Below are 69,872 nucleotides of genomic sequence, written 5' to 3' on the forward strand. Positions count from 1 at the left end.
GGAGAACACATTTCTGAGCTCCACCAGCTGAAGGGGTTGACTTGTGTCCCCCAAAAGATATGAAGTCCTAACCCGATATCTGTCAGTGTGATCGTATTGGAAATAGAGTCTTCGCCAATGAAATCAGGTTGAGACTAGGACATAGTGGGTTTGAGTGGACCCTAATCTAATGACTAGGGTCACTAAAAAAGAAGAAAAGAGACAGAGGGACGAGGGAAGAAGGCCATGTGGAGACAGTGCAGAGGTTGGAGCAGAGCTTGGAACACCTGGAGCTATGGGAAGCTGAAGAGGCAGGAGGGATCCCCGCCCCCCCCCCCCCCCCCCCCCCCGGAGCCTGCAGAGAGCGTGGTCCTGCCCACACCTTGATTTCAGACTCCTGGCCTCCAGAAGGTGAAAGAATAGATTTCTGCTATTTAAACACCCCCAGTTTGTGGGCCTTTGTTACAGCCGATCCAGCAGCCGAATACAGCAGCCAGCGGGTGAGGGAGCCGGTCCCAGGGGCCTCAGCGTTCCAGCACTTCCAGCCTGACCTGAGGATTGGCAGAGGGAGCAGGTGCACACACGGTTGGCCCCCTGGAAGTAGTCAGTGCCAAGGCAAGGTGAGTGCGCCCCATAAGCCTCTGCTGTCTTGCTTGGAAGATGACCAAAGCCTTTCCTGGAGGGTGAGGGGTTGGTGCCCTGAGCAAGGACGGGTGGATGGGGAGCTCGGAGAGCAAGACTGGGATGGGGTCGACATGGGTGAGGGGAGGCTCCCTTCCTTCAGCTGTGCACAGTGATGGGCTGCCCGCCGTCTCTAGCTGGGGTGCAGGCTGCCCTGGGCAGGGTGGGGGCGGCATGGGGCCTGGAAGGAGGGAGGGATTCGAACCAAAGGGCCCAGCTTGGAATTCTGTCTCCTCCGCTGGACTTCACCTCTTCTAGCCTCTGTCTTCTTGGTGGCACAAGAGAGTAATGATAGGCTGAAATGACACATGTCATTGCCTAGGACAAGACCCTGCCCAGAGGAGGGTCTGGAGCAGAATGAGGGATGAAGAGGGGCCCAGAGCTCCTGGCCCAGCCTCTTTGGGGAAGACCAGCTCCAAGGGACAGCAGACAGCCCCCAGGGTTCCCTTAGTTTCCAGCGATGCCTCGTGACTCCTGGCTACAGGAGACTCTCTCTTCCTCCTCCGGATCCCTGCTCCCCTGCATTTTAGCCCCAGATTTCTGGAAGCTCTTCAGAGAGGCGGATGTTTGCAAGTCCGCCCAGTGCTATTGATTTGTGCCTTAGTGAGCCTTGCCTTTACGATGATTAATATTTGATTTATGCCCTGGGTTTGTCCTCTTTCTGATCTCTTTCTAACTCATTAAATCTTCCTTAATCGAGCCTCTAACTTTTTCCTTTGGAACTTATCCTCCAGGGGAAGCTTCCAGTTCCCCTCGTTGGCTTCTGACCCATTTATTTGCCTTTTGAAAAATAAAAGAAACACATTTGGCTGGAACTAGTCCTAGAGGCTGGCTGCCAGGAGGGGCTTGGCTTGCAAATGTCACAGCTGTCCCTTTGCTGTGGAAGCTTCTTCCACTGATTGAATTTGCTTGTGCTGAAAGGGCCCGGCCCTACTGTCAGAGGGTGGGGCCGCCTTCTGGAGCCCGGGTGGGTGAAGGCCAGGTTGGGGGCCTGGGATGGAAGTGCCAGCAGGGGCCTTGTGGAGCATCTGAGCCTGCAGTTGGCTCTCTTTCCTGTCGTTCTAGGCAGGTGCATGTTTGGAAAGGTGGGCCCCTCAGGTAAAATCGGGAACGAGGGTGAGCCGACCTTTAAGGAGCCGAGATTCCAGCCTGGCTGGTCTGAGCCCGGTGCCCAGGCTCCTCGTGCCATGCCCAGCTGCCCCCCACAGAGTGCCCTTGCTCCTGCACCTGTGGCCGCAGCTCAGGGACGCGGTGAAACATCCCATGGCGGATGGCCACCCATAACATGGTGTCACCCCAAGTGTCGAGAGTGCCAAGGTGGAAACCCTCTAGTGGAGGGACCCGCCATGGCTTCGGATGGCCGATCCCACTCGACGTCTTCAGTTGGTCCAGCAGGCTGGACATGACCAAGTATTGGGTTCACTGACAGAAGGATCGTAGGCTTTATAAGAAAGAAAGGACAAGGGACGGGTGTTCTTGCTGTGGACCGAACGTGCCGTCTACCTGTGTTGAGATACAGAAATGCTGCAGTTCAGCCACAAAGACCACATACTGTCTAATTCCATTTACTGTGGAATTCCCAGCACGGGAAAATCCATGGAGACTTAGTGACAGCCAGGGACTGAGCGTGAGCATGAGGAGGTTGGGCAGCTGCAAGGGCACCGGGCAGTGAGCCCCACGCAGCCCCCAGAAGGCAGAGAGCAAGGATGCCAGAGCTGGGGATTTGTCTTAAGTTGCGTTCACCTTCGGATTTTCCTTCTTTCTTTCGTGTTCTAGGCTTTCTGTTACGCAGTTTATATTACTTTATGTTTTTATGAGGGCGGTAAAATGATCAGTGTTTTTTTTTTCTTTTTCCGTGTTTCCTGATGTTTGTAAAAGGCACATTTATAATGCAAAGAGAGGGAGCTGATAAAAAGAAAATCACACCCCCCCCCCACCTCCCCTGGGAACAGACACACTAAACAAAAGCAAAGGAGGAGAGTCCTTGAGTCACAGTGAGCCACGTCTGGGTTCAGCAGGTGGCTCTCGTTCCGGACCCAGGGCAGTGGGCTTGGGGGTCAGTGCGAGTATGGGTTAGGGCAGGCACAGCACGCCATCCACAGCCCTCCTGCCCCCTTGGGAAGGGAGCCTCTGTTTTCCCCACCCCCGAGCTGGTTCTGTGGGAGAGCTGCGTAAGGACTGGGCACTGTGAGAACCCGAGGTGCGGTCACCTCCTCCTTCCCAGTGGGCATGGCCAGCCTCAAGTCTCCCTTTTTGGGCTGGCAAGTGGCCTCTCACCGGCCTGATCCTCCTGCAAAGGGCTGCGATTGGGGGTGGAGAGGGAGGGAGGTCTCTGTCGGAGCTGCCTCCTCTGGGCCAGCTTTCCTGCTGTGTGGTGTTTTCCTCCTTGCCTGGTCCGGGAGGGGTGACCTGGTCTCCTCACCTCAGCTGGGCAGGGTCTTTCCCTACGCGGCTGTGTGTATGGCTTGCCTGTGTCCCTCTCTGTTCCTGTCACAGTTCGAGGAAGCCAGGCAAGCGAGAATCCTCTCCTTGGAGGGGAGCCAGTGGGGTCAGTCACCTGAGGGCAGGTAGACACAGCGTCTCAGGCCCCATCAATCCCAGACTTGAGTTGGCTCAGAGGCCCAGAGCCCCTTGAGTGAAGGGGGGACTGGGTCCCCTTGAGGAAAGACCCTGCCCCACTGCCAGAAATTTATATCATTTATCTTTCTGCCAGTCTTCCCCAAAGGGACTATGGCCCTTTCCCAGCAAGACTGGGTATTGGGGAAAGGGAAACAGACCTTTTGGGGACTACTGGACACTGGCTCTGAGCTGACATTGCTCTAGGGAGACCCCAAATGTCACTGTGCCTTCCAGGAACATAGTGAGATCAATGCTTCTTTAGCTAAAGGAGTACTTTAAGGTAGGGCTCAGGGAGGACCCTGAAAAGGAGGTGTGTTTCCACTGAAACCGACTGGCTTTCTTAGGGCCTGTTCCTGGCTTTGGGAAAGGAAGCTGGGAACCAGCCCCATCCTTTAATTCTTGGCACTCAGGATTGGGCTGGAAATTCCTTTCTACACCTAACCCTGCTCTGGCCAGCATGGGCCATCCAAACTCCAGGATGTTTGCTCATTTAAAAAATCTTTAATGTTTACTTATTTTTGAGAGAGAGAGAGAGAGAGAGAGAGAGAGAGAGAGAAAGAAAATGAGTTGGGGAGGGGCAGAGAGAGAGGGAGACACAGACTCCGAAGCAGGCTCCAGGCGCTGAGCTGTCAGCACAGAGCCCGACGCGGGGCTTGAACCCACGAACCGTGAGATCATGACCTGAGCAACCATAATCAAGATTGTATTACAGTGGCAAAGAAAAAGTCACACAAATCAATGCAACAGAATAGAGACCCAGAAAAAGACCACAGACACGTCCAACTGATTTTTGACAAAGGTGCAAGAACAATTCAAAGGAAGAAAGATAGCTTTTTCAACAAACAGTACTGGAGAATTGGACATCCAGAGGCAAAAAATGAACCTTGAACTAAATCTCACATTTTACGCAGAAATTAACTAAAATCAATTATGGACCTAAGTGTAAAATAAAAAAAATATGAAACAGAAAAAAATAGAAAAATCTTTGGGATCTAGGCCAGGCAAAGGGTTCTCAGATTTGACACCAAAAGCATGATTAAAGGAAAACTGGCAAATTTGGCTTCATCAAAATGAAAAAATTTTGCTCTTTGAAAGGGCCTGTCAAGAGGATGAAAAGAGAACCTGTACAGCGGGAGCAAATGTTTGCAAACCACATATCTGACAAAGGAATAGTATCTTATGTATATAAAGACCTCCCAAAACTCAACAGTCAAAAAGCAAACTACCCCATTAGAACATGGGAAAAGAGTGGTGACATTTCACCAAAGAAGATACACAGGTGGCAAACAGCACCATTCAACTTGATTATTCTTTAGGGAAGTGTAAGTTAAAATTGTCAAGAACTGTCCCTACACATCTTCCCGAATAGCTAAAAAGAGAAAAACGGTGACAATACCAAATGCTGGGAAGGCTGTGGAGAAACTGGAATCCTCATATGCCGCTGGTGGGAATGTAAAAGAGTAGGGCCACTCTGGACAGTGGCTGGGCAGTTTCTCAAAAACCTAAACGGGCAACTCCCACACACTGCAGGGACTCCACTCCTGGGCATTCATCCCAGAGAGAAACGAAGACTTATGTTCACACAAATACCTGCACGCGGGTGTTTATAGCAGCTTGGTTTGCAGTCAGCAAATCAAATCGGCCCTGGAGACAAGCCAGATGTCCTTCTACCACTTAGGGTTAAGTGAAACGTGGTACCCGCACACCCGTGGGGGAATAGCGCCCCTCAGTGCTGTGTGTACAATGCCTGCATGAGTCTCCAGAGAGTATCACGGAGTGGAGAGAGCCCGTCCCACAAGGGCAGCACCCTGTACGGTTCCAGTTCTGTAACGTTCTCGCAACGACAAAATTACAGGAATGGAGAACAGAGGGCTGGTTGCAACACATGGAAGAGGGGCGAGCGTGGGAGAGGGTGTGGCTGTGAAGGAGCCAGCAGGCGGGATTTGGTGGCAAAGGGAATGTTCTGGATCTTGACCGTATCAACGTCAACATCCTGGTTTTGATATTGTCCTGCAGTTTTGCAGGATGCTACCTCCAGGGAGAACTGGGTGAGGGGCGTGTGGGATCTCTGTATTATTTCTTATAAACGCATGTGAATCTGTAGTTATCGTAAAAAGTTGAAAAGATATTTTGAAGGCAGTTTATGGAATAGCTTTATGTCCAGCGTTAGTCCATGTATGTCGGAAGCACCAAGCAAGGACGTACTGACTCATCAGAAAGCTCTTAGCAGGTGCCGCCTCGTCCATCAGTGTCAGGGATAAGGAGAATAGTGCATTCATACTGTCTGTCCGAGAGGGGATGGTGGGGAGCTCAGGAGGATGTGAGTAGGCCTGATTCCACGCCGGTGAATTTCTAATGAGTGCTTCAAAAGAGAAGAAAAAAGGCTTTGGAGGAGACCGACCCAGCCAGTCCTGCTGTGGCGTGGAGACTGCAGAGGAGGAGACTGTTGTGCAGCAGTGGAGGGGTCACGGCATGAAGGACGCCGGCCCAGGGTCACAACGGAGCCAGGCAGGAGCCAACATGCGGGCCCTCACGGGGACTCAAGCGCCTTGGGCTGGTGGGCACTGTCTGCAGCCCAGAGCCTGCGGTCAGCATGAGTCACCGTTCTGGTGGCCAGGTCTCATGCACCACACAGGCTGGAGGGAGCCATCAGCTTGGCACCCACGCCCCAAGCTGGAGCCAGGACTCCAGGATGACCCCACAGTCATGAGTCTCAGAGCTCCTTGGGGGCATCTGGGTGATCCTGGGCTCTGGGTGAAGGTCAGAGCACCACAAGGGAGATGAACGGGGGCTCTTGCAGGCCCTGGAATATTCTTGGGGGCACTCTGCCTGGTTCTAGGAACTGGGGGAGACCTTAGGAAGTTTCCAGGAAGGGGACTCGGAAGCATGGGGCTCCCTGCCACGTGGGGCCAGGCCAGGGGCTCTCTGGCCCGGTTGCTGGGCAGTTGCACGGTCACCTGCAAAACCAGGAAGGGACCACCCCTGCATCCCCCACCCCCCACTCCAAAGTTCGGTTCTGATGTCAAGGCTGATGATCACACACACACACACACACACACACACACACACACACATACACACCCCCTAACCCTGTGGGAGGCTTATGGGATCCCCAGGAGCCAGCACAGGGCTGTCAATCTGGTTTGGGGTGCGGCCAGGCTGGGAGGTCCCGAGTGGGCAGAGGCTCGTGTGGTTTGAATGTCCCACCAGTGCCGAGAACAGGAGCACCCAGTTTTGTTGTCCAGATGTGGGGTCCCAGGGTGCTGAGGCTTCCAGGTCGTGAGCTTTCCTCAAACGTGAGGCAGTGGGGTGAGACCCCTGCTGACGCAGTACTGCCTGGGGTAAGAGGACATCTGATCTCCCTTGTCGCTGCCAGCCCCTCAGCGGCCGGCGTCCCCGCTTCCTGGCCACAGAGAGGAGCCATCTCTGTGGCAGTTTGGGCGGCCAGCCGAGGTGCTCCTGGGCTCACAAGGCTGAAGGCGTGCACCTGCCAGACCGGGTACCGGCACCCGCTGCCTCTTCTCCCACGGCTTGTCCCGGCTGCTCTGCCCTCCCGCCTCCTTTCAAAGCTTGGCAGGCTCTCTGCAGAGGTGGGAGGCAGAATGTCTCGGGAAGGGATGCCCCAGGTGGGACGCAGCAGCGAGGCCTGGGTCTGGGACCACGAGGCCTCCTTGTGAAGGTCCCTCCCTGTGCTGGGTCTCCCCACAGGGAGCCTACACGCTCCTCCGAGATGCAGTGCTCAGGCAAGAACAGAGAGAAGGACAAATGTGGCACAGGGGAGGAGATTGGGAGCGACCCGAGGGATGAGTTAGGGACAGCTGGAAGTCCCCCTACATGCTCTCCCTACAGAGAGAAGATTCTTTCAGTGGCTCCCTTGCACTTAAAGAAGAGTCCTTCCCAGGCCCCAGGGGCCTGCATCTCCTTCCCTAACTGCTGGTGTCCCCCGAGCCTCCCCCTGCAGTGGCCCCACCTTATCACACCCACTCAGGCGCCGTGGGCCTGCCCTGCCTCTACCACCACAGTTCTGTCCCAGAAACAACCATGGGTGCGTGTGATGTTGGTCACGATGTTGTGTGTGCTAACGGGACAACCGGGGACCCTCCGTCTGTCCCTCAGCAGGGGATGGTCACATGGGTCACGCCCTGGGTGCCCTGTGGTTTCCCACGATGACGTTACACAAAAGCATCGCGGTAAAGATACCAGTGCCGGACGGCGGTGGGGCTCTGAGATGCCGTTTGGCCAGGGGAGCCAGGAGCCCGGAGGTGGCTGTGTGCTCGGTGAGCGGGAGCACACGGGAGAGGAGGGGGTCTTGCGGGCCGTGTCCAGACCCGTGGCCCACCGTGCTGGGTTCTCCAGAGAGCATCCCGGAAGGCAGGCTCAAGGCCCCACTAAGGCTCGTTTGTTCTCTCAAGGTCAGATGTACCCCCCTGGGGACTGCAGAGACCCCCCCCCCCCCCCCCCGCAAAGAAAGTGCCAGTGTGCGCCTGTGAGGACACCAGGGTGGAGCCATGCGGTCAGATAAGCCCAAGGACAGCCCTGGGCGGGAGATGAGCCATGCCTGTGCGTGTGTGTGTGCGTGTGTACGTGCATATGTGTGCAGACGTGTGCACATGTGCTACCCATTCATGTAGGCATAGGTGCACGTGCATGCATGTGCCTGCACGGGTACACACATATATGCATATGTGCACGTGTGTGTGTGATCTCTTAACTCACGGCCGCTCATGTGGAGATGCAGCCCTCTCGGGTTCTGACCCCGCCAGCTTCCCTCCTTGGCGGGGAGCAGAGACGGAGGGGCGGGATGAGAAGGGGCGAGAGCTTTCTCCCCCACACAGTCCCGATACATTCAGGAGAAAAGGCATTTTGCCAAACAGGAAGAAAAGTGTGAGCCCATTTTTAGAGAGCTCATTTTAGAAAAACATAGAAATGAATGCTGAGGAAAATTACTGGAAGGATGTACAAAAACATGTCAAGTGGTACATTTGCAGTTTGGGGCTTTTGGGTAATTTTTATTCCCTTCTTTTGGCTTGTCTGCACTTTCTAAAATTTCTGCAATAAACATCTATTACTTTGTAATAACAACCAAAAAGTTATTTTAACAGTTGGCCCAGAGCTGTGACAAGTGTCGAGATGAACCGGGATGGGCTGTGTTCTCGCTCGCGCGGCTGCCCAGGGACCGCGGGGGAGGCGGCTGAGCCGTGGCTGATACGATAACCGGCTTCCTCGACGACTTCTCAGCTCCCACTTTGCGCGGCCGGAGCGCCCGAGAGTCCGCCTTTCGGGGTGGGTTTTGCCGGCCCCTCCCAGCGGGCGGGCACTTGTCACGGAGCCCGGTCCTGCTCCTCGGGGGCTCGGCGGTGGTGCCGGTGATCTCCGGCCAATCCTCAGCATCCCAGCAGCACCTTGGCTCCGTCAGACATGGCGACGGTATTGTGTCTACCGCGCGGGCCGTGTTGAGGAAGAACAGCGCGTCTGAAGCACACAGAGCAGCTCTGGCGCCCAGGAAGCACTCCATAAGTGCTTGTCACTTGTCCTTGTCAGCTGTGCCATGGGTGCGTCGGCTGGCAGATCAATGCCTTCAGAGATGTTCAAGTGTGAAGCCCCGAGACCTGTACACGGGTTGGGCTGTGTGGCAAGGGGGGGGCGGCGGTCAGTGTGGCACATGGAATCAAGGCTGCTCATGAGCTGACCTTGACGCGGGAGAGTAGCCTGGGTCATTCTGGTGCAGCCAGTACAATCACAGGGCAAGCCGAGAGTCAGAGAGGCGGGTGATGACCACGAGGGGGCACTGGTGCCGGCTTTGGCGATCGAGGTGGGGGCCACGGGCTGCGGCCCCTGAGTGGGTCTGATGTGAAGACCCTCCCTCTGTCGCCCCTGCCTCTTCCTGGGAGTCCTTGAGTGCGCACCTTTGGGGAAAGCCCGCCTTTGCTTGCTCAGAGTGCAGAGCGGCTGTGTCCCTGACCGAGTGGCTGCACGCTATGGAATGCCTTGGAATCTCCTTAAGCCCGGCCTTGAAGAGTGCTCGAGGGGGAGACCCCTCAGGCACGCAGCGCAGAGTGTGAGCTCTAGTGTCATGAGCAGGGCGAGGTCTGCGGCCACTCCTCTCAGAAGCTCCTCTTCGTGTGGGGTCCCAGTGCTGCTGGGGAAGGGGTGGGGAAGGGAAAGCCCCCTCCTGGAGCAGAGCCGTGTTGGAGGACCAGCGTGGGCACCTAGGTTCCCCTGTCACCCTGCCTGCTCCAGCCTCTGGGGGTGGGTTCGCGGACCAGGGGCTCCCCTGCCGCCCCCCTTTTCCTGTCTGCCAGGACCTGGGTGGCTTCCTGAGCTCTACAAAGAAGCCCCCTGAAGTCCCCTCCCCAGACATCCCGCCCTCGTCCCGCAGGGGACCGTTCTCATAAATAACCATCGTGGCTTACGGGGCCCAGTCCTGCTCTAAGCACATGTCCTGCGTTAGAGAATTTAGCTTCCTCAGTGAGGTAGGCAGCATTACTGCCCTATTTTACAGAGAAGAAAACGGAGGCATAGAGAGGTGACCTTATTTCCTTGAAGTCATGTGGCCAAGAAAGTAGCAGAGCCAAGATTTGAGTTCAGGTGCCTGCATGCTGAGCCCCGCCCCCCCCCCCCCCCCCCCAACATACTGACGAGAGATGTGCCAGGGCAGGTGGGGTGCACAGTCTTGCCCTGCAGTTGCACCCGTCTGAATCAGAGGCAGTTCCAGTGTGGATGGCTTCCCTGCGAGGTTGGGGCACGGCATTATTTTTCTGTTGAAGAGTGTACACGAGGAGGGGGAGGCAGAATGGATCTGAACTTTCAGGCTCCAGCAGGAAGCCTCACAGACACGCTGGGTTTGCAGTGGCCACCTCGGGCAGGGGCCCTGGGCAGCTGCCCGGCTCCAGACTGTGCGTTTGAGTCTCTCCGCAAGCGGTGAGACGCACTCCCCGGAACTGGGCCCCAGGGCGCCGGGAGTGTGAGGTGCTCGTGGGGGGCGGCGTGTTTTCAGCCGGCTGTTTGGCCCCCCTTGCCTGCCTGCTGGCACCCTGACATCTCCATGACCCGGCGTGACATCTCTCAGGGGTCAGTTCATATGTCAGACTGAAGTGTCCGAGGAAAGGAAAGGGAGACTATGAACAAGGAGTGGAATATTCTGTGAGAGTGTGCAGCTCAGTGGCGAGAAGTCCCAACAGGGCGATGTTCCTTGTTCTGGCAGGTCAGTTGTCCAGCAGGGGCGACACCTTTCTTCGAGGAGTGGCCGGTGTGGCCTCTGGATGAGCAAGCAGGTGCTCTGGGCTGTGGTCCTGTTCTGGGACAGGGCTTGGTCCTGAACAGGGTTTGTCTGCCTCTCATCCTCTCTGAGGATGCACCCCACCGTCACGTCACCTTGGAGACCCTAAGCCAGCCAGGCTGCTTCCCAGCATGGCTGCTTTACCCCCAAGGTTTTCAGGTCAGAAGCTGGGTTTCTCGCAGGCTTGTCTGCATAGTCTTGCTCAGTCAGTAAAGCAAGGGTAGAGAACATTCTGGAACTCAGTGTTTGCTGACGTGTGTGATCCTTTCCTCCCTGGGCTCAGTTTGTCCCCCCGTGAGCTAGGGAGGGCCATGGAGTCTGGTGTCATTTCCAGTGACCCCATAGCGTTGCTTAACCAAACAGCGTCACGGCCCTGGGAGGTGGTGGGGACAGGGTCTCCAGAGGCAGGTCAGGACAGGGGTGCACGGGACTCGGAGCCGGAGGGCCCGGGATTGCCTCCTGGCTGTGTCACCCTGGCCTTAGGGAAATGACATCATTCCTTCTGCTTTGACGTCTCAGGTGGCAGAATGGGGGTAGTGGTGGTTTTTCCGTCAGGGGTGGTTGTGTGGTTAAATGTCACAGTCAGTCCTAACAGAGACCTGGCAACCACTTTAGCCATTCTTTTTCCACGACCTCGACTTTAGCTTTTATTCAAACCCTTCTTCATTTCTCTTCAGTGCGTTGGGTGTCTTTCAGGGCCCCGAGTGTAGGCTGTCCTAGCGGCAGATCAAAAATGTCATCTCTAGGGACAAAGGACACGGCGATCTGCAGTCAGACAGCTACTGCTTTAGTGCCAGAGGGTGGATGCCTCTGCTGATTCAGACGCAGAGGACCCTGACTTGAAGGGATCAGGCTGTAGATATGGCTGGCATTTCTTCTCTTTTCTTTTCTTTTTTTAAAAAAATAAATGTTTTATTGATCTTTTGAGAGAGTGACTATGAGCAGGGGAGAGGCAGAGAGAGAGAGAGAGAGAGAAAGAAAGAAAGAGAGAGAGAGAGAGAGGGGGACAGAGGATCCGAAGCAGACTCCGTGCTGATAGGCTGACAGCAACGAGCCCACTGTGGGGCTCGAGCCCACTGCGGGGCTCGAACCCACGAACCATGAGATCATGACCTGAGCTGAAGTCGGACGCTCAACTGACTGAGCCACCCAGGCGCCCCTGGCCGACATTTCTCGAGTATCTGGTGCATTGGGTGCTGGGCTGGCCTGGGGACGTCAGTATGAATTCTCTGAGTTACTTCATCTCCAGAAAGCATCCCCTCCCTAACTCAACCCCTGGTGCTAAGCTGGTGCCTGGACTTCTCCCCGTAGTTTCCAACCCTGCTGCCTGCTTCCTCCGGCCCTGGGGTGTGGCACCCCCACCTCCGTCTTCTCCCCAGTTCGTTGTATCACTGAGCCATCTGGTCTACCAACCCTGTGGCCAATACGGTCTAGAGCTTTTTTGCCTTTGTACCGACTCCCACCTTCCCCCGCCTCAGGGAGGGTGCTCCGGGCCTGTGGGGGTGAGGGGCCCCCGGTCTCGTGGTCTCACGCCACCAGTGGTGGGGTCTGGGCTCAGGGCAAAGCCGCAGCTCAGGCCCGCAGGTGCTGGTGTGCATGTGGCCAGCAGGTGACAAAGGGGGGAGCTCTTGTCCCTGGTATGGAGGCAGCGAGTGCGCACTTCTAATTGGAATGCCGGTTCTGTCCAAAAGCCTCTTTGAGGAGCTGGTTTGTGGGGAAAGAAAAGTGGAATTTGCACAGAATTTGCAAATATTCATGCTCCTTCAGCTCTGAGAGCTTTCTTCCTTAATAACAGAAACTTGTTGCCACGGTAGGAGTGGCTCGTGCTGAATCTGAGGCTTTATTTAGAATCATTCCAGATAAACAGTTCTGTGACCCCGCTAAGTGCCTGTGCTCGGAGCTCCTCAACTCGCTCCGCTTTTGAAAAATGGCTTCCTGGCCTGGATGGATGCAGATGTCCGTGGGAACGTCCACCTGCCGCAGCACGGGTCCTTGGCCTCTGCCAACCTGGGGGCCGCCTCGAGGCAGGTGGTGAGACAGCGTTCCTGCCTAAAGTTGCAGGTGCTCTGGGTCTAGGGCCGGGCTGACTTTTCAAGAGTCTTCTGACTCAGCCTGACCCGGCCCGGCTCTCCTCCCAGAACGAGGTCTGGGGGCAAAGTGGCATTTTCCGAGGACATCTGGGTCGGTGGCTGGTTATTCTACTTGTCTGATTCCAGAAACCCCGGTCTGGTCACTGGTGTTTGTTTGCTAGGGTTGCTGTAACTGAGCGCCGCAGACCGTGTGGGTTAAACTGCAGATATTTCTTGGCCCAGAGTTCTGGAGAAATCTGAGATCAAGCTGTCAGCAGGCTGGGTTCTTTCTGAGAGAGCTGTGAAAAAGAATCTGGTCTGTGCCGCTCCCCCTGTGTCTCTATGTCAGATTCTGTCCCACCTTTTTCTAGAGTTTATTTATTCACTTAGAGAGAAGCAGGCTCTGCACTGTCAGTGCAGAGACTGATGTGGAGCTCGAACTCATGAACCGTGAGATCGTGATCTGAGCTGAAGTTGGATGCTTAACCGACTGAACCACTCAGACGCCCCTTCCCTTTTTTGTAAGGACATCAGTCATGTTGGATCAGGACTCGTACTAATGACCTCACCTTAACTCGACCATGTGTAGAGACCCTGTCTTCAGAGGAGGTCCCCTTCACAGGTACTCAGGTTAGGACTTCAGCATCTTTTGGAGGGGTACACAATTCACCCCACAACATTGTCTTTTTGGTTGGAGCTCTGGGTCGGGCAAACCTGTTTTCCTTGTGCAGGGGGTTTTGTCAAGCTCTGTCAGAGGGGAATTTTGTGCTGACTGCTACTTCTGCCCTAAATTCAGAGAAAGGGGCTCTTCTCAGAGTAAAGAGGGTTGGGAGTCAGAAGCCACAGTGAAAAAGCAGGTCCTTAGATGCAGAGAAGTCAACTCGGGCTGTGACATCACAGGGCTTGGGTTCAAATCCCAGCTTTGATGTTAACCTGCTGTGTGACTTTGGAAAAATTACTGACCCTCTCTGAGCCCTTCCCCCAACATGTGAAGTGTAATGGAAGCGTCTGCTTCGGAGAGCTATTTTGAGGCTGGATGAGAACATGTCAGCCAAGTGTCAAGCATAGCGCCTGACGCCCACCAGCTCCAGACTCCGGCCTTGGGGTCTTTCCCACCAGATCTGGATGCTGGGTCTTGGGGAACTATATTTTTGGCACTCTTGTCTCTGTGTCCTTGCAGCTCACACTGACCCAGGTTGGCCTAGCCACTCTGGAACCCCTTGGGAGCAGCATGGCCCCTTGTTGAGGAGTTAGGGAAGTTGGTTCTGGGCTAACCTTTTCCTGAGGTAGGGGGGCCTCAGCTATCTTGGGGCCCTGGTGTCAGGAGGTCAAGGCTGGGAGTGGGTGGGCTAATGTCTGGGTGTCTGTGTCCCCCCAAAATGCATATGTTGATTCCTAACCCCCAATGTGATGGTATAGGTGGTGGGAGCTTTGGGAGGTGGTTAGTCATGAGGGCAGAGCCCTCAGGATGGGCTTTGTGCCCATATGAAGGGGACCCTGCAGAGCTTCCTCGCCCTTCCCCTGCCCACCCCCCGCCAGGACGCAGCAAGAAGGGCTGGCTCTGAACCAGGAAGCAGGACCTCACTGGACACTGGACCTGCTGGCTCCTTGAGCTTGGACTTTCAATTTCCAGAACTGTGGGAAATAAAATTCCCTTGTCTATGAGCTGCCCAGCATCCGATGGTTTTGTTACAGCAACCAGATCGGACTGACGCCGGGTGGGCGCCCTGAGGGCAGTCTGTGATGAGGGGCTGGGATGGCCACAGCCACTCTCTGGGTCATGGCAAGGGAGGGGGGAGAGGGGTCTCTCTTGGGATTTCTCTCTGGTTTGCTTCCCAACATCCAAGGGCAAGTGGGGCCTCCACGGGCAACTGTGGAGGGGTTCAGCCCCACAAAGAGGGGGCCTTGGGGCTCAGGGGTCACGGCTGACTTGGGCAGCCTGCTGTCTTCTCAGTAGATGCCTATATCCCCCTCCTGGCCCAGGGTCAGAAAAGAGGGGGGCATTGCTTTTCCCCAAAGCAAAACTACTCTGGGTACACAGCCCCCAGACCCCTGTTGACCCGCTCCCTGACTTAGCAAAAAACCGGAGTTCTAGCAACTGTGAAGCCCACCAGATAGCTTTGGAGATATTTGCTGGCTGGCTGGCTGGCTGGCTGGATGGATGGATGAGTGGATGGATGGATGGATGGATGGATGGATGAGTGGATGGATGGATGGATGGATGGATGGATGAGTGGATGGATGGATGGATGGAGTGGATGGATGGATGGATGGATGGATGGATGGATGGATGGATGGAGTGGATGGATGGATGGATGAGTGGATGGATGGATGGATGTATGGAGTGGATGGATGGATGGATGGATGAGTGGATGGATGGATGGATGGATGGGTGGATGGGTGGGTGGATGGATGGGTGGATGGATGGATGGGTGGATGGATGGATGGATGGATGAGTGGATGGATGGATGGATGGATGGATGGATGGATGAGTGGATGGATGGATGGATGGATGAGTGGATGGATGGATGGGTGGATGGATGAGTGGATGGATGGATGGGTGGATGGATGGATGGATGGATGGATGGATGGATGGATGGATGGATGAGTGGATGGATGGATGGATGGATGGATGGATGGATGGATGGATGATGGAAGGAAGGAAGGAAGGAAAGAAGGAAGAATCACTTTCCCAGGAGAAAGGGCCTGAACCAGGTTCCTCCCCCCAGTCTCCCTGCCCAGGATGCTGGCCTCGGGGGCAGAGGGAACTTCTGTCACTGAAGTTGGTCTCTCATGCAGGGGGGAATGGCATTGGGCTCCTCGCCATCTCCTGAGGACATGGTTCCCCAGGACCCCCTGATACAGAGGACTGGAGAAGGTGAGAGTTTTCAGAGTCAGGGACTCAGAGTTGAAAACAGGCCACCTGCCCAGCCCTAAGGTGCCCAGCCTCTGCAGGGCACTACAAGCCGTGGAGGTCCCCAGGGTGGGCCCCTGGCCAGGAAGACCCCAACCTTCCTGGCCGCGCTGAGTGGGCGGGGCTGCTAGTGAGGAAGTTTGAGAATGTGAGCATGACCTTTGGCAAGGTACCCATCTTGCCCTGGCCTGGGAGCAGGCCCCGGTGGGGCTGGGCTGGCCGTCCTTCCAAACAGAAGCTCCAGTGTGGGAGGTAAGGCCATGCTGCCTGCCTGCTGGCCTTCCCGCAGCCACACGTGGGACTGCATCTGGGAAAAAATAGTTTTCCTTCTACCCTTGTAGTTCTCCGCTGGGGCTCTGTAACGACACACGAGAGAAACACACAAATGTATTTAATATGTTTTATGTGACACAGGAGGCTTCATAAGGAAATGAGGAGCCACGGTCAAAGCTGAGTGTTTTTACGGTGGGTCTGATGCCGCATGGGAAGTTGTGGGAAAACACGACAGGACAGAGTCGTGTGAGCTCAGGGTGGTGGCGGAGGGAGCTTAGCGAAGCCTGTTCCAATTCTTCTCAGTGTGTCCCGCCCCGGCCACTCCATCTTGGAGATAAGGACGGTCCTTCCTTCTGGTCACGGGGAGGGTGTCCCTCCCAGGACGGTCTATGACCTGCTTCTGGAAGGGGTGACAGAGTCCTTCTGGCTTCTGCCATTTTCTCAAATTCCTTCGGTTCGAATACTCACTATGCCAAGGGAGCAGGTTTTAAGGGAGCATGTCCTGAGCCCTGTCACCTCAAAACCCCTTTCTGCGTGAGAAGAAGGGGAGCTTGGCCTTAGCCCCAGTGCTGTGACCTACAGGAGCAATTTGGAAGAGTCTGGATTCTTGACTGCCTGGCTGACTGGTGGGGCTGTTTGGGGAGGGGTGCGCTTGGATATCCGGGGTCGGGGGAGGCCTGTGGTGCAGGTAGATGGACAGAATGGGGTAGTGTCCGAAGCAGGCCACGCCCAGTCACAGGCCCCAGTGAAGCTCTGCTGGGCTGGCTGCAGGGCTGTGGGGGGAGGCGTTGCTGAGTGGGACCCTCTGGGCGCAGAGTGGGAGCTGGTGGAAGAATCTGGAATGTGGAGAATTGTATGATCTGGGCTCTGTGGCCGAAGGGGAATGTAACCCGGACCTGGGGGTGTAGCCACACCCCACAAAGTGGAGGGTTGTCCCCAGCACCGGGCCCAAGCCAAGCTCAGCCGCTGCCTGGGGTGGGGGCGCACTGGTGGCTGGCGCTCGGGTGGGGCACTCTTCACCCTGACTGTCCCCCCTTCTCTCCCTCTGTCTCCCTGCCTCCCTGTGTCTCTGTCTCCCTCCTTTATCTCTCTGTCTTTTTCTGTCTCCTCCTCCCCTCTCCACCTCTCTGTCGCCCTCTCGCTTTCTCTCCCGTGTGCTCACCGCGGGATTGTTCATTCTCTCCCCTCCTTACGTGTCTGCTGGGCCGTGAGTTCCAGGAGGGCGAGACCTTGCCTGGGCTGTTCACGGCTCCTTCCGGCACGTGCTGGCATACAGCAGGCACTCAATAAGGTCAAGAAGGGCTGTACACACCCCGCTGCTGCTCACTGTGCCTGAGTGGCTCCGGCTGGTGCTCTCACCCAGGTGAGGGTGTGACGTCCGTTCCATCAGTGTCCCTCTCCTGGGAGCTTGCTCCAGATCTGGCGGAAATCTGAGGCTGCGGGAGGGGCTCCGGTGGCAGGGGGGGAGTAGCCGCCAGTCCTGGCCGCAGTAGGACTATGGTCTCCTCTTTGGGTCCCGTCCCAGAGAGGGCTCAATGGCAGCTTCCCCATTCCTGCTGGTGACCCCTTCCCTCCCGGAGGGGACTGATATGGAGGACCCGGGGGGTGGGGTGCGCCAGGGCCCTCTCCCAGGCAAAAGTCAGAGGCCCTGGGATGAGGCGGATCTGAGTTTGCATCAGGCTCCAGTTCTCACCTGCAAGGTGGGGCCAGGACCAATAGTAGTAATCAGCATGCTTAGAATTCCATTCAGCGCATCTAGATTTAGTGGAGGGTTAGGTGACGTGATGCTGAGTCCCTGGGTTGTCACAAACACTCAGTAAATGGCAGCCATTGTCTCCGTGATTGTGGCTCTTGCTAAGTTTGGGGGACATGGTTGGAGCCCGCGTGTGTGTCGATGGCTGATGAACGTGAACTCTGGGAGTCAGGAGGGATCAGCCCACCTCTTAGCCCACAGACACTCTGGACACCCCCCATCTGGCTCCACCGTGGGGGTCAACCCTCTGGATCTGGACTCTGAGCCCCTTGTCTCCGTGGCACCAGGGGCTTTCTGGTATTTCCAGGGGACCTAGCAGCATTTGGAAGACTTGCCTGCTTCAGACACTTTGCATCTGAGCCCTGGGGGTTTCTGCTGGGAGGACTGGTCACTGTCTTTTCCCAGGAGCTTTCCCAGCAGGAACACTTTCTGAGGGGGGGAGGGTGGCAGCTGCAGCCTCTCCTGAGTCCTGCCACAGGGTCTGGCTTCTCTAGGCCCCTGAGGGGGAGGTCAGCTACAGGGCCCCAGCTGGAAGCCCCAGCACCCTGCACAGTGCTCCAAGGCTGTCCGTCCGGGACTCCAGGGAGCAGAGGCCGGGCTGGTCAGTTTTCCTAGGACTGCGTTCCTTGAGGGCTTGTAACAGGCCCCAAGGATTCAGCAGATAGCAAGGCTGTGTCTGCAGCCCGGGGCCTCAGTGTTGCCCTGAGAACCGTCCCATCGTGCAGCCCTGGAACCCACAATGGACTTTTTCAAGGACCTCCCACCCACCTGTGCTCTTTGGCTGGCTCCCCTGGGCCCAGGGGATGGTCCTATTTTATTCAGACCCACCCCAGAGCTTCGAGATCCCTCAGGATGAGCAGAAGTATGTCCCTGGGTCCAGAGGAAGGAGCTGGTGGTAGACAGAACCCAGGCAGCCAGCAGGAGTCCCGGGATCTGCCTCGCCCAGCCACAGCCCAATAGGTGCACCCAGTGGAGCGGAGGCCAGGCCAGTCGCTGGGTGTGGAAAGAGGCTCAGCCTCGAAGGGAGAAGGGGGCCTCCAAGGAGCCTGGAGGAGGGGCCGGGACCCTGCGTAGCCCTGTGCAGGCTCCGTGCCACGCCCTGTACGCGAGCAGTCCTTCTGGGTTGACGACAGCCCCCAGAGGCGGGGCTGCTGTTGTCCCAGTTAGGGGATGCAGAAACAGAGGGTCAGGTGATGTGGCCAAAGTCACAGCCAGCAGACCGCAGGGCCAGGTGCTGGCCCAGGCTGCCCTAGTTCCCAAATCTGTTTCCTTCCCTCCATCAGTCTCCCGGAGAGCTTTCTCTGGGCCGGTCCTTCCTGGACAGGAGGCTTTGCCTCGGGACTTCCTGGAGGTCTGAGCCTCAGAGCCACTTGACTTCTTCCCTGGGCCCTGCTGCCCTCTGGGTGGCACACAGCCCGTCACGACTTCTCTATCAGGGACATGAGGAGGGGCCAGGAGAGTCCATGGTCCCACCCAGCTGTCTGGGTCACCGAGTGCTGCCCCCTCAAAGGCAGGCCTGCAGGGGTGGGAGTGACCCTGTTTCCCTACATCTGGCTAAGGGTTGGGAGCCCCTGGGTGTCTCTGGCCCCCCTGGGGCCCATGCTGGGGTGACCCTGATGTGGTCTGGGAGCCCCATGGGAGACCAGAGCTCACAGCTCCGTGCAGCAGGAGCCTGGGTCCTGGGACGACAGTGTGTGTGCCTCTGAGCCCCCGTGCCCAGCACCCCCCCGTGCCTAGCTCCCTAACACCGAGGAGTGGGCTCCCCAACGGACTCACATGTGTCCCTGCTCTGACTTCCACTGGGACGTTGGCTGCTTTGCACGCTGCTCCCTCACTGTTTGAACTGTGAGTCCTCTTACTTGCAATAACAGTGACTTGCATATTTGAGTAGTTCAAGAAGGGGAAATTCAATAAGATGCCAACTGAGTAAATGCCACTCGCTTTAAAAAAGTAATTTAAATTGCCAGGTGGATAAACGTTTGGGCGCAAGTACCCTTTCGAGCTGGCTGTTGCAGAGGGCCCGTCTGCACCTGTCCGTGGGCCTCCGCCTCATTGCTGGTGGGCAGTGGCAGGGTCGCAGTGCCCAGGGGGGGTCCCTGGGCGCTAAGTGACCTCTCCTGCCTGCTTCTCTCATCACTCCCGACCACCTCCAGAAGGTGCTGGGCTCTGGCTAAGCTGCCCCTCTCCCCCAGCTCTGGCACCTTCCCGGAGGCTCTCCCAAGGGAGCCTCCTGGACCAGCACCTTCCCTGTTCGGGGTGTGGGAGAAGCCCGAGTATCAGTGCAGTGTCCCATGGCTGCCACCAGGGGTCACCAGGCCCATGGGCTGGAGGGTGGACGCTGGTGGCCAGGAGCAGAGCCAAGAGGCAGGGGCAGGCAGCCTGGGGAGGGAGCCAGCAACAATCTGGATGTGAGTGTTTGTTGGTGTCTTGGAGGCTGAGCCTGGCCAGCCCCTCGGGCCTGCTGAGCTGTGGGCTTTAGCGATTGGGGTGCCTTGGTGTGTCAGCTGCCTTGTAAGAGCTGCAGGCTCTGGGGGTCCTGGGATCCATTGGTGGTGGCTTTGGGGAGACACGAGGCCCAGCACCATGCTTGAGAGCTGGCAGCCTTTGGGGTCATTCTGAGCTGGCTCTAAATCCCAGGTGGTTGTGGGCCACTTCTTTAACCTCTCTGAGCCTCAGTTTCCCCATCTGTAAAATGGGAGAAATGATCAAAGGGTTGCTGGAGGGTTCAAGGAAATGGTGTGCGCAAAGCGCCTGGCAAAGTGAGTGGCATTGTCACTCAGCAGATGGAAACACTGGCTATTGTCCCCGTCAGTTTTCAGAGGGACCGTTCCTCCTGTTACCATCTCCTCCAAGACACTCTGTGGCTCCTGCTGGTTTTTAACATCCCTAATCTCCTGTTGATTATTCCTGGGGTTTCAGCCAAATAAGCACTTCCAATTAAAGCTCCTGCCACAGCTCCAACTTGAGTTGCCATGGCAATGGGAGTGGGGATTTTACTTCTTCCCTGGAATGTACACATGTGTGTGAGTCTTTGTGTGGGTCTCTGCTCCTGCGTCTGTTACCAGACCTCACCCGTGTGGGACCCCGGGGGCTGGCAGGTGGGCGGAGGGAGGGAGGCTGAGAACCCTTCCCCTGGGCCTCCTTGCAGCCCACGAAAGCCTTTGCCTGAGAGTGCTCAGGCCGGCATGGGAGAAAACTGCGGATTTCCCCGTGCAAGCGTGGCCTCAAGGCCACTGTCCAGCCAGCCTGCCGGGATGAGGCCCTGCCGGGTGGTAGATGGCCTTGCCAGTGTCTGGAGCATCAGAGGTGTGGGCGTGTCTGTGTGTGCGCGCGCGTGTGTGTGTGTGTGTGTGTGTCGCGAGTTCGTCATTGGAGCTGAATCCCCGTCAGGGGCAGAATTCTGAACTCCGCTCAGGCCCCAGCTGATTGAGGTCCGGGGAGGTGCTGAGCTGAGAGGCCCCATCTGACCTCCGGTCCTCTGAATTCCAGATGCGTTTGGCATCAGCACCACCCTCGGGCACTGGAAGTTCCTGGAATATAAGCTTCATGCGTGGATCGTCCGGGACTCTTTCAGTTGAGAGCATCGGAGCAGTTGGCACAAAATAAAATAAAGCAAAGAAAGAGGAAAAGAAAGACCATGGATGCACACACACACACACACACACACACACACACACACACAGAGTCCAGTCTTGTCTAGCTCCCCGCGATGCTGGATCTGGGGCTCCAACGGTGTGGGGGTCTGGCTGCTCAGCTCTGCCTGCCGTGTGGGAGCCCCTCTCCCTGGGGTGCCACCCTCCCACCCAGATGTCTCACTCAGTGCCTGCGGGGGGGAGGGTGCCTGTGGTGGTCAGGGAGCTTTCCTCCAGCAATGCTGAGAAAGCAGATCTCATGGAAGGATTTGATAAGCCCCCTCCCCACTTTCCCACTTGGGACACCGATGGAGGAATGTGCTGAGCTGGAGGCTGGACCTCAGGCTCCGGCCACGGGGAGGAAGGAGGTGTCCAGAAGCAGCTGGGGAGTCTCTCTGAAGACCCCACTGTGGCTCCCCAATACTGGGAAGGGAGTCTGCCTGCTGGGCCGGCTGTGTACCCTCCCTGGCTGCAGCCCACTTCCTGATGTGTTGGGTGCCATTTGGGTCCCAAGGAGGAGCAGGAGGGTCCCTGGAGAGGCAGAAAGGCACAGTGGTGGCTTCTGGGCCAGTTCTTTGGGGACTTGTGCTCAGTGCCTTACCTGCAAACTAGGAGTGCTCGCACCTGCAGGAGGCTTTTCACCCACCGTGGTCTCTGTCCAAGACCAGTGTTCCTGGGATATTTTCCCTTAAATTTGGAAATTTGCTTTAAGCTTCTTCATGGTGACTATTGACTTTGAAAACAATGAGCCTGGTTTTCTGAATGAACCGGGATTCACTGAGTCAAGGGGTTTGACAAGCAGGATGGAGACGTTGACCGTATGCCTGACAGCTTCCACTGTTGCAACAAATTAGCTTCTCCGCACCGCCCGCCCCCCCCCCCCCCCCCCCCCCCCCCCCGCCTCCTGCATCTAGAATTGTTCCAGCTATTTCGGATGATTGAGGAAATAGTCACACATGTCCTTTTTGGGGTTGGGGTTAGTGGTCCAGATGGGAAGTCTGGTTGAGAAGCCCATGGAAGTTGCCTCCCAAGATGTTGATTGCCCCAGTTAGGGATTTTTTTTCCCAAATATCTGTCTGGTGGACTGCCCCATAAAAATGTCTTAGCATCTCTGGAGTCTTTTCAGGTCCCTACTGATGCCACTGCCTTCACTGTGGATGGAATCCCAGACCTTCTTTGCTTTGTTTTCGAGTTACCACCTCTGGGGCACCTGGGTGGCTCAGTCGGTTAAGCATCTGACTTTGGCTCAGGTCATGATCTCGCGGTTTGTGGGTTCGAGCCCCATGTCAGGCTCTGTGCTGACAGCTCAGAGCTTGGAGCCTGCTTCGGATTTTGTGTCTCCCTCTCTTGTGTGCGTGCTCTCTCTCTCAAAAATAAACATTAAAGAAATAGAGTTATCACCTCTGAACTTCCAAGAGGGCTGGTGACAGGTGAGCATGTCTCTGACAGGTGTCTGCTCGATGTCTAGTTCATTTCCTATTTGGAAATCAACACATCCTTTGTCTTTGTAAATATAAGGAGAGCAACCACATTGCGCCAGCTGACTGACATCCTCCTGTGTCTGTCCTAGGTCTGTCTGTCCGGGACAGACCAGAGTATGGTCTCTGTTCCACTCGCCTGAGGCAGCAGAGCCCCTCAGCCTCCCTGACCTGCATCCCTCCCACCGTTCACATCTCACTGGATTATTACTGCGCAAGGAAGCTGAATCCTCCTGTCTTTACCAAATATCCCCAGCCCCCTCAGAGTTGGGCATGGGGTCGTGTATGATGTCTATTTGCTGAAAGGGTAAATGGAAAGGCCTGGATGGAGCTTCCGAACTGCTCACCTCCCGATCCCTGCTCCTTGTTGTCTCGCCTCTTTCAGATCTGCTGCACAAGCTGGTTAGTTGGTGTGAAATACCCAGAACGAGGCCTCCCATGGTGTTCCTTTGTGTTCTGCCCTTCGGCACGTACCTCCACGATGAAGGGACACCAGGTACCTGGCAACTAGGCATTGGTGCAGGAAGGCATGGGAGCCCCCAGGGTACTCAGGGCTTGATGGGCATCGCAGGGGAGTCAGTATGGTTATCTCCAAACTGGCTAGATGCTACCAAACTCTAGCTCAACAAGGTTTCCCAGCCTCCCGCGCAGCCGGGGCAGCTGTGTGACTGCTTCCGGACAACGTGGGGTGGGTGGGACGCACAAGGGCAGCCCTTCCCGCCCTGGCCCATGACACCCTCCCGGGATGCTTCTCCCGTCTCCCCGTCTTTTGAGGGGTGGAGAGGGGCTTTACAGACCTCCATGATGGAATGATCCTGGGACTGGACCTCTTGGGAGGGGGCTGGCCAGGAGCACCACCTGACCAGGGTGATCGCGTTGCCGCCACTGAATGTTGGGGTTGTTACAGCAGCTGGTCTCACCTGGCTGACACGCTTGCTGAGTCTCACTTTCCTCCTTGTGACCCTTGTCCTGTGAGCTGCCGCCCCGGGGTTTCCCCGGTCAGCTCGCCCTTGTCTTTCGGGGTCCGGTGCAGGTGCCACCTTTTCTGGGTGGCCTTCCCTGATCTCCCAGGACTTTCAGGTGCCATTTCTCTTGGTCCTAATGTTCCCTGGATTTATCCGTATCGTTGTGCTTACTTCTCAATGTCATAACAGTCTATCTGTTCCTCCCCATCCATCTTGATGGACGGAAGTATGTGTGTGTCTTCGGTGCCTGGCATGGTGCCGGACAAGAGCTGGTGTTCAGGGTGTTCTTTTGAAGCTGGCAGGGAGGGAGAGAGGGAGAGAGGGAGAGGGAGGGAGAGAGAGAGAGAGTCTTACTTCCTCCACTTTCTCAAAGTTGGCTCTGTGTCTTATAGTCCTTCTCTGGAATTAACAGTATAAAAACAAAGATCCAAGTGCCCCAAACACCTCAAATGTATATCTTGGGGCACATCTGGCCTTCTGTTGAAAACTGGTCTTCTCTCTTATACCATCTAGCCACTAAGAGATTGGATCCCTTCTCTCTGGTTCATTTTTCCATTTATGGGTTTGCCTTTTGTTATAGCTCTTTCTTTCATCTCTCATCCTCCCTCCCTTCTTTCTTTCCTTACTCCCTTCCTTCCTTCCTTCCATCCATCTTATCTGATCTTTCCTTCCTTCCATCCATCCATCCATCCATCCTACCCGATCTTTCCTCCCTTCTTTCTTTCCTTCCTCCCTTCCTCCCTCCCTTCCTTCCTTCCATCCTATCTGATCTTTCCTTCCTTCCTTCCTTCCTTCCTTCCATCCATCCATTCATCCATCCATCCATCCATCCATCCTATCTGATTTTTCCTTCCTTCCTTCCTTCCTTCCTTCCTTCCTTCCTTCCTTCCTTCCACCGACTCACCCACCCACCCATCCATCCATCCACCCACTCACCCTTCCTTCCTTCCTTCCTTCCTTCCTTCCTTCCTTCCTTCCTTCCTTCCTTCCTTCCTTCCTTCCTTCCTTCCATCTATCCATCCTATCCAATCTTTCCTTCCTTCCACCCACCTATCCATCCACCCACTCACCCTTCGTTCCATCCATCCATCCATCCATCCATCCATCCTATCCAATCTTTCCTTCCTTCCTTCCATCCATCCATCCATCCTATCCGATCCTTCCTTCCTTCTTTCCTTTCATCCATCCACCCACTCACCCATCCATCCATCCACCTACTCATCCTTCCTTCCTTCCTTCCTTCCTTCCTTCCTTCCTTCCTTCCTTCCTCACTTCCTTTCTTCCATCCATCCATCCATCCGTCCATCCATCCTATCTGGTCTTTCCTTCCTTTATTCCTTCTTTCCTTCTATCCATCCATCGATCCTATCTGACCCTTCCTTCCTTCCTTCCTTCCTTCCTTCCTTCCTTCCTTCCTTCCTTCCTTCCATTCATCCATCCATCCATCCATCCTATCCAGTCTTTCTTTCCTTCCTTCCTTCCTTCCATCCATCCATCCATCCTATCTGGTCCTTCCATCCATCCATCCATTCATCCATCCATCCATCCATCCATCCATCCTATCCGATCCTTCCTTCCTTCCTTCCTATCTGGTATTTCCTTCCTTCCTTCCTTCCTTCCTTCCTTCCTTCCTTCCTTCCTTCCTTCCTTCCTTCCTTCCATCTGTCCACCCACTCACCCACCCACCCACCCATCCACCCACCCATCCACCCACCCATCTTTTATCACATAGTTATGCTGGAAGTCAAAGCACGTGTTTGCTTTGGTCAACGAAATTCAATCAGAAGTGATGTGTGTCACCACTGGGCAGAAGTTGAGAGGCAGGTCTAGTTTTTCCATGTTCCTTTTCCTCCACCACAGATGCCAGCAGAATTCTAGGTGTTTCCTGCCTCACCAACATGGGTCCTGGAGCAAAGAACAGTACAACGTGCAGCCCACTCTCTCCTCCCGCGTAGCGGTCAAACCGCTCTGGACGTGTGGCATGAGAGAGAAACAAGACTTTGTTATAAAGCTTATTTGTTGGTTTTTTTCTATAGCATATCCTGGCCTCGCCTGGCTGATAGATACAAAGTGACAGATTGTTTTCCAGATGGTTATGCCAATTTACATGCCCGTCCTCAGTGATTGGGAATGTCTGTCTTATTCTATCCTTATCGGCCTGGAATAGTATTGTTGAAATTTATTTAAAATATTGGGTCGATTTAAAAGGTGAAAAGGAATCTTATTTTAATTTCCATTTCTTTGATTGGTAGGTAGGTTGATCAAATGGGTAGTGGTTGTTTGCTTTGCTCTTCTCAGTAACTGTTTTTCTGCACCTACTATGTGCTGGAAATGATGAATAAGACAGTTTCTGAGGAGTTCTGCCTGGTTCTACCAGGAGGAAATCAAGGGCAAGCATGCAAAGTAGTGGGAAGGAAGTTCCCATACAGGGTGAAAATGTGCTGTGGGAGGTTCTCTGCTGAGGAAAAGCAGCTCCAGGGGCTGGAGCTTTGAGGGCAGGTGGAGGGCAGAGCATGGCTCCTGAAGCCTGGAGGTCCCCGGTGGGTTCCTGTTCAGCTTGCTGCTCACACCCTGCCTGTTTCTGGTCTCTGAGCCTGCGGGTGGGCAGCGGGACCTGGTGGGGGCCCTGTGTGGCCCTGCTTCTGCTTGGCCAGTGCTCCCAGTGCCCGGCTCTGCGTCCCAACAGCTGCACTGAGGACCGTCCATCCCAGCGGCTCATTGTCCCCGAGCTTATGTAAGCCTTTGCCTGGGTGCGTCTCTGGTCCAGGTCTTTAAAAGTAAGCTGCTTACATAACTGTTTGGACAGCACATTCGAATTAATTTCCAGCATAACCTTTGCTTTAGAGTGAAGTCATTGGAGACCAGTGGGCAGTGGGGGGTGGGCTCCAGGGAGAGCATCCCCAGCCCCCGCCCCCAGCCTGGCAAAGTGCTGGGACTCCCGGGGATGCTACGAAGTGGCAGCGGTTCTGAAGAGGCCGCTCAGGATTCCAAATTTCCCTCCGCCTTTGTGCCACAATAAATTATTCAGGTAAATTGCTTCAGCCTGTGGAAAGAGCCCGATCACGCAGAGGCCTTCAGCCACGAGGCTGATAGACACAGAGGAGACTCTGCTGGGCCGTGAAGGAGCAGGAGATGGCGGGCCACTTGCTTATTAAAGGGAGGCAGCTGGGTGCCGGGGGGGCAGGGCAGTCAGGTGCAGCGGGGACCTGGCCGTCGGGGCTGTGGCCGCTCTCTTGGAGGTCCGCTGGGGTGTCAGAGAGGGTCTCCCTCCACGAGGGTCTCTCCCAAGGCAGGACCCGGGGTGGGGGGAGGGGGAGGGAGCGCACGAAGGATGGTGTGGTCACACCTGCCCAGCCGCGTCCCCTCAAGCCCACAGGTGTTACTTGTCAGGCCTGACGTGACTGGGATACTTCCTAGAGGCCTGGGAACGACCCGAGAGCTGGGGATCCTCGCAGGGCCAGGGGAGTTTGGGGACCAGCGACTCACTGCCACCATCTGCTTGGCACACTCCAGCCTGCGGGGAGCTGGACCCTGGGCGGTGCTCCCCAAGGGGGGGTGACGTCTCCGGGGTCCTCTACGGCCAGAGCCGACCCGGGGCCTCAGCACCTTAGTGAAGGATGCCGTGGGCCTTCTGGTGTGTTTCTTGTGCCCGCCGGCAGGTTCAGGTGCTGTGATAAAGCTGGCTGTCGCCACTTGGGCCTCTAAAGCTAATGCATGGGGTCACGCTTTGTGCTGGAAACTTTCTTGGTCCCGTTGGACGGGTGGGTGCTTCTAATTTGTTACCCAGGAGAATCGTCCAGGAAGCCCAGCCTCTGAGAAGTGGTTGGACAGCCAGAGGGCTTCTGCTGCTCCTGCCAGCTGGTTGCTCTCATCCGCTCTGGACATGAAAGCCCTCGGCAGAAACAAGTCGAGTCTGACGTACGAGATGCCTGGTGTGTGGAGCCTGGTGGGGGCTCCGTCCCGAGAGGGGAGAGGAGAGCGGGGTGGTGGAGAGGTCAGTGGACACCAGCACTCGGAGCTGGTAGGAGACTGAGGACGGAGGCCGCAGGGACTTGCCGACATCTGGGGATTTCTGGACGCCTCCAGGCATGAGCGAGGTTCTGGGATCCGGTTCTGCGGGCTGGCCAGAGCAGACAAGGGCCCAGGAAACTCCTTCCCCGACTGGAGGGCGGGACAGGAGACAGAGAGCCAGCACGGCCCCCACCCCTCTGCAAGGAGAGGCAGGAAGGAGTCTGACAGTTAGCTTTTTACAAAGTATCTTCATCTTCCTGAAACCCCACACCAAAGCCACCAGAAAGCATTCCAGTGAGAACTCAGTCCCTAGACAAACACGTGTTCAGGGAACCAGACCGCATCCTGGGAGGCACAGAGTGGGGTGCTCTGTGTCTGGTGCCAGCCCCAGGCTGCTCTGCTGTAGGGGGGAGGAGAGGCGGGGGCTCCCAGGGGCCTTGTCTTCCTGGAGAAGGTCACACAGCTCTCTGCTCAGGAACTTTGTTCTCCCGTTAATTATTCAGCCTGTGCATGTGGGGTGCGGCCCCGTGAGCAGGGGGTGGGTGCGGGCAACCTTTAATGCCCGAGGAAAAGCTTCATAAGGCTACGTGACGACCCAAGACGCCTCTGCAGAATGTGGTCCCTGCAGCTGAGATGGTTGCTGGAGGGCGCGTTCACCCCACAGCGAGGCCAGCTGCCCAGGGCCTGTCCGGGTCCGGGTGGGAGGCGACAGCAGAAGCCAGCTCCCGGGGGCTGGAGAGCTGTCCTGGGGTCCTCAGCCCTTTGGGGACCCGGGAGAGCTTGTGGGATCATCCTGCCTCCCCCGCTTCCTGGAAGTTGGCTCTCAGACCAGATACCTCGGTTCTCAGCTCCTGTTCCCTCCCTCCTCAGGTGTGCTGGGCACCCTGTATGTGTCCTTTCTGTGCAGTGACACAGACAGTGCCGGGGCCGGTGGCCGTCTCCGGTCGGGGCGTCACCTGGAGCCCTGCACCTGCAAGCTGTCCATGACGGTGGGCGATGCCCCACCCACGGTTCCTCCCTTCCCCCACTCGCTCACTTGACACCTTGCTCCCAGTTGTTCCCAGTGTGCCAGTCGGTGCGGGAAAGAGCGAATGGCTTCTGGGTGGCAGTTTCCGGGACTCTGGGGTGTGGCTGAAGAGCCCCAGTGTCCATCGTCAGGACCAGCTCGCCATGACTCCTGCCCTCGCTTCCCCCCTCTTTCCCCGACTCCGTGTCTCCCTCCCTCTCCTTCCCTGTCTCCAGTCATTTTTGAGCATGTCCTATGGGACAGCTGCTCTCCTAGGCACGGGGGATCCAGCAGATAATGTAATAATACAGAGTCCCCACTGGCCTTGCTACCAGGAGGGCTGGAGCCGGGCAGCAGGGGCCTGTGCGGGCGCCCCCACCCCGAGTCTGGGCCCTCGGGGCACGGCCAGGGCTCTGGCTCCCACAGCAGAGGCTGTGGCTTCATCTTCTTGCCACAGGGCTGGGTGAGGCAGAGCCTGGGTGGCAGGACCCCCCTCAAACCCGGGTCTCCGTGGCTTGTGCGCAGAAGAGAACAGGGGCTTTCGGACTCGGGGATGCTTATCAGCTGAGATGCGGGCACTTCTCAGTCCCACTCTAGAGATGCCATTCTGTAGGGCAGCCTGGTTTTCACTAAGCTTCCCTCCCCCCCCCCACCCCCCCTCCCGCCCAAGCAGTTCGGTCTGATGCACGAGGGCCCCTGACCACGGCCTGGGACTGGGTAGACACAGCCCAGGGTAGGGCCGCTGGGGGCCGGGTAGACACGGTGTGGACTGAATCCCTAGCCTGCCGCTTACTTCTGGACCGTGTGACCTTGGACGAGTGTTGACTTCCTGGAGGCCCTGAGTAGGGGGAGTGGGAGGAGGGGGCCCGCTGGCGGACGTGGGGGAGTCCATCAGTGTGCAGTCACGTTGTGACTCCTGATGCTGACATGCTCTTGGCACCTGTCTCTGGCCTCCAGGACCCCAGCTCTCGCCCACCTCCCTGTCGAGGTGGGACAGGTGACTGTGACTGGCAGTCGGAGAGACCGTGGCTCTCAGGAACGAGAGAGATGCTCGTTCTGTGTTATTGCTCATAGTTTGTGTAACGTCAGCTCCGTTTCTGGCTGTTAATGAGGGATTGTGGATGTGCGAGGAAGAACTCCGCTCGGATTGTAAATTAAATCCTAAGGCTCCATTTTCAGGTTTTAATTAACAGCACAGGGCCCCTACTTGCCACGCTGTCCTCACATGCCGTCCCTCCCTCGGGCCCTCTCGAAGGACGCTCTGGGGACGGGTCCCAAGGCCCCCACAGGGCAGGTCTTACGGGCTCTGGAAAGTCTCCTCTGGAGGGGGATTTTGAAGGGGAGGCGGCTTGTATGTCCTGTTTGAGAGGACGGTGTGTTTGGAGGGTTGACGCAGCCGGTGCCTGGGCTCACCTGAGCCCCTCTCGTGCCGCGGACGAAGATTGCTGGGCTGTGAGCCACGCGTCCCGGCACCCGGAGCCACAGAGTTGTCGAGTAACTGTTTGTTGAGGGGGCAAAAGCCCATCCTTTATTTTCCTTCACTTTCTTTGGGAAAGAAGCCTTCCCGCCTTTCCTCTCGCTAATGCTGTGCTTCTCCGCCCGCTGGGGACGGTTGTCAGTATCCAGAGACACTTGGGTTGTGAGGTGGGTGGTGTTCCGGGGGGCGGAGGCAGGCGATGCTGCTGGACGTCCAGTCCCCACAGCAGAGACTTACCCCACCCGAGGCGTCGACCGTTCCCCGGGGCGGTGGGGGGGGGGTGGGAGGCGGTTCCTCCAGCGCCCGGGTACGGCAGGTGTCGGGTGCAAGCCCGTGTCCCCCTGCAGTCATGACCCTTCACAGAGACCCTCGTCCACGGCTGCTCACCTTTGCTGACGCCTTCTCGGTTCCAGGTTCCCTGCTGAGTGCTTGTGTCATCGCAAGGCTCGCATGAGTTGACGACCCTACAGTCGCTGCCATTTTCCGTAGGAGGAGGCAGGGCTGGGCTTTGGACTGGGCGGCTGTCGACGCCAGGACCCGGACCCCGTGCTCCAGGACGGCGGTGGGGTGTGGCAGACCCTCAGTGAAGGCTTCGCAGAGTGGGGCGATGATGGTGTGGACAGAGCTAGGGGAGCGCCCACTGATGACCTGGGCGGGCCGCAGCGATGGGGGAGACCTAGGGATTTCTCAGTCAGGGTCTCTCTTTCTGTCTCCTCTCTCCACGCCAGGTCCCGCTCTAGGCTCAGCGCTGGAGGCTATGGGATGAGGGAGAGGAGGGTGGGGGGTCTCTCTGCTCCTGGAAGCGGAGCCCGCAGGCTGACCCGGGCCCGCACACTGAGTCGGGTGTCCTGTGTTTCCCCGGGAACCTGGGGCGTCTGACATGCTGCTGTGCTCGGGGAGGACTTGGCTGCTGCTCCTGGAGCATCTGGGCTGTGAAGCAGTTCGCCAGGGCATCAGCCCTGGGGACAGAGGGGGACAGCTCTGTGACCCTGAGCTCGGACAGGAAGCCACGGCCTCCCTCGCCAGCCTGGAGCTACCTCAGGGGCCGTGTGCCCCCGGTGCCTCGGCGGAGGATGGCTGTTTGGTTCAGTGCCAGGAACCGTCCGCCCGGTTCAGCACAGGCATCCCCGGGGACCCACAGGGCAGAAAGCGTGTCTCGTCTTGCAGGTCACAGGGGAGCGGGCGGCTGTGGTCCAGCTTCACTGACCGCTGAGGAGGGCTGAGGCTCCTGTGGGCTGACCAGGTGCTGGTGGGGGTGTGTGTGGGGGGGTCTCCAGAACCACTTTGCTGCCAGAAGCACGCAGAAGAATCATACAGCTTAGGGCTGGCCCAGCCCTCCTCTTCCCGGGGGAGTCCCCTCATCACATCTTTCATGCACAGACGGGAAAAGCAAAGCCCCGAGAGGCGAGGAAGCTGCCTGGTGCCAGCAGGGGGTGGGCCGCTTAGAGCTGAAGTTTGGGGTCAACGGTTTCCGGCACTCGCTCGTGGCCTGTGGCCCGACTCCGCTGTGTGGAGGGCGTGGTCTGTACCAGGGCTGGGCCAGCGTCAGCTGAGCCAGCCGCCCAGGGCACAGGCTTCAAGAGGGGCTCCCTAGCAAATGTCCCTCTTGTCTCTGGGCCCTGCTTGGTGCACGCAGATGAAGACAAGCAAGCCTGGAGCCCAGTCCGCTCCTCCTCACATTCCCTCCTGGTAGAGCCGGGCTGGGCCGGGTCCCAGCACTGGGCTGGCCCTGTGCCTACAGACTGTTTGCATCTCAAGAAGGGCGGTGAAATACAGCAAAATACATCTCGGAGCAAACTGCCTTAAAACTCCTTTAAAAGTACGTGAGACACGTCTTTAGTTCTTGCCGATAGGGAGAGGAGACAGTTTCTATCTGTGGAGTCCTGGCTGGGACATCTGTCGTTGTTAGTTGCCGGTGACAAAAAACCCACCACCTGGTGGAAGAGGGGCCTTCATGCAGGGCTCACACAGAGTCCCCCAGGTCCACCTTCTCCCTTTCCTGTTCTTCCTGCCCCTTCTCCATCGTCTCCTCGGCTGTGCCCTCGTGGTGGCATGGTGGCTGCCGCGGCTCCAGCCATGCCCTCCCGGCCTCTCTCCCCTCGGGCCCTGCAATCCCGAGGCGTCCGCAGGCTCAGCTGGGATCACGTGCCCGTCACGGGGCCACCCACTGTGGCCAGAGAAACGCACATGTCTGCAGCCAGGGTGGGCGTGTCCCCAAGCGACCCCTGCTGTCTAGGACAGGGGCAGGTGGCCACAGAGCTGTTGTCAAAAGGGAGGTGGAGGGAACCGGCCAGGGAATGGATGGCAGCAGACACACTGTGCAGGGCCACGAACCAAGAAAGACCCACGCCCACTGGACGAGCGTGCCTCCCGCACTTCCGCCCCTGGGTCTACCGCTGTCCCCACCCCGGCCCACCCCGGCTCACTGTTTGCACTGAAACACCTCTTCAGACCGATCCGACAGAGAGGCCTGTAGCCATTCTAGACCGGAGAGTGAAATTTCAGACGTCATTTAACTTAGATTTGATCGTCATGATTTCAGTGGTCCTGCATTAATTGTTAAATACATTTAATGAAACTTAGTCCACCCAAACACACCGTGGCAAGACACTCTGGATGCCTGGCCGACACAAAGCGAGGACACGGATGAGGGGGCAGCTGCTGTGTGGGGGGCGGTTTCTGGGTTTGTTCTTCCCTCCTGGAAACACCCGGGCTGCACCCACTCCACCCATCTGCTACAGCCTCTGGTCCCTGCCTCCACTTCCCCAGGCTTGGGCGGGTCTCCAGGGATCCCAGGTTTCCCCTCACGGCCGCTTAGCGGTATGCCCTCCTGAGAGCGGCGAGGTCAGGGGCCAGGGTGGGATGTGACCTCTCTGTGCCACGCTGGGCTGCCCGACTGGGCTGCTGCTTCTGATCCCAGGACTCTGTGTTTGCACGGACTGAATGTCCTTCCCTCACCTCTGCCGGGGCTGAGCTCACCACAGCGTTGCGGGGAGGCCCTGGGATCCGACAGCCTCTGTCCCTGAGCAGTGAGGTGATGTTGGATGAGTGATTTTAACCCATTGAAGTGCTCCATCACCACCACCCGGGTGCAGAACAGCAGCCTCTTGGGGCTCAGGCAAGTAAAGGGTGTGCACGTGCTGGCCCCGAGCCTGCAGGCCATGCTGGCTATTCTGGTTAGATCTGTGACATTTATTATTTCAGCCCTAATGATGGCGGGCACCTCTCCAAGTTCTGGGCACGCAGTGGCAAAGGCCGTCTTCGCCCAGACAGTTACAGTTCAGTGGGGCATTAGCTTCCGTACCCATCTTGCTCCAAGTGGGCTGAAGACAGACCCTGGGTGTGTGAAGAGGGTGGGTGTTGGGCGACGTGTCCAGGTGCTCTGAGAGCCCTGGCAGGGCCCCTGTCTCGTGGAGGAGGGAAGTCAGGGTGGGCTTCCTGAAGGAGGTGTTGCTGAACGTCCTGAGCCAAGAAATTGCCTCTCCCTCGTCCTCACTGAGAAGACAGCTGTAGCTCTCTTGGCAACGGCCTGAGGCTTGCTGCCGAAGTGACCCTGGAGGGAGCTCTCTCCCAGCTGGCCCTGCCCCATCACAGAAACAGGCTGTAGGACCAGGAGACTCTCAGGGGCCTGCTCACTTCTGAGAGTCTCTAGCAACTTCACCAGTTATGTTTTTAAAATTCGTGTTTGAAAACATGGCTTATTACAGAGACTGTTTGGCTTTGGTCCGGGGACTGTTTGCTCAGGAAACCCCACGCTGTGGATTTGGACCAGGACATCCCAGCCTTGGCGGGGGGGTCTCACCCCTTCTGCAGGGAGAGCTGCCTGCATTCTCCCCGCCTTTGGGAGATGAGGTGCTATTCCTGTGGCTGCAGGAGGCAGGAGGTGCAGAGACAGGGCTGCTGGGCTCAGCCTTCTGCAGGGCTGGGCTTGGGTTGGTGGGGGGGGGGGGGTCCCTCGAGCTGGCCGTCACGGGGTGGCCACATCCAGGCAGGGCTTCCAGCAGCCCTGGTCCAAAAAAGAGCAGAACTAAACAAAATCCAGAGGCCCCGTGTATACATCCCGATCGCCCCACAACCCACTGCTGGCCTCGCCGGTCCAAGCTCTCTCCTGGCGGCTAACTCTTCTGTGGGACCCGGTTTTAGAAACAGGGTTCTCTTTTGGGCTGCCCTTTCTGCTTTGAAATTGCCTTTCACAAAAGATGCTACAGCCCAAGGTTAGGACATCACTTCATTTTATTCTTTCGCTGGAAAAAGAAAAATTCCCTGCAGGAGCAGAACCTTCCACCCTGACCATTGGGCCACACCACACGCTGTCACGGCCAAAAGAGCCCTTCCGGCCGGTCTTTGCCGAGGAAAACCGAAGGAAGAAGGTTTATTCTTTAGTTTCCAATGGGGACTGCTGCTTTCTCCAAGGAATGGCCTCCTCGTCTGGAGAAAGAGGCTCAAAGATGGGGTTCACCTGCAGGAGCCCCAGGAAAGGTCCAGGCCTGGCCAGGCACCGCTGGGGAGGGGCAGGCAGGACTCTGAGCAGGTTCCAGAACATGTTGCTTCTCTTGAGAGATCACTGACTCCCCTCTGATGGTGTCCATCGCCACTGATACTTTACGAGCAGGATGTTTAGCCCCAGAGGGTTTTAAAACATAGCTTTGCCTTGTTTGGAAGTTTTAGACTTGTGTACAGAGCATGAGCCAATAGGATGCAAGCTGGTTAGGGGTGATCTGTCCCTGCTGGTGCTTTCAGAGCAGTGAAGACATTTGTCCCCCAGTGATGGTTGGGCTGGCCCTGGCTTGGTTGGGTTAGGCCCTGGGCATCGAAGGCCTCCGAAGGGCCTCCGAACAGTTGTTCTGGTTGTGCACTGTCCAAGGTTGCTTGGGTCTATTTGGTGAACAGGTGCTGAAATCCAGCCTGCATCTCATGTCTGCCTGGAAGATGGGGAAACTTCTTGCATAAAAGCCACTGTATATAGGTCATTGGTGGCCCTAGGACCTCCCTGGGCTGATTTCAACCTTGTCTTTTATTTTCTGTATTCTGAGGCTTTGAGTGCTGGGGCCTTGCTGGCCCTGGGGCACTGCCCCTCCCAGGTTCTCCAGTTATCAGAGATAGTGAACAACTCAGTCCGAGGGTGCCTTTCAAATGCAAAGCATCTAACTCAGAGCCCAGACCCCCTGCCCCAACCCTACCAAGCACTTTCTTTATCTGACCTGGCCCAGTCACCCCAGGGCAGGTACAGATGGCCAGAAGCAGCCCCTGGGCCCCAGAACCCTCTGAAATTATTCAAACTAGCCAGTCTGAAGCCTGCTTCCCTGTTCCCTCCCGAGCGGAAACCACAGTAAAGGCTTTTGCTCACACACCCTCTGCCTCCTGCTCTAGGCTGGCCCTGCTGCTTCCCCAGGTGCCCCTTGTGGTGTGCTTCCCCTCTGGGATCTGTGATCGTAATCAGTTTCTTCCTTCATGGCAGTCACTTTCGAGTCTGTGTGTCCTACCGTACCTGATGGAAACAAATCCTGGGGGCCCTTAGCACACTGCCAGAGAGGCCGCCTGGGGAAGAGCCCACAGGATCATCCTGTGTTGATGCCCTGCCGTCCAGGCCCCACCGTTCCCGGGTCAGTCGAAGGGTCAGACTCCTGGCCCTGCCAGGAGTCCTGGGGATGAGGGTCAGTCTGGGAAGAAAGTGTTTCCCGCAGGGGCTGGGTGGGAGTGGGTGGGGGGAGAGAGAGGTGAGTGAGCGAGGACTCCTGGGACTTCCCAGAGGTCGGATGGACCGGAACCTTCTCCCTGGCTTCCAGGGTGGCCCAGCGGGTGAAGGTAAGTCTGACCTCCAGTGTTCTGAGTCCCAGGGCAGTGGTCTCCAGACCCCAGCTTCCCCTGAGCGCTCACGGAGCACGAGACCGCAGGGGGCCGGGCGTCTGGAGACAGCTGTGTGGCCAGAAGCCCGGCTCACGTCCGCCTGGCGGTGGCCCCCAGAACCCGGAGCCCTCTCTGCCCTGGCCTGTCTTCCTCCTGCCTCTGGCTGGCCACGGGCCTCCCACCCGAGGCAGATCAAAGGGCTGTTCCTCCCGTTTTGCGGTCTTCTTGTGACTTGGAGCTGTCATTTCACTGCCCCGGGCTGGGTGCCGGTGAATGGTAGCCAACCCGGAGTCAGGGAAGTGAGTTGAAAATGCTCTTTCGGAAGCTTTCCTGACCTCGGAAGCCTGCGGTTCATCTTAGAACTTCTCTGTTGCACTGGTATGTGTGGTTACGCACCGCCCAGGCCCCGGATGTCGTCTGCGCGTGTTCGGCTCTGGAAAAGGCACTTGTAAAACATCGCTGAGAGGAGCAGTGTGTGATGAGGGTGGGGACAGAAATCCACGGAGGGAGTGAGGCAAGAGGCCAAACGCAAGACGTGTGCTTCCGGAATCAAAGCCCTTTGCACAGACGCCCGGGAGCGGCGGATCGGGACGCTCTGGGGGCTGGGTGGGGAGTCAGAGCATCAGGGATTGATTCAAGCCCTCGGTGATAAGGGGGCCCCCTGCACACAAGTCCCAAGTGCCCCTAGATGTAGATGTGCACGCCCTTCTTTCTCTCCCACTCGACTCCTTCGAGATGGGACCGTTACCTCCGCCGCATTGTAGCTGAAGGTCCTGGGCTCAGGAGATAAAGTGGCCGCCCAAAGTTACCTGGGGTGTGACTTTGGGGACATGCTTGGGTCCCGCTGACCCCTCCTGCACCTGGCTCTTCCTCGCTTCCACTCTGAGTTTTGAAGTGTGAGAGGTGCGCACTTGGAGGGGACCTCCTCCGGGCGTGCGGTAGGACAAGCCAGCTGTGGGGGATGGTCGAGGCTCACAGCCTGGCTGCTGGCCTGGTGGGCACGTGGACGTAGTCCTCTGATTGCCAGTGTTCGGTGCAGAGGGTGACGAGGGCATTCCGGGGGAAGGCAAGAACGTCACACAGATGTGGACGTGGGAACCACTGTTGTATTTGATCCGAAGTCTGGTCTGTGGTTGGATCCCGGCCCCCACCTGTGCACTTGACGAGTTTGCGAAGCACCTGCTACACGACAGCTACTGCTTGGGGTCTGAGATGCAACCATGAGCGAGGAGAGCACTCCTGCCCTTCCTGAGCTCACCCTGTGGTTCCCAGAACCTGGGACAGAGAGAAAGAGCAGGATGGGGGCCTCAGATGGTTCCTATTTGCTAGGAGAGGCACGGGCACAGGGGGCTGGACACGGGGGAACAGAGGGGCAGGGAGACCAGGACAAGATCAGAGCTCAGCCCGTCACTGGAGGCTTCCCAGCATCAGCAGTGGGGGAGGGCGAGTCACTGGCTGATGTCTGAGGGCTGCCCTGGTGTTAACCTGCCCTTCCTTACTCTTCAAGGTCGTGGGCATGTCCTACACAGGCTACACAGCAGTCGTCTGGGTCCGCAGCAGGGCCCGGGAGCCGGCCCTGGGGAACCCGTCGTGTGTCTGTCATGCTTCGGGTACTGTCCTGTGCTTCCGCATTTGGACTTTTTCTGGTCCGCTCCCCTGACCTGCTGCACAGCTTTGGCCTCAGTTTCCCCAACTGTGAATGAGAAGCCACCCAAGATGCCCCCGAGGGCTTTCCTTGCTGGGCAAAGATTCCCCACTTGAGCCAGACAGCGCTCTGTGACCAGCCAGCTGCTCACGAGCTGTGATGCAGTGAGTGCTGTTCTCTGCCAAGGACGGTGAGATATTTATTCGATAATGGGCCTCCTTTTCTCCCCGCTACATCTGGCAATAATGACGGACCGCCTGGGAGCGCCTGAGCCATTTTATTTTTATTTTATTTCTTCCTGAAGTTCAATACTTTCCAGAGCACCTCTGTGTGGTAATGCTATTTTCCTGGCAGGAATGCATTCATTGCAGCTGTCACTCAGTCCGGAGCCACTCCGTCTCGGCTCTGCGGCTGGCCTGACGGAGGGATGCGGCCCTCTATAATTTAAAGGCTGATGGACCCAAATTGCCCACGCAGACCTTGCCTGTGGCACAAGTTAAGGACAGACTCTGCAAATTGGTTGCCTAGTAAGTGCGTAGTCCTAAGTGACTGGCTTTTCTCTCCTGGTCAGTTTCCCTCCAGGGGCTGGCTCCGGGCCTTCCATGCCTCCCGAGATGGTCCTCGCCAGTCTGACTTGCCGTAGTGAGGTGGCCCTGGGGGGGGGGGGTGCCTCTCTGCTGTGTGTTGATTGACTCCGATGAGGGAGCTTGGGGCTGGAGGTCCTGACCCAGCAGGCCCTGGAGCACAAGGTAGAAGGAACATGGTTTTTGCCAGGAGGGCCCGAGTTCGAATCCAGACTTGCCCCTTGCCAGCGGTGAGCTGTAGGACCCCGTCTGCGATGGGTGTGGGTGGTACCCATGCTTCCCCAGCGTGTGAGAAAACTACAGGGGGGACAGGGCAGAGCACAGGGCTTGGGACTCGGCAGGCTCCCCTGCCTGGACGGCTGTCCTGCCTGCCAGGTCCCTGCTCACTTTTCTTTGCCTCGCGATTCTAGATCTGGGGCGGGGTGGTGTCGACCCCCCAAAGCAGAGGACTTTCCCTTGCTGGCTGTCCGAGGTTCGCACCAAACACCTTCTCTCACCCTCACGGGGGTCTCCACTTCCCCCAGAGATGCACCTGTTTCGTCTGCCTTTCTGGGAAGCCAGGAAGCAGTCCGCTGAAACAGGAATCTGCCAGAAACCCACATGGAGGGCTTGGGTCGAGACAGGTTGCCTGCCAAGGGCCAAGTAAGAGGATCTCTTTATGGGATGCATGCCAGCGAGGGGAGCCGTGGTTTTAAAATCACATCAAATGGTTTGTTTTTGTAAGTGGGTCAAACCTCCCCCCTCCCCCCTGGCCCCGCTACTTTGGTCACATTAACTTGCTAAATATTGCTTTCTCATATCTGTTTTCTTGTATTTGTTTTATCTTTCTCTGAACACACCCCTCCAGCTGAGCACCAGCCCCTTTCCCACGAATGATGGGGCCCGAATAGGGGTATTTGCGTGGGTTGGATGTGGTTGGAAACAGCAGGAACACAGCCCAACAGCTTTAAGCCAAAGCAAGGAACCCCCTGGCTCACTAAATCAGGGACCCCCCCCCCCCACCTCAGCTCGCTAAATCCAGCCAGGGAAGCTGGATAGAGCTGGCCCGAGGGAACAGGGGCCCTGAGTATTCTCAGCCAGTCCTGAGCCCCACTCTGCCTCACCAAATGTCAGCTTTGTCCCTGCAGCCATGCTGGCTTTCCAGGTTAAGAGCCTGGGCTACAAATCCCTCAGGGACAGGGGAGGCCTCTTCCCTGAGCTTGAAGGAGAAAAATCCCAGGGCAGCTGGGGTCAGCTTACAATCACGGGGTCAGTTTACATTGCATGCCTGCCCCTGGACCAATCCCCTGGCCTTGGGATTCAAGTGCTGTGAGGACAGCCCCCACCTGAACCAGGGGGACTGGACGGACCTTGTCGAGGCAGGAGAGTGGAGCACAGAGGTGGCCCCAGGCAGAGGAGGGGGCCCCAGACCAGGAGCCCCTCACATTTGCTTCCCTGAGTGTTTCTCCTCAGGCTTCTCACCGAAGAGAGAAAGTGGAGGTGGTTTGGACCTACATTTCTCCAAGAACAATCCCCAGGAAGTGTCTTCGAGGGGCGTCCAGGGAGCAGCCTGAGTGTCCACCCTTCCCAGCTTCACGGGAGAGAGTTACCGCAGTCCTAACTGGCTTTTCCCACATTCACAGACACCCCGGGTTTTTTATTTCAGCTCCCTCCCGCCTGAGGGAGGATGATTAGTCGGTAGAGCAGCATCCTAATGTTTTGGCCGGAAACCAAAGCATTCGGGAGTGCATTCAGGCTCATCGAGTACACGTGTTCCCCCCTACCCCCGCTCCCTCCCGGCTCTGCCACTACCAAGACGGAGGGGAGAGGCAGTGGGGTCAGAGGGAGGCTGTGGTGGACCAGAGTGGGAGAGCACAGTCTGGAATCTGGCATGGCTTCACAGACTTGGTCTTGGCTGGAGGGAGCTTGGCTTTCATTTATTCTTGCCATCCCCCGTCACGGGCGTTTTTGAGGCCAACCCATGGTGCTTGAGAGGCACAGCTAAGTCCCAGGGGGGCACACCCAAGGCTCCCTCTCTCCCTGAACTCCCGGGTGACTGGGGAAGGGGGGGAAGCAGAGGGAGAAGGGTGCCACACCGCCCGTGCCTTGGCCTTTCTCTTCATCCCAGGGAACTTTGGCCAATGGAAAAGGGCTGGCTCTGCTTTCTCTGATCCTTGGACACATGTGGGGACGCAGGAAGCAGTGGGCGGCCAGCAGAGGGTGTCTGGGGTGGACAGAATCCACACTTGTGTGTCGCTGACTTTGGGACCCGAGGACACGCTTCCAGGGCTGGGCGGGGAGGGCTGAGCCCACGGAAGCTGATGCCCATACCTGAGCCTGTGTTCCATGTCTCTACACAATTGATTTATCAGGTTCTTAGGTTTTAATAAGTCGTAGGTCCAGCTGTTTCCCATTGTATGTTACAAATGTTAATTATCTTCTAATTACTTATTAGCAGAGGCCGTGTTGGCAACGAGCACCCCAGAAGCCCAGCCAAATGGGTCCGGAGCTCCAGAAAGGGGTAGATTAACAGATGGCTTTTCCTGGCCGCACCTTCCAGAGAGTTCTCACTGCCCATTGGGTTTTTCCCAATACTTATTATTTTTGGAGGGGAGAAACCCAGTGGCCTGGGCACTGGGGAGAGGCACAGCTAAGTGTTTGGAGCCTTGGGGGCGCCTTGCACTGAGTGCATCGGGTTATTTTATTCAGTTGCTCAGCCAGGCTGCTCCCGGAGCCGGGGAGGGTTGACCAGATGCAGGGCCCTTGTTCCAGGCAGACTCATCCTCCTAGACCTCGCTCCTGCTTGCCCCTTCTCCCGAGGCCACTGGGCATCTGTCCCCCCTGACCTGGGCCAAGGGCAACAGGAAGGATGCTTCTCTAAGCTGAGCATTTGCCGAACGTGCAACCCCCGCCCCGGCCCGGTGCTCATGGTGGGAGGGTGTATCATTGCTCACTCTCGGGTGCCTGAATTTGTGCGTGGCGTATGGCTGTGTCCCTGTGCCTCAGCTCCCTCTAATTCTCGTTCATGGTCAGATACTCTCATATCGGGAGACCTGCCACCAAGGTGGCTCCCACAGAGGACGGCATACCTGGGGGTCGGCCTCTCCTTGCCGCGCCCTGCTCGTCTCACCTGTCAGCCCAAGAGATTCCACAGGATGTCACCCTCCATGAAAGGACCCGCCCCATGGCCTCCCTTGGGGATATGCGCCCAGTCCCCTTGACGCACCCTTCCTTCCAGCTACTTCCTTCCAGACCCCTTTGTCATTCATGAGGAATAAAAGTAGGTGGCGTGAACAGTGAAACAGATGGACCAAGTCATTGATCAGGGCAGTTCCTGGCACTTTTACAGAAAATGATGGCCTGTTTTCTCCTGGAGTTGAGGTTGCATTGATTTCTGTAGAATCCACGGGCGTGATGCAGCCATTCTGCCGGCTGTACATGCCGGCATGATATGTGAGCACTTGTAGGCACGCGAGGCATCTTGCAGAATCCTTGCAGCATCTGCTGGCTGCCCTGTGTGTTCTTCCATCCATACATCCATTCATTTGTTCACCTGTGTACTCACACACCCACCCATGCACTCACATCTTTATTTTCATTTATCCATCCATCTAACCATCCAACCATCGGTTCATCCGTCCATCCATCCATCCATCCATCCATCCATCCATTGTTCCATCCATCCATCCATCCATCCATCCATCCATCCATCCATCCCTGCATTTCTCCTTCCATCCATCCATCCATCCATCCATCCATCCATCCATCCATCCATCCATCCATTGGTCCATCCATCCATCCATCCATCCATCCATCCATCCATCCACTCATCTATCCATCAGTCCATCCATCCATCCATCCATCCATCCATCCATCCATCCCTGCATTTCTCCTTCCATCCAACCATCCATCCATCCATCTCTGAATGTCTCCATCCATCCATCCATCCATCCATCCATCCATCCATCCATCCCTGCATTTCTCCATCCATCCATCCATCCATCCATCCATCCATCCATCCATGCTCCTATTTCTCCTCCTACCCCAGAAACACTGAGTACCAGCCAGTTAGTATGCTGTGATGCTTAGAATCTAAACTCCTGAAGGGCAGGGTGATATGGGTACAACCTGCTGCATAAGTTTTCTGGGCTGCCATGACAAAGCACCAAAACTGGAATTCATTGTTTCACTCTTTTGGAAGTTAGAAGTTGAGATGAAGGTGTGAGTAGGGCTGTTCTTCTTCTGAAGGTGGATCCTGGTGCTTCCTTGGCTTGTGGGAGCATCACATTGGTCTTCCCATGGCGCGGTATTCTCCCTGTGTGTGTGTATGTATATGCGTGCATGTGTGTCCAGTTTCTTCTTACAAGTTCACTGGTGGTATTGGACTCGGGGCCTCTTCTTGACTCATTACATCTGCAACAATCTCTTTTCTCAGGTTAAAATGTCATATGAATTTTAGGGGGGACACAATTGAACCATAACACCTGCTATGTTTCATCTCCCCAGAGAGCCATCCCAGGCCAGGGCCGAAGTGCGATCTGTGGCCTAGAGTTCCAGGTCCAATCGAAGGTCAGGCCTTCACTCCTGGAGTGGATGTCACATTATCACCTGCCTCTGCATTAGCGGGAGCTTTCACCAAGCTCAGCGAATCTCCTTGGCATATGTACAGAGCTAAGGGAGAAACCCCCAAGCTACACTTTCCCCCCAAAACATACAAGGGAGGTGGAGCTCAGCCTGGTGATGTGCCCACCGAGTGCCAGGCTGGCAGTGTCCTTGGCATGTGAGGCATGTGAAGGGGTCACTGTATATATCCATCAGCCAGGATTAGCTTCTGCAGCATTTAACCAAAATCTTCTCAGCGTCAGTGTCTGAAACAAGATAGATATTTTATACCCCTTCTTATGTAACAGCAGTTTGGAAGTAGGTGGCTGTGGGAAGCTGTTAGGGATCGGCATGCCAGCATGCCCTCATCCTCATGGCCCAACATAGGTGCTGGAACTCCAGCCGTCACATCCATGTTCCTTAGGGAGACTTTCTGGAAGTACCAAGCAAGGCTTTGCTCACACCCCATTGGCCAGAACTGAATCACGTGACCACACCAGTACAAGGGAGGATCGTCGTTGCTCAGCCAAAAATTGGGTTCTATTCCTAAGGAAGAGAGTGAGGACGGGTGCTGGGCAGGAGGTTGGGAGCCTCTGTAACATCTGTGGAAAGTCTTGTCTGCCACTCCCCAGGCGTGGGGCCAAGCGGACCAGGGTGCTGGGTGCGGGGAGGGGTGAGAAGACACGGCCGTGCAGAACCCACCCTGCCCTCCTCGTCGTGTCTGTTCCCAGCCACTTGGGAGACACCAGTTGTTGAGCGGTCAGCTCGGCGTCCAGGGGTTTCTGGGGCCTGAGAGGGCTGCCTCTCACCTCCGCGCCCACGTTGTCAGTTCAGTGGTGCCTCCTGGGGCGGCGGGGGGCTTACGTGGAGCGAATGGAGCCCCCGGCGGGCCATGTGACCTCTCCGGTCCTTCTCAGAAATGGAAAGTCACGTTGTCTTTCTCAGTGACAGCAGAAGTCTGATTTGTCTGTAAAGTAGTGTGTTTAGTCCAGTAAAATGACTCAAAACCGTGATCCTCACTGCACCTCAGTGTCTGCGCTCTTCTGGCACAGACCTGGCCAAGGGTGGCAGTGCATGGGGGCCCTGTGGGCACCAGGGGGACAGACCCAGACCCCCTCTGCCCTTGCAGGCTCTGGGCATGTGGTCCTTTCGAGGTTGGAGGGAGAGGAGGGGGCAGGGAGCAGAGAGGGACACTTGGAGCTCAGAGCCTCCGGGCCGCTTGGAGGTGTCCGGCTATGGGTCCCAGGATGAAGGCCAGCCCTGCCTTTGCTCTGCTGTGGTTCCTTGGACGGCCCAGGGCACCCGCCCACCAGCTCCCACAGCTGTTCCCAACCTGTCACCCCTCCAGGCATCCTCCTGGGAAGAATCTCTTTAAAGTGGCCCTGGACATTATCTTTCGAGTAGAGCCATCTGTCTCCAGGGGGCCCACAGCTGGCCCCTGTCCTAGGTGGCACTCGACCCGTGTCACAGCCCTTTTGTCCTTCGGCCTCCTTCCTGGAGGCAGCGCTGTCCAGATTCTCCTTTGGGAGGCAGTTGACTTGCATCTGTGTTGTGCACACTCTTGGGGACGTACCTCAAACCCTCCAGGGTCCCCCTAGAAGCCCCTCTCCTTTCCTCCAGGGCACCGAGCGGGACGCCGTGGTAGGGTGGGACTCACAGCAGATCCGTCTGTTTCCAAAGACCTCCGCTTGCCGATTTCCAGCCTCCTTTGACAACTCAGCCCCAACTCTGGACAACCCTCAACCCTCAAGGTGGTCCCGGCCGAGCACCGGGAAAACGGCTGTGGATCATGCAGAGGCGCCCGGGTTCTTTGCTGCGGACTGAGGTCCCGGCTGCCATCTCTCCACCAGAGATCTGGGTTCACCAGGTCTGGTGTGGGGCCAGGGAGCCTGCACGTTGAACCTGTGCCCCCGGTCCCGCAAGGCTTTGGGGTCGTCATCGGGGACGGAACGTGGCGCGTGCTTCGGCGCCAGCCCTGCCTGGTCATCCCAGAGCCCTGACAGGCTGAGGCTTTCCTCAGCTCAGCTGCATTTCCAGACGCTTGTTTAAATGGGTGTTTTATTTTTCCATAGCCCACTGATCGAGTTAGATGCCTATAATGCTGCAGTGTTATCTGAGGGAGGCATGCACACTCTCCTGACTGGATGGCCAGGAAATTTTATGAAAGGCTGGTTTCCTTTGAGAGGGCTGGCTCCTTTACGTGGCAGAATAGAATGCTGTGGGGTTGATATGGACCAGGACAGCCAGTCCTTCCCCATCCGCTGCTGTTCTAAGGCATCCCTGAGGCTGGGGCCTCTTCGCCTTCAAAAGCACAGCGTAAATTACAGAAAAAGCAGTTTCCTAAACAGTATTTAATCCCTCCTCAGTACTTGGGTGATCCCAGCCTCGCTCGCATAGTCGCTGAGTCCTTCATGGTGTTGGCATAACACTAAGACCAGCAGCGACATCAGCACGGCAGGGGGAGCACCCTGCAAATCCCCATCAGCACCCCATGCCTCCCGCCAGCCTCCCCCCCCCACCCCTGGCTTCCGCCACCTTCCCCCCACCCCTCTCGGGGTCCAATCCCTGGAGGGTCTCGGACCCCTGCTCAGCCTGGGCTAATTGTACGAATCTCCCAAAACCAATTTAGTTTTTATCTTATGTATCGACCTTGGACGACTTCTCCAGGCTCTGTATGTGTCACCCTGTGACAGAGGTTATGGGGTTTGCCCAGAGGAGGGCGGGATTGGCTCCTGCCTGCAGGGCAGACACAGGGCTCAGGAGTTTGTGTTAGTTTGTGTTTGTGACGGATGAGCCACACCCAGCCGAGTTTGCCACAGTTACGTGTGTGCAGCTGTCCACAGGCTTCCCTGCTATCCTTTTGATACCTAAGGGCTCTCCGGCCGTCGCCCGGGCTCATTCTTCACAGTGGCAATCGGTGTCTTTTGTATTTCTTTCCTTGTCAGGCTTCCTTGAGTTTTGTCTGTTTTAGCGATGTTTCTGGAGACCGGCTGTCTGTTTCGTTGGTATTCTGTATTGTTTTTCTGTTGTCAATGTCATTGATTTCTGCTCTTCTCTTTATTATTTCCTCCCTTCTGCCTGTTTTTTATTTTCCTCTTTCTTCCTGGGTTCTTGAGTTGGGAACCTTCACAACTGATGCAGGCCATGTCTTCCTTAATTCAGTGCCCTAGCTCACTCTCAGCTCTGCTCCCGCGGTGTCCAGAAATTGTATCTTCATTGTCATCTGAACGCATCACTCGGTTCCCCTTGGGCTTTCCTCTTTTCCCCACAGAGGCGTGTTGGGCCCCCCGTGTCCAAGGCTTTCGCCTCGCCTTCCAGTCGTGGACATCCGGAGTGGCTCCGTCGTGGTCGGAGAATACACTCTGCGTGCTTTCAGTTATTTGTAATTTCTGAAGTTGGCGTCATGGTCCAGGGGCTGCTCTGTCTTGATCTACGCTGCGCGGGCATTTGGGAACGGCGTGCGCTCTGTGGTAGGGAGGTGCCGTGTTCTGTAGGTGTCTGTTAGTCCCCGCTGGGGGGTGGGGTCACCGGGTTCGTCTGTGGCCCTGCTCAGGCGTTGAGCTGGGGAAGCGGGCGTTTCCCACTGCCCCCGCGGGTTTGGCGACGTCTGCTTCCTGTCTGTGTCTGCGTCCTGTAGCTCGCCGTGCTGCTGCTTGGTGTGCACACATTTGGGACTGCTGGGTCTTCTTGGAGGATCGGCCCCCGTGACGTCGTGTCTCCCTCCATTGCTGGTATAAGTCTCTCCGCTCCAACATCCACTTCCTCTCCCGTGAACACAGCCCCTTCTGCTTTCATTTGATGAGGGTCTGCAAGCTCTGTCACTTTCCCCCAACGTTGTGATAGTTAAAGTGAGTTTCTTACGGATGGTGCCTGGTTGAGACATGTTTTTATTATTATTGTTTTTTAGTTGTTTATTTATTTTTTTTCTGGGAGAGAGAGAGAGAGACAGACAGAATGCCAGTAGGGTTGGGGCAGAGAGAGAGAGGGAGACACAGAATCTGAAACAGGCTCCAGGCTCTGGTCAGAACAAGAGCCTGACACGGGGCTTGAACCCACGAACCGTGAGATCGTGACCTCAGCCGAAGTCAGACGCTCAACCGACTGAACCCCCTGGGCGCCCTACCCATTTTATTTTTGAGAGAGAGAGAGAGAGAGAGAGAGAGACAGAGGGGGAGAGAGACACAGCATGAGCAGGGGAGGGGCAGAGAGAGAGGGAGACACAGAATCCGAAGCAGGTTCCAGGCTCCGAGCCGTCAGCACGAGAGCCTAACGCGGGGCTTGAACCCACGAACCGCGAGATCATGACCTGAGCCGAAGTCGGACACTTAACCTACTGAGCCACCCAGGCGCCCCGACGCATGTTTTTAAATGCGCTCTGCCAATCTGTCCTCTAATTGGTATGTTTAATGTAATTATTTGTACGTTAGATCTTAAGTACCGCATATGCATCTGTTTTTTGTGTTTGTTTTCTTTGCTTTTCATTTCTCTGTGTTATTTTTTCCATCTTGCTGCCTTTGTCCCTTGAGCATTTTCAGAATTTCGTTTTGCTCACGTAGAATGTTTCTGAGTTTGTCTCTCGTACAGATTTTTGGTGGTTTCTCTGGGTATTACAGGATGCATGCGTAACTCACCACTGTCTACTGGCTTTGCCATTTCAATAGTTTGAATGAAGGAGAGAAGCCTTCCTTTGCCTTATGTCCCTTTACTACCCCCCTAGGTATAATATAATGGTAAATATTCGCTCTACATACAGGCCGGGTTGTAGTTTGTACGCAACTATCATTAGAAAACTAAAGAGTTGAAAAAAATCCTGTTTTGCTCACCCAGTTTTTTGGCTCACTATGCCTTCTCTCCCTTTCTAAGGTTCTAAGGTCCCTTCTTTGATCTTTCCTTTCTGTTGGGAGAACTTCCTTCAGCCATTTTCTAGGGTAGGGCCCTGGCAAATTCTCTCGGGTTTTCTTTGTCTGGGAATGCCTCGATTTGCGCTTCATTCCTCAAGAATATCTTCGCTGGTTAGAGGGTCCTGGATTGACAGTCCTTTCCTTTCAGCCCCTGGGAAATATTGTGCCGCTCTCCTCCAGCAGCTAATGAAGCACCCGCTCTCACTCTGACACTTGCTTTCCCACAGGTGAGTTATATTTTCCTCCCGCTGCTTTCAGGATTTTTCTTTGCCTTCGATTTCCGGAAGTTTAAGTATCATGCGTCTCCACGTGGATTTCTTTGGGCGTGTTCTTGCTTGGGGTTTGTGAGGTCAATTTTATGCATCCACTAGGCTGGGTCCCAGAGCCCCGATATGCGGTCACACATTATTCTGGGTGTTTCTGTGATGGTGTCTGTGGACAAGATTAATGTGGAGGTCAGTGGGCTCTGAGTAAAGCAGACTGCATCCACAAAGTGGCTTGGCCTCACCCAGGCAAGGCAGCTGGACGCCTGAACAGAACAAACCGCTGACCTTGCTCGAGGAAGAGGGTATTCTGCTGCAGGGGCTTGAACTACAGCTTTGGCTCTTCTCCGGGTCTCCAGCGGCTTGACCGTCTACTGTGTCCCAGGCACTGTGGCCGACCCAGGGAGTAGAGTGGGGAATGAGGCAGAGACTACCGGGGGCTGCTGTCTAGCAGAGGCAGGAAAGAGATAGGCAGATACACAAGAGAGGATCAGGCAGGGCTGGCGTTAGGATGAAAATAAACCTGGGTTGTGATGGGGAGGGGCTGCGGGTGGGAGAATTGAGGGCGGTGATCAGGGCAGGCTTCCCTGAGGGGGTGACATTTACCCTGAAGGGAAGGAGGTGCTCGTGGTACAGAGATTCTGGAAGATAACGTTCTAGGCATAGGGAACAGGAAGTGCAAAGGACCTGGGGCACAAACGAGCTTGAGAGTATTGAGGAGGGAAAGGGGACACAACGTGGGTGGAACTGAGTGAGTGAGGGGCAGGAAGGAACAGGATGAGGTCACAGAGGTCACATACCATGTGGGGGGACTCCTCCTGAATGGGGGCAGGGAACCCATGGAGGTTTTGGAGCAGAAGAGTAGCGCTGTCTGATTCCGTGTTGTAGAGATGTCTGGCTGCCCGCTGTGGAGGGGACGCGGTAGGGGAGGAGTCCAGAGAAGTAAAGACGAGCCTTGCATGGAAACCCCTGTGGGCCCAGGAGAGAAGCCTGGGAGGCTTGGGATGGTTGCCACGACAACAAGAGGAGGATTCGGGATGTGTTTTGTAGATGGAGCCACTGGCCTGTCAAGCTCTGCTGGAGACCTCGTGACTTTTCACGCATTAAAAAATAAAATAAACCCTAAAGCAAAACCAGGCAGATCACCGTCCCCGCGGAGCACCGTATTCCTGCCTCCTGAGGGCGGGACTCATTAAGAGACAAAATTTAACTGAGTAAATTTTGAAGCTCTGACTGGCTTCATTTCATGACGCATGGATCGGGCAGCGTCCCATCCAGCACGCGGGAGGGATATCCGAGGAGCTGCACAAAATGCCAGGCTGTTGTAGGCACAAGGGGGACGGGAGTGAGCTGTGTCGGGTGCAGTCGCCTTCCTCCGGGAGACAAAGGGTCTGTCCGGCCATGACCTCACCAGCCCCGCGCAGAGGGTTGGAAGCTGCGATTAGTCAGGTTTCCTGACGTGGGGCTTAGCACAAGTGACTTCCTGTTTTAACAAGCGGAATCGCCGTCGTTTCCCTCTGCTCACTCTCACTTCCTCCCCCCCCCCCCCCCCCCCCCCCAGAGAGAGGAGAGTTTTCTTGCTGTGGCTCCCTCTGTTACTCCGCACCTGCTTGGGCTGCTGGGCTGGGGGCAGCTCTGCCCGCTCCGCGTGGCTGCAGGGCCGGATGCATGGGGGCCGCAGGGGCTCTTGGCGCTGGGTCCCCAGCATTCTCTGTGCTGGGCAAGGCTTCAGGACCCAGAAGTGGTGGGCAGTGGCTCTGATCTCAGCCCCAAGAGCACTGGGCCCTCCAGCCTCTGCGGGGTGTAGGGTGGGGGCGTGGTGGTGGGGGGCTCCCATGTCTGTTCTGCTGAGAGCAGCCCCCTCCCCTACGCCTCTGTGTTGGGAGGGAGAGGCGCCCGGCGGGGAGGTTTGCAGCAGGGTGACAGGAGGTACCCCAACCTCGTATGCCGTCACCTGCAGGGGAGAGGGAACCAGATCCCCGAGCCTGGTGTTTCTGTTGCTTCGCTCAGTGTTCCCCCCACAACGTGGGGTGCTGAGAATACGTACGGCTTCTTGTGGGATCGGGTGAGGCATGTGTGTGAGGCATCTGTACCCTGGAGGGACAGCCACGGGTAGTGCCCTTGCTCGGGAAGTAAAACATTTTAAATGCGATCACGGTATCTGGAAAAAAAGCCCTTCTCTTTGGGGCTACTGCGCTCGAAGCATTTAAGCACTGCCGAGAGAAATCTTTGTGGAATCCCTGGGGAGGGTGCAGCCCAGATGCAGCGGCCCTGGGGGAGACGTCCCGAGGGTGTGCTGCTGGGGAGCAGAGGCCCGGCTGGTCTCTGACCCTCCCCTGGCCCCACACTGGGCCCCTCTGGCGGGGGTGGGGGGGGGGGCTCGGAGTTCTCTCCACTCAGCAGCAGTCGTGTGGACCAAGCCTGAAGCGTTAAAGGGCACTGGTGCCTTTTCTCTTTGGCTGTCAGGACTCTGCCCTGGGAGTGTGTTCGGGCCGGCCGTGGGCTCTGCATCGGTACCCGCGGCTCTTTGTGGGCACGTGCGCGTGTGTGTATGTGTCTCGTGTATAGTAAGTGCCTGGCGGGAGGCGGCCACTCAGCAGACAGCCACCTGGATTGAACGTGCGCCGGCTGCCCAGCTCGAGGAAGGGCCAGGCCGCCCCCGCCACGCGGCTCCCCTTTGAGAAAGCCCTCGGCAATCTAGAAACTGACCATCGAGTGACCCTGCTTTTCCCCTCCTGGGCTTTAAATCTGCTCTTATATTTATTTATTTTTAAAGTTTTTCATTTGAGAGAGAGAGAGAAGAGAGAGAGAGCGAGCCCAGGGGAGGGGAAGAAAGGAGAGAGAGAGAGAATTCCAAGCAGGTTCCGTGACCAGCTCGGAGCCCAGCTCGGGCCTTCATCCCACGACCCCAGAATCATGACCTGAACCTAAACCAGGAGTCAGATGCTCAGCCTACTGAGCCACCCAGGAGCCCCTCTGCTCTTATATTTTATTTATCTATTAAAATAATTTTTTTTAACATTTATTTATTTTTGAGAGACAGAGACAGAGCGTGAGCCGGGGAGAGGCAGAGAGAGAGGGGGACACAGAATCCGAAGCAGGCTCCAGGCTCTGAGGCGTCAGCACAGAGCCCGACGCGGGGCTCGAACCCACGAACCGTGAGATCACGACCTGAGCTGAAGTCGGACGTTCAACAAACTGAGCCACCCAGGCGCCCCATGCTCTTATATTTTAAATTCACCAATAAAGAGGGAGCCCATGAAACCCCGGGCCCCTGCCTCCAGCCCCATAAAGGCAGAACCTCCAGTCTGTACTCTCTCTTCTCTCTCTACCTGCCACCTGGCCGTGTGGCCCTGGACCCTCCAGCCCTGAGAGTTGATGAACCTTGATTTTTCTGAGTTCCCTGATGGTTGTTGCTGAGGTTTGTCCTGTGCAGCTGCGGCACCGGCTCTGAAAGGGGAGATGTGTGTGGGGACCCGCCCAGGTGGTACCACCCAGATGAGTCTCCCAGGCATTGCTACACCGCTCTGGATAGGCTGAGGCCAGCGAGAAGCAGCATACGTGCGTGTATATACATCTTGTGTGTGTTACGTATACATATACGTTTTATATACACTTCAAATCATTTTTAAAGCATAGTTTCGAGATTTATAGAAAAGTGGCGAAAAAATAGTGCAGAGTCCCCACAGACCTCCCACTCATTTCCCCCCCTTGTAACACGTTACATTATTCGGTACATTTGTTACAAGTAATGAACCAACGTTGACGCATTATTATTGGCCAGACACACGTCGAGCAGGTCTCACTGGTTTTTCCCTAACGTTCTTTTTCTCCTCCAGGATCCCACTCAGGGCACCGCATGACATTTAGGTGTCATGTCTCTTTAGGCTCCTCTTGGCCGTGACAGTTTTTCCGACTTGCCTAGTTTTTGATGACCTTGACAGCTTGGAGGAGGACTGGCCAGGTATCTTGCCGAATGGACTCCTTGGGATTTCATGTGGTCGTTTTCTTGTGGTCGGACTGAGTGACAGGTTTTGGGAGGAGGGACAGTGCTCTTCCCATCACGTCACATCAGGAGTGCCAGCTGCCACGACTTACCACTGCTGACGTGACCTTCGTCATCTGGCCGAGTCTGTCTTCCTTCTCCACTGGAAAGTTTGTCTCTTGCCCCCTTTCCATACGGTCCTCTCCGGAAGGAAGTCACTCTACACAGCACACACGGGAGGGAGTCGTGATCCGCTTCCTTGAGGGGACAGTTTCTGCATAAGTTGTTTGGAATCCTTCTGAATGGGAGATTTGTCTGTTCTTACCCTTTTATTCCTTTATCCAGTCATTTATTTTTGCCAGTATGGAATCATGGATTTTCTCTTTCTACTTTGGGTTACATTTATATTTGTTTGGCTGCACACATTGCTGCAGCTTTGGCCTTTCACTTGGCTCCTGTGTCCCTTTGATATTTCCCCATCACTTTGTGCTTCTTTTTTTGGTCTATCTATCTATCTATCTATCTATCTTTCTATCACTTTCTTATGTTCTGGATGCTGCAGGCTCCTCTTGTATACCTCCCTGTCCCAACCGTAGAATCAGCAGTTTCTCTGAGAATGGCATTTAGAAGCCAAGATCTGGGTAATGGGTGTGCTCATTGCTGCTGGGACATCACTGCTTCTGGGCCCTCTCAGCGGACAGAGCAAGGACATAAATGTATGTTTACCAACTAAAAAGTGTTCTGAGACCAGTTTCCAGTGTGTGTGTGTGTGTGTGTGTGTGTGTGTGTGTGTGTGTGTGTGTGAGACGGGGCAGTTCCCCCCACATCCAGGGGATTCTCTGCAGCACTGGCTGGGCATCCTACGTTCAGCCCCCTTCTGCCACTGCCTACCTGGGGACAGCATCAGGCCCCACAGGTGCAGGGCTCAGCTCCACCAGGCTGCCCTCCCTTTCTGATGTCAGGCTCCAGTCCAGGTTGTCGCCTGTGCTTCTGCCCCATCAGCTATGGATCGGAGGGCCCAACGGCTCCCTCCTTGGGTTTGATTAGTTTGCTAGAGTGGCTCACAGAGCTCAGAGAAACATTTTACCTACTCAGGTACTGGCTTGTTAGAAAAGGATATAAATAAGAAACAGCCCGAAGGAAGAGATACATGAGGCCAGTATGGGGCTTGGAGCTTCCATGCCCTCTCTGGGTGCGTGACTCTCCTCATGTCTCCGGGGGTTCACTAAAGCAGATGCTCTGCGAGCCCTCTCCTTTTGGGATTGTATAGCAGCTGCATCACACAGGCACAGTGGATTAAATTGCTGGCCATTGGCAGTCGATTCATCCTCCATCCCCTCTCCCCTCAGGTCAGGTCAGGTCAGGTCAGGGTGGGGATGGGGACTGAGAGGTCCAACCCTCTAATAATTTGCGTGGTTCTCCTGGCAACCAGCCCCCATCCTCAGGTGTGGTCCAAAAGCCACCTCACTGAGATAACAAAAGACAACTTTGTTACTCTAATCGCTTGGGAAATTTGGAAGGTTTGGGGAGCTCTGTGCCAGAAATGAGGATGAAAAACAAATACGTATTTTTTATTATAAATCACAATATCACACTAACCCATTGTATATATGCACATTATGTATATATCTACCTATCACCTATCACCTGTCTACCTACCAAATCTATCGCTCTATCTCTCCTTCTGTGTCTATATCTCCAGCTCTAATCCATGATCACTTGGATCCTTCTAGCCTCCTCCCTTGACCTTCAACCTCCACTTCAACAGTGGGAAACCTGGATCCCACTCTCTTCCACTTACCTCTTTATTCATCCTTAGGCTATATATACAGTGGTTCCAGGATGGTTACCCAGTACCCCCCGAAGGAAGCAATGCAACCAGCTGGAGTACGGTGCTGTGTGCAACTTTTTTTGTCTTTCATTCAACAGACTCCTCTCATTTCTGGCGTTGCTCAGATCAGTGCCTCCCCCACCGCCTTCAGTGAGGGCATGTCCTGCATCTGTATTCCATTTAGGGTCTTTCTGTCACAGTCTCCATCACATCCTGGGATCCCTGACTTCCTAATTTTTTTTTTTCTAATTTACACACATTAAGGTTCATTCTTTGTGCCACAAAAGTCTATGGGTCTTGATAAATGTGTAGTGTCACATACCTACTAACATCACGCAGAATTCCTTCGCTGCCCTAAAATACTCCCGGTGTTTCACCCGTTCAATATCTCCCTTCTCTAAATTTCTGGAAACCACTGCTCTATTTTCCGTCTCTGTAGTTTTGCCTTTTCAAGAATATCATATGTCTGGAATTGTAAAGTATAGAGCATTTTAAGACTGACTTCTTTCCCTTAGTGATATGTATTATGGTTCCTTGATGCCTTTTCATGGCTCAAAGCTCACTTCCTTTTTCGTGCTAAATACTACTCCGTTGTCTGGATCGACCGCAGTTTATTTATCCACTCAGGTATTAAAGAGGGCATCTCGGTTGCTTTCAGTGTTTGGCAGTTATGAATAGAGCTGCTATAAATATCCTTTTGCAGATTTTTGTGGGGTCAGGTTTTGCACTCATTTGGGTGTGAACCACAGAGCACGATCGCTGATGGTATAGTGAGAGCATGTCGGTCATTGTAAGAAACTGCCCACTCGAGTTTGTTCCAAATTGGCTGCGCCATGTTGCATTCCCGCCTGTGATGGATGAGAGTTCCTGCTGCTCTGCACTCTCACCAGCGTTTGCTGTTGTCGGTGTCCTGGGTCTCGGTCGTTCCAATAGCTGTGCGGCGGTACCTCCTGGAAGTATATTTCAGTCCAGCTCACAGACGGAGATTGCTTGTATACATCCGGTGTGCTCAGCGATCCTTTGTTGTTGAGGGACACCTTTGGGAAATACTGGGGAGTTCTGAAATCCTGTTGAAGTTCCTTCTATGTGGGGTGGGGTGGGCTCCCCGGGCCTTTGCCTTTTCATTGTTCGAGTGCACACAACTGGCCACATGAAAGGCACTCTGGAAGAACCTAGAAGCTCGGTTAATCGATGGGTGGCTTAGTGTTTATGCAGCAATTACCCAACCTGGTAATGTCACTTTAGGGCAGGAAATATAGATCCTTCCCTCCCGATAAATCTGCTGACCTTCACTGCCACGGGCATTTGTTTTCAGGAGTGGGTGACAGATAACCACCACTAAATGACGTGAGGACTTCCTTTATTTTAAAAATATGGATTATGATTTCTAACCAGCAGCTGAAGGCGGCAGAATGTGAAGCCGCTCGGACTCGAAGCAAATTTAGCGGAAACACGGTGGCGTGCGGGTGAGGCTCATGAACGAAGCCTCTTTCTCTCTCTCTCTCTTTCTCTCTCTCTCTCTTTCTCTCTTTCTTTCTCTCTTTCTCTCTCTCTTTCTTTCTTTCTTTCTTTCTTTCTTTCTTTCTTTCTTTCTTTCTTTCTCTTCTTCTTCTCCTCCTCCTTCTCCTCCCTCCTCCTCCCTCCTCCTTTATCCTCCTCCTCCCTCCTCCTCCTCCCTCCTCCTCCTCCCTCCTCCTCCTCCCTCCTCCTCCTTGTCCTTCCTCCTCCTCCCTCCTCCTCCTTCTCCTTCCTCTTCCTCCTTCGTCCTCTTCCTTCTCCTTCCTCCTCCTCCTCCCTCCTCCTCCTCCCTCCTCCTCCTCCCTCCTCCTCCTGCTTCTTCCTCCTCGTGCTTCTTCCTCCTCCTCCTTCTCCCTCCTTCTCCTCCTTCCTCCTTCTCCTCCTCCTTTATCCTCCTCTTCCTCCTCCTCCTTCCTCTTCCTCCTCCTCCTTCCTCTTCCTCCCTCCTCCTCCCTCCTCCTCCTCCTCCTTTCCCCTCCTCCTCCTCCTTTCCCCTTCTCTTCCTCCTCCCTCCTCCTCCCTCCTCCTCCTCCTTCCTCCCTCCTCCTCCCTCCTCCTCCTTTCCCCTTCTCTTCCTCCTCCTTCCTCCTCCCTCCTCCTCCTCCTTTCCCCTTCTCTTCCTCCTCCTTTCCCCTTCTCTTCCTCCTCCTTTCCCCTTCTCTTCCTCCTCCTTTCCCCTTCTCTTCCTCCTCCTTCCTCCTCCCTCCTCCTCCTCCCTCCTTCCTCCTCCCTCCTCCTCCTCCTCCTTCCTCCTCTTCCCTCCTCCTCCTTCCTCCTCCTCCCTCCTTTCCCCTTCTCTTCCTCCTTCCTCCACCCTCCTCCTCCTCCCTCCTTCCTCCTCCTCCTCCTTCTTCTTTTTCTTTATTTGGTGTGTGTCAGTTTTTCCAAAGTGCTTGTTGATTTGATTTTTGAGATATGGGGCTTTTGACTTATAGCATTTCTCAGCAGAGCAGAAAATTTGGAGCCTATTAACACAGTCTAACACACAACGTGTGTGTGTGTGTGTGTGTGTGTGCACGCGCACTTGCATTTTTGATAAACTTAAAAAAGATTTTGCAAGGTGTCAGGCACAAACCTGGATATTTATGGAAAAGTAACCAGGGTTCCATTCAAAGACATGCCCCTGGTGGAATGAGACAGACAAAGAAACCAGCAGGCCATTCAAGGGAGCCCTTTGTGCTGGGGAAGCAGGAAACGGGGCTGCTCCATGGGCAGGGAGGACAGCATCCATGCAAAGTGAGGGCAGGGAGCTTTCAGAACCCCGGGGAGACACTGCCAGGGGGCCAGCTGTGGCTCAGCCTCTCCCCAGTTGCATTTGAAGCCGGGCTTATGGCAGCTTGCCTGTTGGGGAGGTCAAGTTCACGGTGGCACACGGCTGAATTACAGTAGCAATAATGACAGACCAACTGACTGGTCGTTTATAAGGTGCTTTCAGACCTGTTTTCTCGTCTGGTCCCGGTGACATCACCAGGAGGCACCTGGGACTCCTCAGCAGGATCAAGGCACAGCAATGTCATGCCTTGCCAAGGTCACACAGCTGGGAAGTGGCAGCTGGGTTCTCAAACTCGGTCTGTCTGATTTAAGAAGGTTGCTAATAATAGCTCAGCTCCTCAGCTAAGTGATCCGCACGTCGAGAGGAGTTTCTAGTGCGAGGTAGAAAGTTGCTTGCGAGAACATCCTTAACAGAGGGCTTTGGAGGCTCACCCATCACAGTGCGCAGCCAGATGTTCAGACTGTGTTTGCTGAGTGCCCACTATGGGACCAGCCTTGCTCTGCACTGGCACCCCCCTACCCCCGACAAAGTTCCCGCCCTTCTAGAGAGGCAGCCAGTAAGCACGTGCGCACACACACACACATACACACACACACACACACACACACACACACACACACACAGAGCTAATGTGCATCTAGTTGGTCTAGAGAGGATACAGAGGGTGCAAGTGTGGTGGCAGGGGTGGGGTGTGATGCGGCGGCTGGAACCTCCCTGCACCTCCCCAGCACGGCTGCCACCACCTGCCCAGAGGCTGCTGTATAAGCGGAAATACCTTGGGTGGGAAGGCCACAGTCGCTCCACTTGGGGATGGAGCCGGGCCGGGGTCGAGCTCAGGGGGAACATGGTCTGGGTGCCCATGGGGACGGTGTGAAGGCAGGGCACCCATCTGATGAGCAGAGCCTCCTGGCCAGCCCGCTCTCTCCAGCCAGCACTCCTAACCCCTCGAGGGAGCCCGGCCATTTTCCCAAGGCTGCTACAGATTCCTTCTGTGAAGGCCCTGAGCCCTGCCTTTGGTCTTTTGGTTCTGGATGACTTTCTCAGCTGGTTCTAGAAGGAAGCATCAGGTGGGATGTGGGGCCCAGCTCTGAGCATCCCGCCTGCAACCGTCACCTGCCTTCCCTGGCCGCAGACATGGCACCTCTTTCCTCTCCTGCCCCTACCTTCTTTCCTCCACTCCGCACACTGAACCCTGACTGTATAGCCAGTTCCATGCTGCATTGTGTGTGGTTCCTACCCTCAGGGACCCTTGGTCCCTTTGTGTCTGGTCAAAGTCAGCATGAGCAGTGCAGAGGTGGAGAAACCCTGGGGGGAGGGGAGGCCACTGCCTCCAGGGGGCAGAGCCCAGGGTCTGGGTGGGCAGCAGAGGCTCCCTCTGTCCAAAGGGACAGAAGATGCCTGGGCACTGTCACACACCAGACTGCAGTGCTGACCCATTCACGAGCACCCAGGAGTCCACGGCCTGGCCTGCCTCCCACGTCAGGGGCAGACGTGTGCCCATCCACTGGGTCCTGCAAGGCCTGCCTGACCCTGGGCGTTGGGGGCTCTATTAAATTGTTAATGCAACCATTAGAGCGTCAGCATATTATCTCTGCCTGAGAGGGATCAGATGCTATTCGCACTTCTGTCGGTTCATTTTTATTTATCTGGCTTTCACCTTGATGGCTAACAAGTTTATACACAGCCCCAGTGGAAGGAACCAGGAGCCAGGAGCCAGGAGCCAGGAGCCAGCTGCATGGGGGCTGCGCAAGAAAAGCCCCAGGACGTTTGGACGTCACACAGGGGTTATTCCAGCTCCAGGAGCCATAGGAGGTCAGGCTACAGTGGAGCCACCGCAGACTCGATCGGATCTGCTGGTTCCCTTATCCACCAGTCCTTCTGTCCCAGGTGCCTGGACAGCTTCAGGGGTCAGCAGCCCCTCCCGGCGCTGGGCATGCGGTGGGGAGGAAGGCACGTTGTCCGCGCCTCCATGGGGTTGACAGTGGTGACCGGTGACCCTGAGCCACAGGCGGTTCTGTCCTGGGGGAGTTTGGCAAAGTCTGGACTTGTTGGTTGTCATAACCGGGGCTACGGAGGGGCTCCAGCGACAGAGTGGAGACCGGGGATGCCACCAAGCCCTGTGCAATTTCCAAGTTAGCACCCCAGATAGAGACTGATCTCCCCAGATGTCAACAGAGCTACTAGAAGAAGGAATGGGCTGCAGGCAGGGCCTGTTGGGGCGTCTGGTCCACACTGGCACACTGCCATCGAGCAGGAGAAATTGGCAGGGGGAGGTGTGTGTGTGTGTACATGTGTGTGTTCGTGCTGGGGGGGAGGGAGGAATAGGAAGAGTGTCCCACGCAGAGCGTGAGCAGGTGACAAAGCCGGGAGGCGAGAAGGACAGTCCCTGTGTGGGGAAGTGAGGGGCGCATCCCCGAGGCGGGGTGGAGGGAGAAGCCGGACCCGCCAGCCACGAGGGGCCCTGGCTGCTGCTACGTGCCGTGAGAAGCTACTAGGAGGGTGTAAGCACTTATGACGTGCTCAGGTTAAAGGAGAATCCCCTTGCCTGCCTAGCAGAGAAAGGCTTCTGTTAGTTCCCCGTGGCAGCCACAGCAAAGAACCACAGACAACAGAAATCCACCCTCAGCCCTGGAGACGGCAAGTCTGAGATCCTGGAGACGGCAGGGCTGGTCCTTTCTGATGCCTCTGGCCCTGGTGTGGGGGTGGTCGTGGTGGCCCTGTGTCTTCATGTCCCTTTGCCTCTGTGTGTGTCTCTCAGTGTCCAAATTACTTTTTATTTATTTATTTTTTTTAGAGAAAGAGAGAGAGAGAGGCAAAAGGAGTGGGAGAATCTTAAGCAGGTTCCCAGCTCAGCACAGAGCCCTCATGAGGAGCTCTATCCCATAATCCCAGGATCATGACCTGAGCTGAAATCAAGAATTGGAAGCTTGACCAACTGATCCACCCAGGCACCCCCAAATTGTTCATTTAAAAAAATGTCTATTTATATTTGAAGGAGAGACAGAGAGTGAACAGGGGAGGGGCAGAGAGAGAGGGAGACACAGAATCTGAAGCAGGCTCCAGGCAATGAGCTGTCAGCACAGAGCCCAACGCAGGGCTCGAACCCATGAACCATGAGAGATCATGACTTGAGTTGAAGTTGGATGCTTAATGGACTGAGCCACCCAGACGCCCCCAAATTACTCCTTTTTTTTTTATAAGGACACCATCATACTGGATGAAGACCCACCCTAATGACCTCGCTTTAACTTGATGACTGCAGGAAAGGTCCTGTCTTGAAATAGGGTCACATTCTAAGGTCCTGGGGTGAGGACTCCCAACATGTCTTCTTAGGGGACACAATTCAATCCATCACAGGGTGGCAGGAGCAATGTGAGAGACAGGGAGGCTGGAGTGTTGTACTGATTGGGGTGTGAGGGCAGGATGGTTCAGGTGGCCAGTGATGGAGAGAAGGGCAAATGGCCTGGGGGGCAGTCAGAGTGCGAGTGGGGATCTGGGTTCATAGGGCCCATGGGGTCTGCCTTAGGGTCCTGGGGTTCTACCTCAGGTAGATATCCCCCCCCCCCCCCTTTGCTGTTGACACAGTGGCCTTGCTGTTTTAGAGGAAGCGGGACAATGGGCCAGCTTCATTCCCTGGGCCTCAATAACTCTGCACATTGTTTTCAGATGCTGAGCTCTTTTAGCCTGAGGCATGCATTAAAAAATTAATTTATTTGCTCTTAATAAAGTCATGCATACTCATGGTAGAACCCAGATGATTCCAAAAGCACTGAAAAGTATATGTATATGTATAAATAATAAGACAAAAACCAGTCACACTCATGTAAATGACAATGCCGAGTCCCTTCGAATGGTTATTTATTTAACTGCTCTCCTGGGGTTGGATGTTTGAATTACTGAAAAAACTTTCTCTGTAGATTAAAATGTCAGCTTCCTCCAACCTCATTATCATAAAAATGTTTGCTAATTGAAAGCAGCACTTTATCCTTATTATACCTTGCGTTTCTTTATTGGGTGAGGGTTCGCATCTCTCCCGTTATTTTGCCGTCACCCTGTGTGAATGGCCTTTGTCCTTCTCCCATTCCTTTGCAGGGTCTTGGGGATGTTCCTGTGGCCCTGCGTGAGTTCATGGCGAGGCAGGGGGGTGCTCTTCCAAAGACAGGGTTGATGCCAATTCAACCCTGTGTGGGGAGCATGCCCGGCCTGGTTCTGGTGCAGTTCCCGGGACACTCCGCACCCACGTCCCACTGTAGGTGGGGACAGGACACAGCACAGGCTCCTGGGCACCGGGCCTCGTGGTCCTTTGTCTCATTTAGTCCTTGCCACCAGGGGGCACCCTGAGTAACTTGGCTGCCTCACACATTTGCAGCTGGCTGAGCTGGGGTTTGAACCTCAGCTGTCGGACCTGGGGTTCCCCCTGCCCCCACCACTGCCCCTGCACTCTTCTGGTTCCCTGTGTGCAGCGGGGCTGGGTCCACACAGAACTGGGGGAGGGAGGCTCCTTGGACACCTCCTGCTTTCTGAGGGCCCCACGTTTTGGGGACATCTTGCCTACGCAGGCCTGGGTCTTACTCGGATCTGTTCTCTGGCCACCCCCTGGGCTGGAACCTGCACGTCTCCGCCATCTGGAAAACCAGCTGCCTACAGGTCTCCAGAGGGGACACTTGGTCAGTCTGTGTGCTCCGAGGGGCCGTCTGTCCATCAGTCTCAGAAGGTAGATTCTCCAATATGGAGTGAAAACATGGTGAGCTTTAGTTGCACAGCCACCGTGTGATGATGCCCATTTTACAGATGAGCATGCAAAGTGGGGGTGTGAAGTAATTGTGAGCAAGGTCGGCAGCGAGTGAGTGAGCAAAGCTGGGGTTTGAGCTCAGCGGCCTCCCGCTGCGCTCCTCTGTGTGACCGTGGCCTTCGGGGACCCTACTGGCTTCAGGGTATTGCTTCAGTACTGTCACTCACTTTTGATCACACACATGCTCACATGTGTGTTCACATGCACATGTGTTCATACACACATACACAAACACCCTGGCATATACGTACTTACACACTCATACCTTCACACACTCATGTGGACCCGCACTTTATATATACACACTCACACACACACTGGTGCATTTACATGCACACTCTCCCTCACACATGCACAGGCGCACACGCTCACACAGGCGTATAAGCTTTGTTTGCTCTCTCGTTTTATGAGTGTCTCCGAGCAGACACCGGGGCTGTCCGAGGTCTTTATCGTGCCGGGATATCGACTCTTTGTCATGTTCGATGCTGTTATTTCCCCCAGTCTGTTGTTTCTCTTTTATTCTAGTTTTGTGTGCTTTCCCCGTACGGCTCTCCTTTCCGCTTTATTTCTCACTGCCTCATTCTGGATGTGTTTCTATTACCAGTGACTGCAAATCGTTTTCAGAGGAGCGTGCTGACTCACACGCGCATACAGAGTGGGGCCTGGCTCCGGCTCCGCGTGGGGGTCTCGGCTGCTGGAGCCTGAAGGAGATCCCCTCGGAGGGTCGGGGCCGTGGCCCTGCCAGGTGGGGGCATCTGCAGAGATCACCCCAGTCCGACCAAGCGAGGGGGTGGCGAGGATTGGGGGAGGCAGGCAGGGCAGTGGGGATCTCAGCTTCCTGCAGGGTCCGCATTCTCAAAGGGCGATCTTTCAACCGAAGTGTGACAAAAAGACATTTTCCAGGAACTATTGTTCTGGTGACTTTCTGTGGCCTCGAACACAGGACTCTTTTAAGAGTGTGGAAACAGTTTTCTTTTGTTGAAAAGGGTAAATCTCATACCCTCTCTATGGATTCTGGAAGAAGCTATTCTTAGAAATATTCTGAAAAATTCTATATGCTTGGAAATGCCGTGGATTGCAGAAAATTTGAAAGGGAGGGAAACTATAATTCCCCCAAACAATTGTCTTCTTATGTTGAACAAAGATATCATTAATTCTATTTTTAATCAGCAAATGCTATATTTCCAAATATAAATATAAAGGGGCCCTGCCAGTGCTCAGCCTACTCAGGAGAAGAGCCTGGAGCCACAGTCTTGCCAGCAGGGCCCGGGCTGGGTCCCTGGGTCAGATGGCGGGGCCCCTACTTCAGATCTGCTTGGGGCCCCTCTTGCTCAGGGATCTGTGGGCTAAAAAGACAAATTATCAGCACCCCCTTCCTCCCTGCTGTTGGTGGAACAGGGACCAGAGCTCCACAATAAATGTCCCCATTTAGAAAGAGAGTGGGGACCAGCAGGCCACAGCAGGCCACAGCCCTTCTGAACCCCACCAGGAAAATGTTCTGAGAACCCGCCTTTACTGTCCGTGAGGGGTGTCCTTAGATTCGGGCCTGATTCTGCTCCCAGGGAGCAGCTCCCATGGTCCTGGCCCCACAGGGGGGCAGACTGCTTTCCCACTGCCCTCCTGAGCCACCTCTGTAGGTCTGGGGACCGTGCTCTCCTAGGGGATCAGCCGCATTTCCCAGCCCTCCTCCTGCCCGCGCAAGGTCAAAGCTCATCGTGTCTCCAACGCCCGTGCTGGCAGTCCCCGTGGCCCTGGAGCTCTCTCAAAACGCAGTGACTTCCTCCTGTCCATCCGGTTAGCTCCATGTTCCGACAGCCACAGCCCGGTTTCCTCGGGCAGCACAAGTCCCACGGTTTCTCTATTAGCCTTCCCACTCCCACATCCTCCTCTGTCTTCTCCCAGGGTCAGTCACCATCTCCGACATGAGGCTGCGGTGGGGGAGCCACACCTACAGACTCTTTCCGTGGGCTGCTGTGTCCAGCTGGCGGGGTCTGCTGGGTGTCACGCCCTTGGTGAAGCTATTATCCCGAGCTACCCAATCTATTCCTTTGTCTCTGACTGTGACGCCTGTTCCCTCGATCTGGCTCATCACCACGCAGCACAGTTTTAGCCAGCCTTTGGGGCTTCACGCCCTCCTCACTTCGGCTTGGGAAGAAGTGAGCCTTTCCAGACCTCCACGTCCCCTAAGTTCAGGAATTCCTTGTGCTCCCTTCATTTGTGTTTGCAAATCGGCCATTACTTTCCTGACCTCCCCTCTTGCTTGCAACGGCCTGGCCAGGTTCCAACAGCGACCAGCACACGCTTTTCAGCCTCCCTTCTAACCTCTTCCGGTGGGCAGCAGCCTCCCTGGGTTCTTGTCACCACATGATACGGGCGCCATCTGTCTTCCCAGCCTTTGGTGTCCGTTTCCTTCGTGCCCATGTCCGATCATGGGCGCAGGCCACACCTTTTGGAATTTTGCTACAGCAGCACCTCACTCCTGGGAACGTCTGTATTAACACCGCTTGATTTTGACGAGGTGACAGCTCACCCCCAGATTGCAGTGACTGAAGTGACAAAGGTTTACTTGTCACGCGTGGCGTCCACACTGCATCACATGGCAGCTCTGGCACACCAAGTTGCCCTCTGGTCGGTCGTCCCTGGGCACCAACCACAGACTGACGGAAGCATGGCGGCTCAAGCACCTCTGCTTCTATCCCATTGGCTAAAGCGGGTCACGTGACCAACAGCGAGTCCTAGACCCTCCTCTAACTTCTGCTCCCATTCCATTGGTCAAAGCTGGTCACGTCACATGTCTGCTCCCATTCCATTGGCTAAAGCAAGTCACCTGACCACACCTACATTCAGGGAGGGTGAGGCGCCCTCAACTCAGAAGGAGAGCGCGCCTGCGTGTTGGGAGCAGCTGTGCGGACGGGCGTAGGTGTTAAATGCTCGCGCTGGTTTCCCCGTCGCCTTCCCCCTGGCCCTTGAAAGACCCATCCTCTCCCGCCGTATCTCCTGTTACTCCAGACCCAGCCGCTCCCAGAAGCCTCTCCGGCCCCGTCGAGTTGCCCAGCCTGCAGCTTATCAGCTGTGGTGTGCGTGCCATGTACCGCCCCCCCCCCCCCAAAAAAAAAACTGAAACGTGGTGCCGCTGGAACAGCCGGCAACGGGGCTGGGTGCGTTTTGTGCTCACCAGTAACGGTGGACATGGCAGGAGGGCGCGTGCAGAAAGGGAGGAGCTGGAGCGCCGTGTCCCCGAGGGAAAGGGTGCTATTTTGCAGGTTGTGTTCATGGATTGCCCCTCGCACTTCTGCCTGCCGTCCAGGAAGGGCTCTGCGATTGATCGCCGCCGCGGCTCCGCCTCTCCCGGAGAGCCCTACCTAACCTGGGCGGCCCCAGCTCACAGTACCTCTTGAATTGTAATTTTGAGACTTTTTCAGTTTGGGATCTCCCCGACCCACGTGGCGATGCACACTGTCGCCCGTGCCCCCGTGCACACTGCCCTGGAGGTCGCGCTGTAGCGGGACCCGGGGCTCGCCCGTCCCAGCGGACAAAGCCTCCCCGAGTCAGCATGCTGCTGCGGGCACCGGCCGCCGGGCACAGACTCAGCCACGCTCTGGCTATTAATCAAAGCAGGCAGCTGTTTATTGTTCTGTGTGCTCCAAAGTTGGAGAGATTCTTCCTTAATTATAGTTTAGAGGATTCATCCAAATGAATTAGTAACTGCAGCCTCCCCCCACCCCCCTGCCGCCCCCTCCCTATGTCCTCCCTCTCCGCTGCATTATCCTACTTGTGCGCCGTGTCCCAAATCCACTGGACCCTTCCCTGCAGCCTGGGTTTTCTCAGGTCAGCCTCTGAGACTCGGAGCATACGTGGGCACCTAACCCTCAACCCCCAGCATATCTGAGGTGTCTCTGGGCCTTTCAGATCTTGGCATGTCTGTGCCCCAGGTGTAGCAATTGCTTTGTTTCTGCTCTTGGAAGGTAATTTCCTTCTTCAAAAAGAAGGAGGAGGTTTCCTTTGCTGCTGTCTTCCCAGGAAGAACCAGGGTGGGGCTGCTGCACGCCAGGTGCTCCCCTGTCCCTGGTCTCAGCCCCGCGTGGTTCCCGGAACAGCCTGCTCAGGGGAACTTTTCATCGCTTGGACACGGGAACAAAATGACAAGTGGAATCCCTCGTCCGACCTCGGTGTATGAGGCCGCCCTGGCAGGCTCCCTCTTGGCTCCAGCCTGGTGCAGGCGGCCCCAGGCCCTGACATTAATCTGTTCTTTCCAAAAGGTCAGAGTCTTCTCTTCTCTGAGCATTTTAAAAGGCTACGAACAAATCAGATGATATTTAAGTAGTTATACCCGGCACCCTCTCAGCTCCCAGTGTATGTGGTGTAGCAGCCCAAGTACAATTTATTGATTCATTTGGCAAATCGTCATTGTGCCCGGACACACGTCATAGGCGCCTGGCAGCGGGCTGACTTCGGGGGCGTGAAGAGGCCTGAGCCTGGATCCTTGTCTTCACTGGGCACGTGGTCTGGTGGCTGGAGAAGGTGGGCACGTTCTGTGAAGCCATCTGTCTAGAGCCTGGTCCCAGGCAAAGGAGGGAGCCGTGGGGACGGGGTGGGGAAAGGCATCAGAGATGAGCCAGCGGGCTGGGAAGTCCTAGGAGAGGCTGCATGGGACTTAGGGGTGTGTGTGTGTATGTGTGTGTGTGTGTGTGTGTGTGTGTGTACATGCCACTCTCCACTGTGATTCTCAAATGTGTGCACATCAGTCACTAGGCATCTGGGTAATAGGCAGGTTCTGTCCCAGCAGATCTGGGGGGAGGAGGGGCGAGATTCTGCATTGCTAGCCAACTCCCAGGTGAAGCTGAAGGCTTGAGGACCACAAAGATGGAGAAGCTTGAGGACGGAAGAGAGGAGCTGGGGGCACGGGGGGTCGGGGCACGACATTCCTTATGGGTGTAGCATGGTGTGGCTGGGGGCAGTGATGGAGAGGTGGGGTTCTGTTTTCAGGGCTCCATACCAGGTGAGGGTACCAGGTCCTCCTCCTGGCTCCTGGAATATTCTTTTCACACGTCTGCCTGAGCCCTTCTCATGCTGTCTGTGGCTCCTCAGATAGGGTCTTTCTCCTTCTTTCGTACACGCGAACCTGGGATGGGGCCACAACTCCATCATCCTGACACCCTTGGGCCTGGCCTGAGGACTCAACAAATGCTTGTCTTGTGATAGATTCACCTGCCTTCTCTGCTCTCGTCGGCAGGACTAGGTCTCGTGAACCCATTTTGGATCTTTGCGCTCAAGACAGGGGTTTCCCACTTCATGCTTTTGGAGTGTAATTTTTTGCCATTTAAAGCATTTAAAACTTCTTAGCTCGGGCGCCTGGGTGGCTCAGTCATTTGAGCGTCTGACTCTTGATTTCAGCTCAGGTCATGATCCCAGGGTCATGGGACTGAGCCCCATGTCAGGCTCTGCACTGAGGCCTGCTTAAGATTCTCTCTCAGGCACCTGGGTGGCTTGGTTGGGAGTCTGACTTTGGCTTAGGTCATGATTTCACAGTTTGTGGGTTCGAGCCCCGTGTTGGGCTTTGCGTTGACAGCTCAGAACCTGGAGCCTGCTTCGGATTCTGTGTCTCCTGCTCTCTCTCTGCCCTTCCCCACTTGTGCGTGTGCTCTCTCTCTCTCTCTCTCTCTCTCTCTCAAATAAACAAACATTAAAAAAAATAATCTCGGGCGCCTGAGTGGCTCAGTTGGTTGAGTGTCTGACTTCAGCTCAGGTCATGATCTCGTGGTTCATGGGTTTGAGCCCCGCGTCAGGCTCTGTGCTGACAGCTCGGAGCCTGGAGCCTGCTTCAGATTCTGTGTCTCCCTCTCTCTCTGTCCCTCCCCTGCTCATGCTCTGTCTCTCTCTTTCTGTCTCAAAAATAAATAAACATTAAACTTAAAAAAAAAAAGATAATCTCTCTCTCTCTCCCTCTGCCCCTCACTCCAGCTTGTGCTCTTTCTCTCTCCTTCTTCTTAGCTTGCTTGCTTGCACTGAGTCCTGTGTCAGTTGGCAAAGTTGTTTTGTCTGGTTGCCCAGGTTGGACACTGCACCAGCATTCTCTACCAACACGACTTAAGCAGGGCAGGAATTGTCTCAGTGACGAGGTGTGTGAGGGCTTGCTCTGAGGTTTGCATTCTTGTGGCCTCGGGTAGCACCTCGCCAGCAGCTGTAACTTCCCGCTTAGTGTCTGTCCTGCAAAGGCCTTCAGCAGATCCTGGCCTGGTGCCTGATCAGAGTGAGAGGCTGGCGTTTGCTCTCTGGCCCTGTGGCAGTGCTCTCCATCTCATATGGTTATAAGAACGAGGCATCTGGGCTCTGATGCGAAAATCATGGCATTTAATGCACTTGTTGCCTCGTGTGTTAGGAAATGTTCCCGGTGGGCGGGGTGGCCCCTGAGACCCGGCTTCCCTCTGGGGTTCCCGGCCCCAAAGCTCTGTACTCGGCGAAAAGATGAGCAGAGGGGCTCATGAGGTGTGATTGGCGCTGGGTGAGTTGGTGACAAGATGAAAGGAGACAACCCGGCCCAATGCTTGGAAGCCAGGATGGCATGGCGTGGACGTCCTGTGGCGATACCGAGCCCTGTGTGGGATCGGTCCCTGGGGGGACATGCTTCTTCAGGGCCTGCAAGCCTCCTGCCGAGACGTGAGTGAACGCTGGGGTCTGGTGCCCTCCCAGACCCCAGGAGCCTAAACAGACGGGTCCAGATTGAAATGACCGAGGACGCACAGGGATAACTGCCACCCAGTTATCTCTTCCAACAGAGCAGCCTCCCGACGCGTTTGCCTCGCCTTCTGAGTCCGTGGCTCTGGACGCTTGGCGGTGGCCCCGTTGGGTCTGTGCCAGGGGACTCACGACACCCAGAGGGAAGGGACGGGCGGTGGCTGTGGTGCAACCCGTTCGTTTAATCTAAGCGGAGCCCATGAGACAGCGTCCGTGACGCTGCTTCTGCTGGTCACCTGGTTCTTACAGGACCCTCTCTGTAGTTGTCTTTGTGACTCTGTCGGACTGAGCGCCTTCCGTTTGGAGGTGGAGCTCGGGGGGCTGAGAGGTGTGGGCGACGTTGCCAGCCCAGCCGGCGTCCCGGGGAGGTGCTCCTCCGCGTTCCGTTCCCGCGTGACTCCTTCCGCCAAGGAGCGGGGTCGTTCTCCCTCGCCCCTGCCCCTTGGCATCTTTGCAAAGGAGCTCCTGGGTTGGGATGGGGCCCCTGGGGAGTGTTGCTGGAGGGTTGGGTAGGATTTGCACCAAGGGCTTAAAACCTTTGGCAGTAAGAATGTGAGACCCACCTGTGCGGGCACGGGGTGCAGGGTGGCGGCTGGTAAGTTTGCTGCAGAAGCAGATGCTTGCTCCTCCCTCTCTCCGTCCTCCCTTTCCCACCAGGAACTGGGAAGCCATCCCAGTGAAGGTCCCGGGCTCCAGAGCCCACGCGGGTTCAAATCCTGGCGGCACAGCTTACCAGCCGCCTTTGGGCTGGCTCCTCACTTAGGCCGGTCCGGTTTCCAGCTCCACAAAACGGGGACGTGAAACGTGGCCACAGTGAGGCGTGAATGGGGACACGGCAGGGAAGGTGCCCAGAGCGGGGTCTGGCGAGTGGCAGACCCTCGGCGCTCCGAGTGCATCTGTGCCTCGGCGTGGCCGCAGGGAGGGGGAGGCACGCTGCCCAGAGCCCTTCGAATCGATACGACGGTTTTAACTCGGCTCAAGGTGCGCACATCCATCGTCTCTCGTGACGAGTTACTGGGTGGAAGGTGGTGCAGGCTGCGTGCACAAGTTCGGGCCGGGACGAGAGCCAGAGGGACGGACGATGGGCTCCGTCACACGGGGCGGGTGTGACGAGATCGATTTCGCCTCGTTGCAGGTGAGCGAGAGGGGGAGGAAAGAAGAGGAAGCTCCCTGTTGGGCCTGAGATTACCCCCCTGGGAAGGCTGGGTGGGCGGCGGGGGGGTTTGCAAGGCTGGAGTGGGTCCTGGGAGGACTCACTGGGCCAGCGGGTGAGGAGGGGTGGGCAGCTGGCGGGGTCTCCGGGAAACCCTGGGCTGTCCTCCCCTCCTGTCCCGGGCAAGTGCACTGGCTTCCTGGCCGAGACGGGCGGTGCTCCCAGGCTGCCCGCAAGGTTGGGGACCGTGAACCTGCCTCGTCCGCCAGTCCTCGCGGCATCCTCCGGGCCTCCCGAGCCTGATGCTGGCCCCCAGCACCCCTGCAGAACATGTCCTCAACCAGCCGTTCTGGACCTCAGGGGCACCAGGACAGCCCGAGCGGAAGCTCTCCCTCCGGGAGGGAAGACTGGACTTCTGCTCACTTAGACGGTCTCCCTTTTTGGTTTAAGCCTCTGTGGCAGGACTGTTTGCAAGAACGGCTGCCTTCTGCACTGTCCAGACACGCGCCCTCAATACTGATGCGAGGTTGCTGTAATAACTGAGATGGGAAACTCGTGTCAGCTTCCAAGATATTGACAGAGGACCTGGTCCTCTGCAGGAAGGGGTGGGGGAAATTAGCGTCACTTT

At 56.0% G+C, this 69,872-nt stretch overlaps 1 long non-coding RNA gene across 1 annotated transcript; it reads left to right on the forward strand.

Moving 5' to 3' along the window:
• The first annotated feature begins 325 nt into the window (after positions 1-325).
• LOC131505584 (uncharacterized) lies at positions 326-37,892 on the forward strand. The gene is made up of 3 exons (XR_009258472.1): positions 326-599; positions 35,595-35,739; positions 37,491-37,892. It is a non-coding gene; the product is annotated as an uncharacterized LOC131505584 (long non-coding RNA).
• Positions 37,893-69,872: the final 31,980 nt, after the last annotated feature.

This window comes from Neofelis nebulosa, chromosome 2, assembly GCF_028018385.1.
Source record: "Neofelis nebulosa isolate mNeoNeb1 chromosome 2, mNeoNeb1.pri, whole genome shotgun sequence".
NCBI classification, from domain to species: domain Eukaryota; kingdom Metazoa; phylum Chordata; class Mammalia; order Carnivora; family Felidae; genus Neofelis; species Neofelis nebulosa.